This window comes from Dermacentor albipictus, unplaced genomic scaffold (genome assembly GCF_038994185.2).
Source record: "Dermacentor albipictus isolate Rhodes 1998 colony unplaced genomic scaffold, USDA_Dalb.pri_finalv2 scaffold_15, whole genome shotgun sequence".
In the NCBI taxonomy this organism is placed as follows: Eukaryota; Metazoa; Arthropoda; class Arachnida; order Ixodida; family Ixodidae; genus Dermacentor; species Dermacentor albipictus.
The window spans coordinates 11929702-11990649 of record NW_027225569.1 but is presented as its reverse complement, the minus strand read 5'-3'; the positions used below and the strand labels follow the sequence as shown (position 1 = coordinate 11990649).

Sequence of the window (60948 nt, the reverse complement as noted above, 5' to 3'; positions counted from 1 at the left end):
AAGCCTGTTATTGCGTCAGTAGGAACGGGCTTTTCCCTCCTTTCATTTATTTTCTTTTATTTCATTTGAGGGAGCAGACTTCGAAAAGGGGCGGTACACCCGCCACATAACTCGATAGCGCCAGGGCAAGCTCGGCGCAACAAACAAGGCGAAAACTTCATTCCTGGATATTTTTCTTGTTTAAAGGGGCAGAGGTAAACGCGAGGACGGGTTCCAAAAAGGACTTTGGTATGGCATTTTATTAGAGTGCGTGACAGAACTGAGGTTCGAAAAGTGCTGCCGCGTCCAGTTCGCCGTATATAGCTAACTAGAGACCAACTGAAGTAAAGTTTACGGGGGTGGTACTACCGCCACATGATAATTGAATTGCGCCAGTGCAAGCTCAGGCCAGCTACCACAGAGGAAAGTTCAGTGCTGGATGTTTTTCTTGTTTGAAGTGGCAGAGGTAAACGCGAGGATGGGTTCCAAAAAAAATTCTTGTTTGGCGTTTTATAATAGTGCGTGACCGGACTAAGGCGTCAAAAGCGCTGCCACGTCCAGTTCACCATATGTGGTTCACTAGAGGCCAACAGAAATAAAGTTTACTGGGGCGGTACACCCGCCACATGATAATTCGATAGCGCCAGGGCAAGCTCGGCGCAACAAACAAGGCGGGAACTTCAGTCCTGGATATTTTCTGGTTTCAAGGGGCAAAGGTAACCGCGAGGACGGGTTCCAAAACCAATTTTTATGGAGTTTTATGAAAGTGTGTGACCGGACTAAGGCTTCAAAAGCATTCCCACGTCTAGTTCACCGTATGTGGCTCACTAGAGGCCAACAGAAATAAAGTTTACCGGGGCAGTAGCCGGCCGGGTCGTTATCACGTATGACGTGCCAGCATTCTGCCTGTGACTCGGCGGGACTCGGCGGGGCACGTCGTGCACGTCGTGTACGGCGTGCACGCCGCGCCCTCCCCGGCACAAGGACCGCCGCTCATTGTCTCGGCAGAGCCGGCAGAGGCAAAAGCCCCGCCCTACTCGGCCAGGGGCCGGCTCGTCCAGAGGACAGTGTCACGACCGGTCCCCCGGCAGACGGCCACTCGCACGCGCGCGAGACAACCCGAAGGCGGCTAAAAAGGAATAGCAAAAGGGCGATCCGTCACGAAAGACGCGCAGGCGTACGCGAGCCGCCACGCTCGACGTACGATGTTCCGCCCCGGCGCGTCGCGCGGCCTACCAGGCGTCCGGCGCCACCCCGACCCCGCCCTGGTCGGGCATGCGATCACTGACGATTCCGACCATCTCCGCGAGCAACGAGCACGCCGTCCGGTCCCTGAGGCGGTGCGGGTAATCGCCCGTCGCGAGAGCACCACCGGACGCCCGTATCCGCTCCAATATAGCGGCCGTCAACGCGCAGCTCACGAAAAAATGCCGCGCGTCCCGGCAGGGCGCCCCGCAAGGGCAGCGCGCGTCCTGCAAGATGCGGAAGCGATGGAAATAGTAGGGAAATCTGCCGTGGGCAGTAACGAGACACGCCAACCGCCGAGGCGGCGGGAAGTCCCGCGGTATGTGCGTGATGTCCGGCACCCACTTGTATTGTTCGGTGTCGGAGTGCTCCCCGCGCCACTCCACGGCCCATCGCGCTCGCACGGCGGCCGAGAACGCGGCCCTCACGACCCGGAAGGACCGGTGCGACCTTCGGTCCATTCCCGAGATCGCCGCAGAGCCCGCCGCCAAGTCCGCCAGCTCGTTCCCAAAGATGTCCCGGTGGGCGGGCACGTGGAACAATGACAAGGCGCCCCGTCTTTGTAAACGGTACAGCGCGCCCTTAAGGGCAAGATATAGTCCGGCGTAACGCGCGCGCGCGGCCACGCGCGGCGCGGTTAAGCGACGTCGGTAAAAAGCGCGCACGCTACAGTCCGGCGTCCCGGCGTAGCCGGCGTGCTTAGGCGCGCTTGGCGAGCACAACGCCGCCGGCGGGGACATAGAGCGTGTTCTATTTCACGCGGCTGCCGCTAGACCAGAATGCACTGCGCGCTGCAGCGGCAGCGAGCAGAAGGCAGAATGGCGGCCTGCGGTGCGCGTACTGACAGTGCGGCTGTGGTTTTTTGAACATCCGTGTGGGATGACAGCGCGAGTGAGGACGCCTGCTTGAAGCGATTTGCAACCTTCCATGCATATACGATGTGAAACGCATGGACCACCGCGACACAGAGCGCAAGAACAACGCGTGGGAAGCAATACGAAAGCAGTGTGGTCTCGCCACAGGTAAGCTGCATTTCGCAGCTCCTGTACTAGCTGGTGGTAGTCGCCGAGTTGAGGGCGCTTGTCGAATAGCTTTCGCATGTACATACATGGTCCGCTTCCGTTTTTGACGTAGTCGAAGTACTAGCAATATGAGTGCGATGTTCTGGTTGTCAGGCACGGCGGCCGCATTTCGATGGGGGCGAAATGCGAAAAACACCCGTGTGCTTAGATTTAGGTACACGTTAAAGAAGCCCAGGTCAGAAAGAAAGTGGTTTTCGCACGTAAAACCTTATGTTTTTTTTTTTTGTTCTGGCTGTCAGGACAAGTTAACTCCATCCCGCAAAAGTTTTCATTTTAGCGCACAAACAGCGCGCGGAACGAGAAGCGCGCGCGCTACCCGAACGAAGCGCATGCGCCATGTAAACAGCTGTTCGCCGCGGCGGCGAAGTTGCGCTCCCGGACGCACAGATGGCGCCAGCCTCGAGCTGCGCGCGCACGCCGAACTCTAGAGGAACCAAATTTCTTGCACCCCTGGCGTCGCTAGCGCAGCGTATCCGACTTCGCCTGCCGCGGCCTGGCGCGCCGAGAACGCCGGACTATATCTTGGCCTTTAATGCTCGCGACGCGCGCGTCCGTAGTGACCACGTTACACAGCGCGGCGAGGAGCGACCAGTTGTCGACGTAAATATGCGCCGGAGGCTCCCACGCGTGTGTGTCGAGGTAATTCAAAGCCTCGGTCAGCGCTACCACCTCGGCGCAATAGGCGCTCGAGGCGACCGTGAGGCGAAATTTCGATCGAGCCCCACGGCCTCAACAACACCACCGCCGCGCCCGCGGACCTCGACGTGTGGGAGCCGTCGGTGTACACGTGCGTGCCCGGCGCGGACGACCACGCGCGAGCCGCCGCGACGTCAAGCCGCGCGAAGGGAAACCCACGCGCCTCCGATGCGTGGGCGCCCCAGGCATCGTGCGGGTATTGCGTCTCGTCAGGCGTGAAGGTTTGTACGCCGAACGTGACCGCGCGTCGCATGCGGAACAGGGCGAATTCCGCGTTCAGCCTGTCGAGCTCCAGCCCGATGGGCGGCTGGTTTGCGAGCACGTGCAGCGCGGCCGTCCGTGTCGTGCGATACGCGCCCGTGATCGCTAGCAGCATGGTGCGCTGCACTGTGATCATGCGGGCCTTGAGCCGGCAGTCGGGCGACGACGACCACCATATGGGGGACGCGTATGCCACCGCCGGCAGGAGTACCTGTCGGTACAGGCGGCGCCGCATGGTGAAGTTCACGGTGGTGTGCATCCGCATGAACGACAGAGACTTGATGGCAAGCGTCTCTGCCTTCCGCTGCAGGTGCTCGGCGTGCTCGAAGAAAGACAGGCGCCTGTCAATCACCACTCCCAGGAGCCTGACAGACGAGCGAAATGGGAGCCCCCTCGCACTGCCCTGCAACCGGATGGTCGGGTGGCTCTTCTCCATGCCCCCTTTTCCAAAGGAGAAGAGGACGCAGAAGGTTTTGCGCTGTTGAGAGCGAGCTTACAATCGGCCGTCCACGCCTCGATGCGACGCATCGCCTCCGCCGCGGCCTCCATAACACGCGCCCTGTTCTTACCCGGCACGAGTACGATGGTGTCGTCGGCGTACGCCTGCACTCGCACCCCGGGCGGCATCGGCAACTGAAGCAGCCCATCCACAACCACGTTCCACAGGAGCGGGGAGATGGGCGACCCCTGCGGACTGCCGATCGACGTCTCCGCCGAGACCGAACCGGCGTGCGACGCGTACTCAACAGTGCGGCCCTCCAGAAATGAACCGAGCAGGCCGACTAGGTTGGCCGGGCAGCCGCGGTCCCTAAAATACTTAATGACGAGGGGGTGCCACAGACTGTCGAAAGCGCTCCGGAAGTCCAGCGATATGAGCACCACGGGCGTGCCTTCGGCTTTGTGGCGCCTAATGTGGTCGCACAGCGCGTGCAGCGCCATCACCGCGCACCGTCCGTGGGTGAAACCGTACTGGTGGGGATGCGTGTGACCGCGCGTGGAGGCGAAATAGTACAGCCGGCCCTGCAACAGCCTCTCGAGCACCTTCCCCAGGATGGAGGTCATGCAGATCGGCCGGTACGAGCTGGGCGAATCCACCGGCTTGCCGGGCTTTTGGATAAAGACCAATCTGCCCTTCCTCCATGTCCTGGGGAAGTACCCCAACCGCAGTGCCGCGTTCAGCAGCATACACGCGAAGCGCGGGTGCGCGGCGAATAAATCACCGACGAACTCGGTTGTGAGGCCCTCCGGACCCGGAGCGGAGCCGCGCGGCATTCTGCTGAGCACCGCCTGAATTTCGCCCAGCGAAAACGGCCGCTCCCTCTGAACCGTGGCGTACGGCCGGCCAACCACCGCGCGGATCTCGGCGTGCGCGGGCGCGTCCGTCTCGGGCATATCGCGCGCGAAAAGATGGCGAAGCAACAGCGACGCCGACTCGAGGACGCTCGCCGTCCGGCCGCCATCCTGCCGCGTCAGCGGAGGCAACATGACATGCGACCGGGCGGCCCCGAATGCCAGGCGGAAGGGGGCCTGAAAAAGCGACCGCCGGCTGCACTGGTTGCAGACCTCCCTGTGTGCCTCCTCCTTCACGCGCGCCACGTCTCGGCGGTACTTCGCCAGCGCCCGGCTGTACTCGCTGCGAAAGAGGGCCCGCAGTAAAGCCCCTCAATCTCCCAAAGTAGCGCCATTCACTTCTCTCCTCCTCCGCTCGGCGCGGCCTCGACGGTGGCGCCGCCGGCAGTGGGCCTGCCGTAGCAGACGACGGCTAACACGCTACGGGAGGAAATCCGCGGAAAAGTTCGTTCGAGTCCTGCGGAGCAGTTTTTTCAATCTAGATCTTGCTTTGTCAGTCGGTAACTGGCCTTAAGAATGTCGTGTCGGATTTGCGGAAGAAATAGAGAAAAGCACCATTATTCAAGGCGTATTTAAGGCGTAAAGCGCGCGCACGTTGAAAGTTCGTGTTGCTGAAACACGACACAAGCACGCGGTGTGCTCAGACACGCGAGTAATTACCAGAGTTTCAGGTTTTGACAGCGCGAAAGTATGTGCACGTGGTTTCGTAGGTTAATTTACGTACCTGCAGGATGCTTTTGTTCGGCCGGCGCGTGAGAGATTCCGACTGTCTGCGGTCAGCAATGCCTGGCAGCAGGGCCGTTTCTGTTCCGCGCCTTTTACAGATGTACGTAGCTCATGCACAGGTTGTGGTGGCCATGAGCAACGTTTTCACACATAGGCGGTATAGATAATTTTAACAACTTACCAGCATATGAAATCGTTATTTATTTATTACAGTGCAAATGGTTAGAATTTGATAGAAAAGAAAGAAGGAACTTGATGGGACAACTGGAAAGAGGTTCAGAAAATAATTATCCCCCTCCCTCATTGGCACCAGCAACACTTTTGTTGAAGTGCTAATTTTATCTCTGTATACTACGTGCGTCTGTATTCTTTTGCGTTGTAAGTTTTCACAAGGAAGCAGTGTTGCGTTAACTGGAACAGTCAAGGCACACAAGACAGAAGAAAAGTTGATTCTTGGGTTTTACATCCCAACACCACGATCTCATAAGGCACGCCATAATGGGGGATCTGGATTAATTTTTTTTGCAGCTGGGGTTCTTTAACGCACCCCCAATGCACTGGACACGGGCCCGTTTTGACACGGGCGTCAAAAGAAGAGGTTGGAGGAGCCGTGTCACTTAACAAAGCCGCGCGTTCTTTGCCACTTGCTCGAAGTCAGCCCGCCCGATCTTGTGAATCCACACTTTTCTTCGTTTTGCGTTGCGCCCGGCGGATGGTAAAACAAAAAGCTTTTTGCCGTCACTGGGTCTGTTGTGGCAACCGTAGGCGCAGCAGCACGGCATCGCAATTAAGCACTCGGCCCTAACACATTGTATAAAACTACCGCGCTCCTTCAAACCGCCTGCCGTACTTCGTCGCGGAGGCCCAAAAATGGGGGTCGCAGGCCCAAGATTGGGGGTCGCAGCGCGCTGGAAAGAAAAGATATACAAAAGCGCGGCGCCTGCTCTGCGCCGGAAAGAAAAAAATATACAAAAGTGCGGGGCCCGCTTTCACGTGACACAGATTGGCCAATGGGGGAGCGGAGGAGGCTGGGGCGACAGAAGGAGTGGAGGAGGAAGCGCCTGGGTGAGCGGGGTGGCGGAAAGATCTAAGAATGGCGCTACTTTTGGAAAATTGAGGGGCTTTAGCCCGCAGCTGATCGCAGCGACACCGCTGAAAACGGCGCCGCATCGCGTTAACCGCCCTGCGTCGGCCGTCCAGCTCGGGCGTCCACCACGATTTACCGCCCGCCCCCCTCCTCTCGCGCGCCGGCCGAAGTTGCTTGACGCGCTCGCGATCGATGACGGTGTAAAATTTCGCGAGGACCGCGTCCAGCGCGGCCGGCGAGGCGACGTCCGCGCCTCCCGCGCTCGCGAACCATCGCGAGTTGCGGACAGCCTCCACCCACTGTCGCCTGCCGTAGTTGGTGAGGCGCCTGCCAGTCGCGCACGCGCCGGTGTGGACGGCGATATCCAAGCGGCGGTGCTCCGATAGCGTCTCCTGGTCGGAGACGCAGCCGCCGCGAACTCGATCAGCCGAGTGCCCCTGTCATCTCCCTCGCGAAGACCCCACAGGACGCTGTGCGCGTTGAAGTCGCCCATGACCAGAATGTCGGGCGTGCGACTTCCGTCGATGGCGTGCGCTATAGGTGTTCAAAAAATTACCGACGATTACGTTACTTCCTAATGCGAAATTTGAGCGCAGCAAATAAGCTGTTTCACCTTTTCGATAGATTGAGGCAAAGAAATCGAGCAACACATGTATGCGCTATCACAGAATTTTTTTTTTATTTTTCACACGTATTCCTTTAACAAAGACTCCATTAACAGTTCTTGACAGTCATGAAGGAAGCTTTGTGGTCGGAGAAATAGACTGATATATGTTCGACTTGGTACACCAATGCTTGATTCTCAAAGACGAGATCTATACAAGTGCCTCGCGAGGTTGTCACAGCCGTGGGACGCGTTACGAGCGAGAGGAACGGGATGTTCTCCCGCATAAGTGTTAGGAAATTGCTGTTTGTCTTTATGTCAACATTAAAGTCCCCCACTACTAACATCGGTGTGGATCGATGGACGGTTAATGCGAGTTGCAGGAAGTGCACGACGTCTTTCGTGAGTGCGGTAGCGGACTCACGAAAGCGGTATCAGTCGGTCGCTGCTAGCGCTGGGGGGATGAAAGGGGGGCGGAGCTGGTTATGAGGCCGACGACAACGCGAAACCCAGGAACGGACGCCAAAGAGCCATTTGTGTAGCCAGCCCTCCTCCACAGTCTCTCCTCCTCCCTTCCATCATCCTCCCTCGCCCGGAGAGCCGACAGCGCGCATGCGCGGCGGCGGAGCAGCGGCGCATGCGCGGCGGCGGAGCGCGGCGGCGGAGGCGAGCTGGTTACGAGGCCGACGCCGACGACGACGACGCCGACGACGACGCGAAACCCAGGAACGGACGCCAAAGAGCTGCGCTCTAAAACGTCCATCGTCCTGTGGGGCGGCGCGTACGCGGCCACGACCGTAATCGCGAACTCGCGCGTCGAGCATTCCACCGCGACCACCAGCCGCGACACGTGTGTCGAGAACACGTCGAAAGGCGGCCGGCGCACGACGATCGCACACAGCGGGCCGTCGGCCGCCGCGTACGCCTGGTAGTGCGGCGGAAGCTTCGGGAGCTGGCCCCGCTGCGTGTATGGGTCCATGACGGCCGCGAGCACGCAACCGTCTCGCGCCATGTGGTCCGTCAACAAAGCCGTCGCTCGGCGAACGTGGTCGAGCGTCAGCTGACACATCTGAATCGCGCCGCCGGCCCCATCCGCTCCCCCAGGGCCACGGCTCCCCCCCTCACGCGGCCGCCCGCGCCGCTCTATCGCGGGGGGCCGTAGTTGGTGCGGGCCCTGAGGCGAGCCACCCGCTCCATGCGGATGGGGCACTCGGGGAATCCCGCGGGATGGGACGCTTCGCGGGCGGCCTTTCTGCACTCATTGCAGCAGACCTCCGGCTGCCCCATCTGTACGCGGCACGTCACGGCCAGGTGGTTGCCGCAACACTTCATGCAGACCGCCTTCGTAGCGTCTGCCTTGGGCGGGCACGTCGTCCTACCGTGGCCGTAGGAGGCGCAAAACGTGCACGTGGGCACGTGCAAGTCTTCCACCGCCCGCACTGCCGTCCAGCCTACTGACAATCGGGGCCGCTTCATTGAGCCTGAGCACATTGAACACGTTAACAAAGCTCAGTTTACATCGTGCTCTCGCTCTTCGGGCCCCTTAACCGCTGTATTTAAGCCAGCTCATTCATTTCCTGTAAAATTTAAGCGTCATTGCCACACAAAAATAAGCAAAAGCACGGTTGTGCCAGATCACTGTTCACCCACAAAGCACAAGCCGATATCCTCAAAGCTCGTGAAACCGTCTACTAAAGGGCTGACGTGCGTCTAGGACAAAGCGCGTCTACACTGTCTACTAATCCTGCACATCTAAAAGCAAAATTTCGAATTTGGGTAACAGAAGGAATCAGCACACATGACAACAGCAATCGGTGAAGCTCTGATTATACAGGTTGTCCCATGTAACTTGAGCCAAACAATAAGGAAGGAAGGAAGGAAATCAACTTTATTCAGGTCCTGCAGGCCACGAGAGCTTTGGGCTCTCATGGAGTGGGCGTCTCCCACGACGGAACCGGGAGGTTGAGTTTCCTGGCGGCGTCGTGGACCTGCTGGACGGCCCAGAGTTGGAGAGCGAGTTCTTCACTCCGGATTGCCTCTTCAAACTTGCGCTTGTCCTGGTCGTAGTTTACGTGAGCTTGCGAGCACGGCCAGAGTAAATGATGTACGTTAAGGGATGTATTGCAATTGGTGCAATGAGACTTGTCGTAGAGCTCAGGCATGTAATGGTGTAATCTGTTTTGAGTGGGGTATGTGTCTGTCTGTAGCATTCTGAGTGTAACCCCTTGAGCTCGAGTGAGCGTGCGGTGTGGCGTGCTATACTGTCTGCGTTGTAGGTAGTAGTGTTTAGTGATTTCATTGTATGTAGTGGGCGCGTCCTTATTCTCCGAGTGGTTGGGTGAAGCCGCGCGGTCTGTAAGCGCGCGCGCAGCCTCGTGTGCCGCCTCGTTAAGGTTGGGGACGTCGCCGATCTTTGGTCCTAAGTGTGCCGGGAACCAGTATATGAAGTGGTTCTTAATCTCTTTCTTTGAAACAATCCTGAGAGCCTGTGCGCAGACCGTGCCCTTTTGGAATGCTCTGATAGCGGCTATTGAGTCGCTGTAGATATGAGAAAGATTGTCGTCGGTGAGCGCAACAGCGATCGCAACCTGTTCGGCCTGCTCAGGCTTCCTTGCAATTACCGTGGCTGCATATCTTGTGGATCCACGGCCGTCCACAACCGCCACTGCGAAAGCTTTGTTTCCCGTGTATGCCGCCGCGTCCACAAAAGCTGAGCGTTCACGGTTCGCCAAGGCTTGGTTAAGAAGGAATTGTCCTCTCGCTTGTCGTCTGCCCCTGTTGTTTTCGGGGTGTACGTTTCTGGGTATAGGGCGGACCATGATCTTGGCGCGGATGTCCCGTGGGAGGTCCGCAAAGTCTTTTTCTATGTCTCCTTGCGCAAAGCCTAGCTTCTCTAGGATCGTGCGCCCCGGAGGCGTCGTCGAAAGCCTAGCAAGCTGGGCGCGCTGCTGGGCTTCGGCAATTTCTTCCAGGGTGTTGTGCATGCCCAGGTGCCCCAGCTTCTCGTTGCTGGTGCTGGTTGGAATGCCGAGGGCTTGCTTGGTGACCTTTCTGATTTGGGCATTCAGTCTATCTCTTTCAGATCGTGTCCAATTGAGCATTGCCGCAACGTATGCGAAGTGACAGGTGACGAACGCGTGTATTAGTTTGATGAGATTATGTTCCCTGAGGCCCCTGTGTCTATTGCCAATTCTTCTGATCAGCCCAATAGCGTTGTTGGTTTTGGTGATGAGCTTTTGAACCGTAGAGGCATTGACGTCTTTAGTCTCTACGATCATACCCAGGACTCTGATTTTATCGACGGACGGTATGGCGTGTCCCGAAGTGGTTCGTACGGTAATTTCTTGATTGTAATCGAAGTCTGATGAGTATGGCCTGCGGCCCTTCTGCGTGGGTCTGCGTACGAGCAGCTCCGACTTAGTAGGCGAGCATCTGAGTCCTGTGGGAATTAGAAATTCTTCTATGGCGTTCACTGCTTCTTGCAAGATGTCCTGCACCATGCCCGGGGTTCCTTTGGACACCCACATGGTGATGTCATCTGCGTATATGGTATGCTCGAGCCCGTGGATCTGCCCTAGTTTCTCAGCAAGTCCCGCCATGGCAAGGTTGAAAAGCATAGGGGAGATGACCGAGCCTTGGGGAGTGCCCCTGCTCCCCAGCGAGAGAGTCTCCGTGGAGAGGTCGGCAAATCGGAGCGTAGCCGTCCTGTTATCCAAGAATGACTTGACGTACGAGTGGAACCTAGCTCCGAGGTTGAGTTTAGAAATGGTGTCCACAATGTATTGGTGAGAGAGGTTGTCGAACGCTTTCTCTAGATCCAACCCAAGAATGGCCTTGGCGTTTCTAATGGGGTCATCAATGATTTGGTGCTTGATTAAAATCATGGTGTCTTGAGTTGATAGACCGGGTCTAAATCCGATGAGGCTGTGTGGTAATAGTCCCTTGGTTTCGAGGAATCTGGAGATTCTGTTCTGAATGGCGTGTTCCGCCGCCTTACCCACGCACGACGTGAGTGATATGGGTCTGAGGTTCTCGATGCCCGAGGGCTTGTTGGGCTTTGGAATGAGAACCGTGGTGGCGTTCTTCCATTCCGGTGGGACCCTGCCGGAAGCCCAGACCTGATTGATTTGATCCGCTAGGAACCGGACGGAGTCTTCGTCCAAGTTACGAACAAAGTCCAAACAATAAAAATATGCAAGTGTGACGTAGGTCGACAGAACCAAGGTAATGTTTGCCGTCAGTTGGAGATACTCGGATATTTTTTCATTACACCAAAATAAATATTTCAACTTCGTTAATTAATCAACTTTTCAAATATTATAACTAGATTAGAAGTGTCCATGAGAAAATTGTAGAGCAACATGAAAAGCTCCCCATACAGCTTTGTGTTGTTCGAGACATGCTGCGTAGAAGTGTTTTTTCGAGAAAGAAGCTCGCGAATACACGCAAAGTGCTGCGAATGGACAGTCACGCAACAATTTAGTGTGTATTTGCAGGCTTCTTTCACGCTAGGAAAAACACTTATGTAGCATGTATTAATCATATTTGAGAATTTGATTAATTACCGAAGACTAATTATTTAATCTGGCAAAATGAAAAAAAAATGAGTATCTCGAAGCGAGGGCAAACAACTTTACCTTGGTTCTGTCCAGTTCCGTGGCATTTGCATATTTTTAATGTTTGGCTCAAGTTACGTGAAACACCCTGTATGCCATGCCAGCTACCAGCATTAAATATCTACATGCAATATGACACGTTTCCTCGTCCACCAGTTTCACTCATCTGAAAAGCGAAATCTACCTGTTTACTATGCATATAGCAATGAGCATGACAGATTTCACGAAACACATCAAGAAAAGCAAGCATTTGCGCCTGATCACTGTGCTTTGTCTTAAAAAACACAAGGACTAAGGTTGCAGCAATTAGACCACTCATGAAAACCTCGCATTATGGCACACGAAGCATCGATTTAACAGAAGTGATAGCTGAGTGCATGACATTTGCTGTCTGGAACGCACAAAGTACACATAAACACACAGCCTCTTTTAAAACATGGCGTCAAGCCCGCGTGCATCTTTTTAAGACAGCCGCCGTCTGCTAGCTACTTGCATATGTCAGAACAAATATCTGCTGACAGCTCTGAGAGTTCGCAGAGTCTTTAACTTCTGGTAAAACGAATGCGATACTGGCTGCTCTCGGACTGGTGGATGGGGCGTCCGAAGCTGATTGAGAAAATCGAATGCGGGACAGCAGTGCTAAGCAGTCCAGGACTGTCAAGGACTGATAATCGAAGAGGCCCACTAATGCTTTGTGTTCCTATCATATGTAATCTCTTCATACTGGTCAGCTCAAGCTGCATGGCAAAGAAGCCCCTAGTTAGTGCTCTGAAGACAAGCCTCTTGTCCAAACATTGGCTATAGAGACGACCATCGTTCGGCAACTGTTGATCTGTTCATAGAAGTGAGAATTCCGCGACAAACTTTCAAATGAAGTAAGCAATATGATGATGAACTTGTTTCATAAAACTTCATAAGTACACCTGACCTTTGACTCACTTTTGCATGTAAGTAAATATTATGAAATTGTCGCTGTGAACAGTTGTCCCTGACTGCTGTACACTTGTGATAAAAATTAACCGTATTTGAAAGTTTCTATAATTAGCCAGGAGAGCCGCACTTGCTGGATGGCTCATCATCTAATTTGGAAAAAAATTCAGCAGTGAGCAGCAATTGTATCACTAATGACCTTGAACATCTTTTATAATTATTAATTTGTAAACACCTGTTGTCGAACAGCCCACTTACTGAAGTTTTGAACACATTGTACACAATTATAGCACGTACTACACGAAATAAGATCTGTAATAGACCTTACCAAATACAATATTAGTGTGGCGGCAGGTCAAATGGCTCCTCAGCAATGCTTGCGTCCTTCCTGGGAGAACAAAAAACGACATTAGGCTTACACTGACAGCACCAAACCACATAATTTAGGTTGCAAACAAGTGCCCCAGAACATAGGAAGTTCTAATTAGATATGGTCAACGTCCTTAACCATGTCACAGACATTGAATGACAGAATGTACATTTATGGAGCCTCAACTCTATGAAATACATGCTAATACAAACATGCTAGTACACAGAATCAAATCGGATGCATGAAAATTCTCAGTAAACTTTTATTTCCTAGCAACCACAAGTTGCTCTTTGTGAAGTGCAACAAGTGAGTGTCTAACCTACACTAAGAAGGTGGAAAATTCGGGATCATTTCTGGTGAATAACTAACCATATCTCTACCGGCACCCAGCAATACAAAGGTGAATTGTGAGCATTATATTGATTAAAGAAATAGTTCAGTGCTACCAAGCAAGTACAATAAATAAATTATTTCGAATTCATCTTCATGTCAGGCTAATCAAGTTAATTTTCTTTGGTTCACATGAGAGAATGGTTCGAAAAAAATATTGGAATCTGTCAACAATGTTGAAGCAATTTTATGACAGCCTGCAGATAGCAGTTGTTGAAATAAGACCTGGGGCAGGGGGAGAAAAGACAAAGAAGTGTGATAAAACAAAATGGGGCCTGTGCTGTGCAGCTACTAAATGCAGTTTTATTAAAGTATGATGTGCAAAACAGCATATGTAAGAGATGCGAGACCCTCAGCTGGTATTTTGCAATGTTGTTACGGGAAATTGTTTCAAGGAGCATGACTCCTTAACCCTTCTAGGGTCAATGACGTAAATATACCGCACCGCGAAGTACAAAAATGGTCGATGCCGTATATTTACGGCGCTGTCTTAAGTTTAAAAAGCGCGACAATTTCCTAACCTTTTCTTTTCTGTCATGTGCTGCCACTGTGTGGAAATAAAGGGAATTTCTCTTGCACGCCTCACTCTCTCAGTTTTCGTTGCATGGTTTGTTTTAGCGCTAGTTTGCTCCTGCGCGTCTATGTACTACCGCTTGCACATTGGCGTGCACGCGGGCGGGTGGCGGTTTGGGTTTTGTTTTCGTGGGCGGTTTTGGCTTCTTGCGCTTGCAAAACTGATGGCTATCTCGTTACTAATCGCTCAAAAGGCTACTGCTTGTTTCTCGCTCATTTAGTGCTCGCAGGGGTGCGCATAGGAAGGATGCTGCCGTGCATGCGCTTCTGTTGCTCCTTTTCTTTTTTTTTTTTTGAGATTCGCAAAAAACTAATTGCATCTGGCTGGCGATAAGATGAAGATTAGCGGAAGTTTGTACACGTTTTGCTTTTTTGATGGGCACACAACCGCACAGTTTTCTTGAGTGCGTGCACCTAAACAGTTCGATTATGCTATGGATGTACTATTATAAGCAATATGAAAGGGAACACAGGAACGTGTGGCAAACAGACTCGGAGCGATACGCGGATGGCGCTGTGAAAAATGAAGGGGGAAAGGAGAGCGCTCTTCCACTAACTGTTGGCACTCCCACCATGCTGGTACTTCTACAAAGGAGCAGCTTACGTCATAGATCGTCCAACAGCCGATAAGACGGTGAGATCGTCGCCAGTGACTTACACAGATTCACTTTCTTTTCTTTCATTCTCTTTTTTTCTTCGTGCAACCGCTTGATAGTGCTCTGAGAAAAAGTTTGCCCTGTATTTCAAACCGATTCTTTATTTGAATAGACGCACCCAGTTGTCAGTGGCACCTCGAACAGCGGCGACGCTCGAACCAATGACGACAGAGGAATAGAATACAGAAAAAATTTTTAAAAAGAACATTGACAAACTGCCTCTCGCGCGACTTTGTTGCATGAAGTTCGTTCAGAAAAATTCACGTCCCACACTGCAGTGGCCCACGCAGAGCAGTCAACTCTGAATTTGTAACCTCAAGATGCCTCGAGTGCCTTTTAAAGAACGGGAAGACATAATAGAAATGTCTAAAAGAGGTTATACACAGCGCAATATTGCTCTCGTGACAAGCCGCCCATTGAAAACGGTCAACCGGATTATCCAGGCTTACCGAGACGAAGGACGCATAAATGATGCGCCGAACCGCACACGACCTCGATCGACAACGAACGACCAAGACCTTTGCATCGTGGCTGCCGTCAGCGACAAACCATTTCAAAGTGCAAAGGACGTTCGAGGCGCTCTTGGCTTGAACAACTTGAGCGACAGCATGGTACGGTGAAGGCTTAGAGAAGCAGGACTGCGAAGTCGCATCGCCGCACAGGAACCTCTGCTCACCGCAACCAACAAAGCGGCTCGCCTGAGGTTCGCTACTGAACACCGCAGCTGGAGCGAGAGTGGGTAGAAGTGTGTAGTTTTTTCTGATGAGTCCATGTTCTCGAGCCGCTGGGACCAACGAAAGAGAGTGTGGTGGACCGCAAACACACGCTTTAGTCCGCAGAATATCCAGGAGGTGGCCGCTAGTGGACGTGTGTCTGTGAACATCTGGGGGGCGATTTCCCACGCAGGCCTAGGCCCACTGGCGAGAATTGATGGGAGGTTCACCAGTGCTGCGTATTGCACTCTGCTCGAGCATCAGATGATCCCTTATGTGTTGAACAGGTCGCACCCAGATGGGTGTTATTTTTTTCCAGCAGGACTTGTCTCCCATTCACACATCGAAGGACGTGGCGCGCCTTTTGGAAGAGCGAGGTGTAATGCAACTTCAGTGGTGCGCGAAGGGTGCCGACATGAACATTATAGAGCACGTTAGGGGCCATATGAAAGTGAACCTTTCGAAGAGCTCACTACAATTGGTGAACTCCGACCAACTATGGGAAGCAATAGAACATGAGTGGAAGCGCCTTCAGCATGATACCGCATTCATCGAGGCTCTCTACGCGTCTTTGCCTCAAAGAATGGAGGCCATCGTTCAAGTCGATGGTGGCATGACGCATTATTAGGCCACCAACGAACAAAACAAAGGACGAGGATAAGCTGCGATAATGCTATTGCCTTATTTCATTTGCTTCAATATCTTTTTAATATTCGGCAAGTGCCAATAAACTAACTTGGAACGCACCCTTAAAGACCATATTTTCCCGGTTTAGAAGATTTACCATAAATCAATATCGAAGTCTGGAACAGTGCTATCTTTTGTAACGATTCAACGCAAAAGGTTACCAGTGACGCAATATTGAACAGTGTTCTGGCGATGCGAAATTCCGCACTTTGCAGACACATGGCGGGAGTGCGAACAGCTGTTAGAACAGCATCCCCCTTTCCACTTTGTTTCCGATGGTGGCCGCTGCGTATAACCCATACAGCTGGGTCTGAGGGTGTTTTCGATGCGTTCCTGTGTTCCTTTTCATATTGCTCATAATAGTACATATTAGTGTAAGAGCAGGAACATTTGAGTCTTGCAAGGTATTCTCGTATGCACATTTTCAAAGCTTTGAACTATAACAATGTATCAAATTTTTTACTCTTATAGGTTTATTTCCTTTTTTATTATTGTTATTCATGAATACAGAGTACATATGTACCAACACAAAATAATTATTTCTCGCTTTACGGACACCCTAGAAAAATTACGGTCAATTTTTTTCGAAATAAGTTTCTAAGAATTGGAATCTGCAATAAAAAAAATCGAACCTGGGCGGTCGAATATGGTGAAAAAGATCGACCCTCAAAGGGTTAATTATATTCATGTAATCTTTAGAAACGGATGGCATAAAGGACATACTTGTTGACAGTTTCATAGCGAGTCATGAACACGATGCACGCGGGAGTTAAATGAGCATCTTTAAAAAATGCTCTAGAAACTTGCAAAAAGCAAGTTGAAAGCAAGTTTCTATAACCTCTCACAACACCGAGCTTCACCTACAAGTGTTGTAACATTTCCTTGCAACGTGCAGCACTGTTTTTACAGACATAGTTTGAATCACTGTGTCACAAGCACTGGAAACAAAAGTGCATAAGTGCTAAACAAGCACATATGATGCCCTACTCCTACTGCACAGACACATTTATCTACACGAACACATGTAGACGGATTATGTCATTCATTTGGTAGCTTCTGATCATGTTCCAAAGCTTGAATCTCATAACTGCAAATTCTATAAGAATGTGACACCAACTGATTACTTGGGGACAACACGAAAAGACTGTAGAAGGCCAAACAACACGAGCGCAGGCTAAGACTTTTGGTTAATTGCACACACACACAGACACACACACACACACACACGCACGCACGCACACACAAATAAATATTAGGCCTATTTGTCCTGCCTAGTTGCAGCTGCAGGACAGCGGGATGTTGTAAACAACCACACACTTGAACTGCTGCATGTGTCTCTTGCTACACTTTGCGTCAAGGCCTGGTCTGATTCACCTTTTTGAACCCAGATTGCTTGACGTGACAAATAAATGTTCTAGCTCTCCCAACAGTCTTTTTGAGACTATGGCTGACCTTCTGAATGTGATCTAACAGTGGTCACACAACTGTAGGCCAATGTTAGACCTGGGTATAGAAGTTCTCCTCGACTTGTTGAGGATGCTATTTCGTGCTTCTGTGACAGAGCTTCACAGCCGAACAGTGCGCTGATGCGAAAGGCAGAATTCCCTCCTTAAAAGATGGGGCATAGATGCAGCGCACATGACAGTCACCAAAGAAAACGGTCAAGAAATGGAAGATCACTGTCTAGTGGTAGTTTTCCAGTAGAACACGTTGTGGGGCTACTTGGTGCAGAACTTTCAGAAGATGAAGGGCCAACAGAGACAACACAATAAAAAAGAACAAAGACAGGACAAGGCGCTACTTGTAACTGTTTATTGAGGTCAAAAGCAGCTGAATATGTAGCCGTGGGGAGAAGGGGAAGAAAAAAACAGAAGCATTGCTTGTGTGAAGGCACACGCGCGAGAACACAGAAGATGAAGGGAATCATAAGATTAGCCAAAATCTAAAACTTATCTGAAAACATGCATTCACTTGCGTAAATATTCAGACACAGGCATGCTGACACAGGCATCCCCTCTATTCTTAATCTGGTTGGCCTCCAACAGTTCACGTGCCACAGTGTATTTTCTTTTAAGCACGATCGTTGTATCCTGAAGCCTTGCTTCACATACTTGCTTATTCTCATTCCTGCAGGCCTTGCAATGAAGTGGCAAGTTTGAGCAATAACTATTTTTCAGCGAAAGCTTGTGCTCCCACAGGTGTTCGCTGATACATCAGCCAGTTTGTCTGATATACTCTTTCCCACACTTCCACGGTATACGACCGCTTCTTCACACTTCACAAAAGGATTTGTATGTTAAACAGAACACTCTACTTTTAGAGTCATGAGATCCAATCAGGCGGCACGAAGTAGCAAGCTTTCGGGGCACAGCAAAAACTACAGGAATTTCATATTTAGCGGCGACGTGTTTAAGATTACGCGCCACTTCGTGAGAATACGGTATCACCACTGGATACGGCAGAAATTCCTTGCGGGCACGAGGTCGGTATACCTGCCCTGCAATTAATTGTTGCAGTATAAGTCTATGCACTCCAAGACTGTTAAACGTGCGATTGCCACTATGTGCCTTGAATTTACCCTTAAAGAATTGTGCTGTCATAAGGCACACAAAACCTTTGACGAACAGATTTTGAAGTTGAAGAAAGCTGGCTTTCCTTGTTTGGTTTTGAGCAAAGTTTCGGAGGCGTTGTTGAAGAAGGTGCATAAAGAAAGAAACTGAAGCAGTGAAGAAGGTCAAACATTGGAAAAGAAAGCTAAACCAGTGGTGATATCGTATTTTCACAAAGCAGCGCATAATATTACACGTCATCGTGAAATACAAAATTCCTGTGGTTTCTTCCGAGCCCCAAAAACTTGCTACTTTGTGCCGTCTGATTGGATATGATGACTAAGAAAGTAGAGTGTTCTAGTAAACACACAAACCCTTTTGTGAAGTACGGAGAAGGGGTTGTATACTGCATACCGCTGAAGTGTGGGAAGGAGTAAACCGGACAAACTGGCCAATGTATTAATGAACGCCTGCAGGAGCACAAGCTTTCACTCAAAAATGGTTATGGCTCAAACTTGCTGCTTCATTGCAAGGCATGTGAGAATGAGAATAAGCAAGCACGTGAAGCAAGGCTTCCTGATACAACAATCATGTTTAAAAGCAAAGACACTGTGGCATGTGAACTTTTGGAGGCCAACCAGACTAAGAAAAGAGGGGACGCCTGTGTCGGCACCCCATCTCCGACTATTTACAGAAATGAACGCATGTTTTTAGATAAGTTTTAGATTTTGGTTAATCTTATGATTTCCTTCATATGCCTCTTCCATATTTTTGCACATGCGCACTCACATAATCAGTGCTTCTTTTTTTTTTCTTCCCCCTCTCCCCATGGCTATATATTCAGTGCTTTTGACCTCAATAAACAGTTGCATGTAGCACCTCGTCCCGTCTTTGTTCTTTCTGACTGTGCTGTCTCTGTTGGCACTTCATCCATTGAAATGTAGTTTTCCCCCTTCCATGAGGTCATCTAGCACTGTAGAGAAGACAGAAAACAAATCACTCAACCCATTTAGTAGGCTTACTTCACGTCATACAGGGTAGAAAGTTTCCAATGAAGCAGAATACCTTTACTACGCTGGTTCTTACAGCAGCTAGTGTTTTACGACTAGCTGACAGTGTTCTCGGCAGTGAAAAGTCGCAATTAAAGTGGTTGAGCAACTTTTTAATGTTTCCTACAAAGTGCCACGCATGTTCAAGTAAGCAAAACTACTACTGAAAGGCAAGCTCCGCTATCTGGGCCTGAAGATTTTCTGTGGTGAGCATAGAGCTGGAGCTATTCCCTGCACTCAAAAGTGTTTCTACCTTTTCTATTGGCGCACCTGAACACTGAAGCATGTTGTTGCTGCAGGAACACCGGAGAGCACATTTAACACTTCCTACCACCCCGACGTGGAGGGGAGCCTCCATAACCAAGTACGTTTGCTTTCAACAGTGCGTTCGCACTGCCTTTTAGCATGCATTGCCAAGAAGCATTTAATGGAGTTGAATGTAGCTGACGTCTCAGGTCAGACAACTTCGAGAAAGCCAAGGCCTATGACTGTTATGCAATTTGTAAACAAAGGCAACCATCAATTCAAGCAAATTACTCAGAGAGTTGAAACTACCTTTTTATTTTCAGTGCCAAGCAATCTGGGCACGTACAAAATGCTAACCGAACCAGGGCAACACATGAAGTTTACATCAAAAAGTATGTGCTGGAGTTCATAGGTACTACGGTTGGTGCTGTTTACAATATGCCACTGTCCTGCAGCCGCAATCATGTAGGACAAACCGGCCGACGACTCAAGGATTATCTTACAAAACATGCATAGACCCTTGACACAACATGGGGGAGCAACATAGCTATTGATGCCGCTTTGTGCAGTTGTACACCAAATTTTTAGCAGTGAAGTATCTTCATGACACATTTTCATAGCAGACATGACTTTCAGAATAGCTCCCACTATGCTAGCGTGACATCACTTAACCTGCTTGGCAAATTGAAGTATTCAGATCAACCTGCCGGAGCATTCTGAATCGGGCTGCTTGTTGGTGCATGTTTAGAAGGGAACCGAACAGGGCTACAGACAGGACAAAGGGAATGCGTTGCTGTGTACAACGCTGTCACTTCGTACTGGCAGTAGCACTGTTCGTTCCCTTTTAAATATTCGTATCTTTTGGTCGCCTGACCACGCAACGTAGCTGCGAGCTCAGGCTATAATTTTACATTGTTACGTTGCCTTCCAATGTTGCACTTAATTACATCATCGCATACTCACCTCTTATAGTTAGCTCAACACTAGCTCACAGTGAGCTTATTCGTGGCTAATCTTAGTTACCAAGGAGCCATGACAGTGCTAACGATCAGTGTGCAGTGTTGTTGCATACTCATTAAGCCAACACTAGACAAACAGTTATTTTATTGGTGCGTGTTTTATCTGTTGCCTCAAGTCTTGAACTCTGGCACTATAAGTGTTTTTTAAACACCACTTATATGTGCAACCAAGTCAGGTATGAAACAATATCCCTTTCAAGTTGACGTGCTCATACTGAACCAATTTGTTGCCACAGGAAAACAAATCATCAATTATCCTTTGAATGCACCTGCAAAAATTACTCTATTTGCATAGGCCTCGTCATTCCACCAACATTTGCAATCACTGTCTAATAAGACTGCATATGCAAGACAGACATACAATAGAATGGCACAGCTTACCAGAACAAAGAGCACCACTACACAGACTGCTGTGGCACACTTTCTCAGGCCCGCTGGCTGAGAAATTGTGCCCAAACCGGCACACAGACATCCTTCACTGGTGCAATAGCTGCAATTGAAGCAAATAATATCAGGTATTTTCAGAGCGGTCGTTCACAGTAAAGCAAAAACATTTTCATATACAAATACTCTTGTACATAAGCTTGTCACCGAATTACCGATTGCTGTGGTATCGCTTGGTGTCTTTAATTGTATCGTTCAACTCATTTAAAGAAAAGACTTCATGAAGCACCTTCTATTCGGCAAAACAGCAGACATATTGCTCTACATAACTCACAACATGTATTTTAGAATAATTATTGTATTGATGCCTATTTGCTGAAAATTAGTCTACGCAATTAGAGACAGTCAGTATTAGAACCAGCCTTTAACATCAGTGTTGACAAATCATTTGATTTTTTTATACCAGTTTGGAACATTTGTAACTTTGGATGTCCATTACACACTTTTGGGCACCGCTATTCTGTGTCAAGGTTACGTTAAAAATTACTTATCACATGTACTTGCTTTACAATTACGGCCGCAGATGGGCAAAATTTACGTGGCAATCCACTCCCAGATTACGTTAAATGCTGACGTATTGCGTCAGAACGTTGATAGTCAGCCTGGTAGCTGTCTGAAGTAAAAACAAAACAAAAACAAAAATTCGCGAAACATCTGATGCCGATTACCAGCTAGCAAAATAATCAATTTCTTCTCCAGCGACCCTTAATGGGTATCACGCGGACACTTTCAAGTGCGATCGCGCACGATTGCTCGGGCTCGATTCCAAAGTGTTCCAAGGCACCGTGTTACACCAGTGTTACCTAACACTGCAGACCGCACGAGGTTACGGCAGCAAGCACGCTACACCGTCCATTCACTGTGATGTAGGGGCATCGCATGCAACATGCTCCATGAGGTCTTCATGCACAAGCAGACTTTCAATTCCAGAAGCAGTCTTATGAACACAGCGATTATGCACGCCAAGCACACTGCGTCCTAAGCTTAAGGAAAAATAGAATTTCGCTGTGATGCAATGCGTCGCCGAATACGGCTAACATAGTGTTACAACGCGCCGTGAGAGATTGCTAAGTGGAACAGTAACTTCACTTTATTTTGGAATGCCAAGAACACATCACAACACATTGCAAAACTGGAATGCCAACGTCAGTAAACCAGCTGCCACATACAGCCGATAACGAACCGCTACAGACGACATCGTCGCTGATGTTGCCTACGCGTCTCAATGTACTCGATATGAAATCAGCACAACAAACGCTACACCATTTATCACAGACTCGCAATGCCGCGGCTTTATCAATCCTTACGGCCAAGCGGGAATGTCGTTACAGGGCATTGACAGGGCATGCTCACACAACACAGTTGAGCCCGTCAGCGGCCATCGCGGTGCATTTCGCACGCGCGACGTGCACCAACAACAAAAAGGACACTTAAATCACTTACTTGCGTAGCAGTCCATCGTCGATTCCTTCTTATTCTCTCAGTGAAATCCCAAATGCAACAGGTCTACCTCCACCACACACCGCCATTTCCAGCCACTGTCCACTCTGTACTGTTGCGGCGGAGAAATGCAACCCGTCGTGTAGAAGCGATGAAGGGTGGTAAGCAGCGCCACCACTGAAACCTCTTCCGTTTGTGTGTGCGTATTTACGATTCGCCTATTAATAATGTTCAAGCAGCGTTACCTATGGTGATATTATGTAACAGCTGGTAAACGTGGGCCGTGTCTTTTCTTTATATTCGTTGCGTGGTGATTTTTCGCTCTTAAAATGCTCAGTTGCCCTCCACATGAAATTACGGACGGTTTTCCGTATTTCAAAAACAGAGCTCACGTCCGTTTTTTTACGTAGAATTCCGCCGTTTTTCATGAAACTGAACGGTCTACGTAACTTTTACGGCAGGTTTGACCGTAAAATTACGAAAATTTTTTACAGTGTGGCACCCCCTCGTACTTCAATTCTTTCGGGACCGTGGGCTACCGACCAACTTATACCATCTCCTTCGCTCTTTCCTCGAGGACCGCCGTGTGGAGTTCACCTCCCACGCGGGCGCGGTCGAGGCCAGGCCATCGCTGGGCAGCCCTCAGGGTTCACCACTGTCTCCACTTTTGTGGAACGTCATCGTCCATGGGCTCCTTGAGCTTCCCATGCCCGCCGGAGTGACCGCACAGGCGTACGCCGACGACACAATTCTCGTCATTTCGGCTAAGACGCGTGACGGGCTCGGCGCGGCGGGCTCGGAGGCTCTTCGGCGAGTGGTGGCATGGGCTGCGAGCGTCAAGGTCTCCCTAAACATGGATAAGTCTTACTGTGTCCTGTTTTCCCATGGGCATGGCGGTATGGAACGCGTCCACCCTACCATCCGCCTGGGCACCTCGGGCAGGGGCCTGAAATTCGTGGAGGCCCTCAAGGTCTTAGGCGTGACTTTTGACAGGCGCCTCCACTTTTTTCAACACGCTGACAGCCTCAAGGAGAAGGCCGAACATCTGGCCTGCCGGGCGCTGACGTTCCTGCAGATGCAGGGTACCCTGCAGCCGGCGGCATTAACACACCTTTACCATCAGGTGATGCTGCCGGCCCTCACGTACGCGTCGGCAGTGTGGTGGTCTGCCAAGCCTGACTGCAGACTCAGCGCCCGCGTCACAACCATGCAGCGCACGATCCTGCTGGCGTTGTCGGGCGCGTATCGGACGACGCGAACGGCCTCCCTTCAGGTTTTAATGAAGGTGCCGCCACTGTCGCTTGAGCTGGACAGGACCGCGGCGGAATTTAAGCTCTTTGCCCTGCGCGAGGCGGTCGAGTTCGGCGACCTCGCGTTCTCCCCGCGCGACATCCTCTACCCCGCCGACCCTTGGGGAGTAGACCCGGCCGCGATGCGCGCGTTTTCGTTTGCGCAACTGTCGGCGCCGGAGGCGCGCAGCAGGTCGCGTGCCGCGGGCCTTCATGTTTTCACCGACGGCTCCTACACGCCGCACTCATCGGGCGCCGCCTTCGTCGTCCTCGGCCCGCGGGAGCGGATCGGAGCGGTGGGCCGATTTCGTGTGTGCGCCGCCACGAGCGCCTATTGCGCCGAGGTGATCGCCTTCGCGGAGGCCTTGAATTACTTGTGCGGCCACCGGCAGACGGGCGCGGTATCTCTGTATACCGACTGCCTTTCTCTGCTGCAAGCGGTTGCGACGCCCGGCTCGGCCGTCCCCCGCATTGTCCGTATTCAGACTGCGCTCGGGGAGGTTGCCAGCTTGTCCGAGGTGCGACTATATCAGGTGCCCGGGCATTGCGGGGTTTTTGGCAACGAACTCGCCGACTTCCTAGCGTCGCGGACCGCTAGGTACGGGCTGGATCGCAGTGCGCCCATACCTTTTAGATCGATCCGAAATGCGTTCAGGGCGGTCCAGCGAGAGCGTTGGGCACGGTTATGGCGCGAGAACCACGCGGACACGGCGCTATTTCGCTGGGTGCCGCGCCTAGAGGAGACGCCGTCCTTTTTAGAGCGCAGCTCTTTGGCGTCCGTTCCTGGGTTTCGCGTCGTCGTCGTCGTCGTCGTCGTCGGCGTCGTCGTCGACGGCGTCGGCCTCGTAACCAGCTCGCCTCCGCCGCCGCGCTCCGCCGCCGCGCATGCGCCGCTGCTCCGCCGCCGCGCATGCGCGCTGTCGGCTCTCCGGGCGAGGGAGGATGATGGAAGGGAGGAGGAGAGACTGTGGAGGAGGGCTGGCTACACAAATGGCTCTTTGGCGTCCGTTCCTGGGTTTCGCGTTGTCGTCGGCCTCATAACCAGCTCCGCCCCCCTTTCATCCCCCCAGCGCTAGCAGCGACCGACTGATACCGCTTTCGTGAGTCCGCTACCGCACTCACGAAAGACGTCGTGCACTTCCTGCAACTCGCATTAACCGTCCATCGATCCACACCAATGTTAGTAGTGGGGGACTTTAATGTTGACATAAAGACAAACAGCAATTTCCTAACACTTATGCGGGAGAACATCCCGTTCCTCTCGCTCGTAACGCGTCCCACGGCTGTGACAACCTCGCGAGGCACTTGTATAGATCTCGTCTTTGAGAATCAAGCATTGGTGTACCAAGTCGAACATATATCAGTCTATTTCTCCGACCACAAAGCTTCCTTCATGACTGTCAAGAACTGTTAATGGAGTCTTTGTTAAAGGAATACGTGTGAAAAATAAAAAAAAAATCTGTGATAGCGCATACATGTGTTGCTCGATTTCTTTGCCTCAATCTATCGAAAAAGTGAAACAGCTTATTTGCTGCGCTCAAATTTCGCATTAGGAAGTAACGTAATCGTCGGTAATTTTTTCCCCCTCCGCGGGCTTTGGCTACCCTGCTAACGGGGCACGGCCGCTTCCCCTTTTATTTCCACCGTTTTGGCCTCGCTCACGACTCTCTGTGCCCATGTGGCACAGAGTGCTCGTCCTTCGATCATTACTTGGGGGAATGCAGCCTTACTAGACCGTTGGCCGCCTCTCTCGAACCGCAGAGCTCTTTGACGAGACTACACCTGCCTGTGCTTTTGCGCTCCAGTCGTAATAGAGCGATTTTGATTCAAATCGTACGGGTTATTAGTGAACACCTGCCCGACTACGTCCGATGACGTCTTCACACAAACACGCTCATTTATGATCGATGTTGACCGCCTACCATTTGCGCGCCGGCCATGGCCGGGTCCGCCTGGTGCGGGCACGTCATGCACCCGTGGCCGTAAGCCGCGCAGTAGGTGCACGTCGGGACGTGTAAGTCTTCTCGCGCGCGCACCGAAGTCCAGCCGACCGAGAGGCGCGGTCGCGACATGAGCTTTCGGAAGCCCTCCGGGTCCACCTCAGCCACGTACGCGCGCGTGCCCGCCCTTTCGCGAAACGCCACACGGACCTTGCACTGTTCAAGATCTAATTCGAGCCCCTTGTTGCGTTTGTTTAGTAACTTTAGAAACTCATCGGGGCCGACATCAGGGTCGACTCCCGAGAATTTCACATGGGGTTTTCTCCTTTCCGCGACACGCATGATGATGGCCGCACGCGTGACCGCATTGCCGCCTATCGCCTTTTCTAGGTTCGTGATCGATGGCCCATTGTCGGTAAACACGGTCAACCCATACCTCGTATGACGCAAGGTGACGTCCCGAATGTCCTTGTCCGTCGGGTCCACGTTGGCCTTGAGGAGACGTAGCACGTCGCGAACCGGCGTTTGGGTCGTCGCCACGGGTGTCAGGAACGCAACGTGCTTGTGCTGCGCGCCGGGCCCCGCCACCTCGGCGCCCGCCGCCACAGCACCACCGGGTCCGGCGCGGGCCGCGCTGGCAGAGGGCACAAGGCCCGCCCGCAACGCGGCCGCGTAATCCCTGCGGCCCGCGGGCACGCCCACCGGGCCGCCAGCGCCCAAGGGCGCGGCCGCCGCACCCGCAGGCGCGGCAGCACCGCGACCGGCGGGCCCCGGGCCAGTCGTCATAGCCGCAGGATCGCCCAGGCCGGCCTCGAGGACCGCCAGGCGCCACTGCAACTCGGCGGCCTTGCGACGCGCCTCGATCAGCTGGCCGCGCCGCGCTCCGTGGCCGTCTCCGCTTTCAGCTCCGTTTTCCATTCGGCGCAGAGGCCGGCCATCTCAAAGAGCCGCGTCAGGAAGAAGGTGCGCGCCTCCACGGGCACGCGGTTGGCCGGGAGGTTGCAGAACGCGACGGCCTCGTCGATGATCTCGCGCAGCCGACCCCGCGTCCCAGAACCGGGGTCGCCGGGAACCGCCGCCGCCACGGCCGTGCCCTCCGAGACGGCCTCCTCCTCCTCGCCACCACCCGCCGGTAGCCGGACCTCGTCCTCGGCGGCTGGGAGCTATTCAACCAGCTCACTGAAACGCGCAAGAACCGCGTCGCCGTCCTCCGAAAAATCAGAGCCCCGCGAGCGGGGCGACCCCCCGGCGGCCGGGGGCCGCGGGGGGGGGGGGGGGGAGCGGGGCGGCGACGCGGTCTTGCCCCTGCGCAAGCTCGGCATGGCCGGGCTCAGGCTCAAAGGGGATGAGCCCTGGCTGCTTGTGCCCGGTGGCCGGCCGAGCAGGGAATCAACCAGAAATCGAAAATAAAACCCTTCCCCGCCCGGTTTTTTGTGCCGAATAGAGTCCCTACACGTTTAAAAACAACCCCGGCTAAAATTTAGAAGTGCCGAATGCGAAATACCTTGTTTTGGCAGCGAAAAGCAGGAGCCCGATTCCGCCGGCCAGCCAGACGCCTACACCGCCCTCCCTGTTCGCGGGTTGGTTTCTGCTGCGCCGTTGCTGGCGATGGGGCGCACCGGACGCCTCTGAGAGAGCGCGTTCACGGGGATTTTCCCGCTCTGTTGGGCGCTCGACGGCCCAATCGCTGCGTACCGCTCCTCGCGATTCGAGGCGCACACAAAGCGACGTATGATCGATCGTGGCGGTGGGACTCACGTGAGCTCAGAGCTCGGTAAATACGGTCAGCCCGTCGAGAAGTTGCCGGTCGTGCGACGAGTGCGGCGTCCGGGGCTGCGTGTACGTGGCGACGGCTGCTGAAGCGGATCGTCGATGACATCGCGGACTTCGCCGCGCCGGTGGTGTGCCTTGCCGGACACTGAGCGTGGACGAGATGACACCACAAGAACACTTTGCGCGTGCTGTGTGTGTAGTTTTAGAGCGCAGCTCTTTGGCGTCCGTTCCTGGGTTTCGCGTCGTCGTCGGCGTCGTCGTCGGCGTCGTCGGCGTCGGCGTTGTCGGCGTTGTCGTCGGCCTCGTAACCAGCTCGCCTCCGCCGCCGCGCATGCGCCGCTGCTCCGCCGCCGCGCATGCGCGCTGTCGGCTATCCGGGTGAGGGAGGATGATGGAAGGGAGGAGGAGAGACTGTGGAGGAGGGCTGGCTACACAAATGGCTCTTTGGCGTCCGTTCCTGGGTTTCGCGTTGTCGTCGGCCTCGTAACCAGCTCCGCCCCCCTTTCATCCCCCCAGCGCTAGCAGCGACCGACTGATACCGCTTTCGTGAGTCCGCTACCGCACTCACGAAAGACGTCGTGCACTTCCTGCAACTCGCATTAACCGTCCATCGATCCACACCGATGTTAGTAGTGGGGGACTTTAATGTTGACATAAAGACAAACAGCAATTTCCTAACACTTATGCGGGAGAACATCCCGTTCCTCTCGCTCGTAACGCGTCCCACGGCTGTGACAACCTCGCGAGGCACTTGTATAGATCTCGTCTTTGAGAATCAAGCATTGGTGTACCAAGTCGAACATATATCAGTCTATTTCTCCGACCACAAAGCTTCCTTCATGACTGTCAAGAACTGTTAATGGAGTCTTTGTTAAAGGAATACGTGTGAAAAATAAAAAAAAAATTCTGTGATAGCGCATACATGTGTTGCTCGATTTCTTTGCCTCAATCTATCGAAAAGGTGAAACAGCTTATTTGCTGCGCTCAAATTCGCATTAGGAAGTAACGTAATCGTCGGTAATTTTTTTTCTTCACTAAAACCACTGGAGACGCCCACGGGCTTTTCGACGGCTGGATGATGTCGTCGCGCAGCATTTCGTCGACTTGGTGTCTTATAGCTTCGCGTTCTCGCGTCGAAACTCGGTAAGGGCTCTGGCGGAGCGGTCGAGCGCACTCTTCGGTTTTTCATTTTGGACTGTGCGCCTGGCCGAGACGGCCCCACAAGAATGCTCAGTGAGCGTAGTGTGTGTAGTTAGCTTTTCTTTCTTGCTTTCCTTTCTTTTGTTTTCTTTATTTTTCTTCATCTTTCAGTGTGTGCGCTAAACCGAGTGTTCGTTTTGCTGAGCCTCCAGGATGCGGGACCATGGACAGTCATTAAGCGGAGCCTGTGACCACTGCCATCAGCCGATATCAGCGGCGTTCCGGTAGTTCGAGCATCCGGAGGCTGTTGCCCGTAGCGGCCTGTTGCCAGAGGCTGCCCGTCATGTTGCGCTGTTGTTAAACAAGCAGCGCTTGCTGTCACACAGGCTTAGTGTGCAACGTGCCCTTTCTTTTCCAATTTTCTTTTTGCGCTTTTATTGTCTTTTCAATTCTATTTCCTTTCATTCTCTATTCGCTCGCGTCTGATTGTCGGGTCCTTTCCGGGCGGGTCGCGCAACAACCATGTCCTTCAGCAGATTTTGACCCTATGTAAGACTGTGGATGCTGTGGCACAGGAGTGACGCCCCGTGGCACCGAGCGCGACTGGTCAGGACACTTGCGATCTGTACTGCCAGCCACGTCTGTGTTCCGTTCCGTTCTCTTTTCCTTTTTCTTTTGCCTCTTTCTCTTCATTCCATGCCTGTGTTCTCCCATCTTGACTGTACTTTCCTTCCCTCTTTTTCTCTTTATTTCCCATTTGAACATTTTATTTCATTTTGTCGGGGCCAGGGGGGATCTTTTCCTTTTTCGTTTACGGCATGCCCATGCCACCCCCTCTCTGCCTCTTCTTTCATCATCATTAAAAATCCCGGCGCGAGGGCTTCTGAGCTCGCTGAGACGCTTTAGGACACCAACGCGTTACCTATCCGTACACTTTTATTTTTCCAATTGGCTTTTCTTCACAAAAACATGCGCTTTGGGTATTCATTAAAAACCCCTATTCATTTATTTTCAATTAGCTTTAAACCTGGTATGCATTTTTGCAGGTACAGGTTTTTTCCCCCACATTTATTTTTGTTTTGCTTTCGGGAATAAGCGGGGAAGCAGTCGGCCGGGGCGGTACACCCGCCACATGATAACTAGATAGCGCCAGGGCAAGCTCTGCCCAACAAACAAAGCGGAAACTTCAGTCCTGAATATTATTCTTGTTTCAAGGGGCAAAGGTAAACGCGAGGACGGGTTCCAAAAAGAATTTTTGTATGGCGTTTGTGGTGTCTTCGGGTCTCACAGGAGTACCGACCACCGCGGGTTCGAGCTTAGCGAGCCACAGGGCCGCGTCAGCTGTCAGCCTCTAGCGCCGCTGCGCGCGAGCTCAGGCCACAAGGGGCTACCGAGCGACGCACGCAAAAACACAGAATTGCCCTAAAATGAAGGAAACCGGTTATTGTCTCCAACGGCACCCAACACTGCACAAACGCCCGGTCTCGGGACGGCGGGGAACCAAAGGGGTCCCGCACCAAGGGCGAAAAATACAGCTAGGGGCGCCTGTAGCACGTCGCTGCGAGAGCACAGGCTCAAGCTGGGACGCGCCGCTAGGAAAAGTCCCGGCGGCTATGCTACTTGCTCTCGCGATAACCAATGGGCCAACTCGCGAGAGCTCGGGCAATCTCCTTCGGCTTGGGCCTCCGATGAGTGCGGCTCGGCGTGGTACGACCTCGCGCGAGCACTAGGCACCCGTTCTTCGGCTTAGCGTCGGCATAGGAAACAACACGAGGTACGCGCTCCCCGCACGGGCAAAGGCACCGTGCGTGAGCTCAATCCTAGCCACAGAGGGGTCGGCGGATGAGAGAGAGCATCGTACGTACCGGGTGCTGTCCGAAGGAGAAAGAGAGCCGGTACCGTCACGGCAGTAGCCACCAGGGGCCGCTGCGTGACGTCACTAGCTCCGCCCTTACTGCGAACCATCGCGAGTGGAGCGCCACCGCTAAAAACCGGTTCGGAGCAAGGGCGACGTGGCTTGGATTACAGACATGGGTGAAATGCGCCCGCGCAATGGCGCGTCGAATTCCCCAAATCCCCACACGTTTTATTAGAGTGTGTGACCGGACTGAGGTGGGGAAAGTGCTGCCGCATCCAGTTCGCCGTATTTGGCTAACTAGAGACCAACAGAAGTAAAGTTTCCTGGGGCGGTACTACCGCCACATGATAATTGAATAGCGCCATTGCAAGCTCAGGCCAACAAACACAGCAGAAACTTCAGTGCTGGATATTTTTCTTGTTTGAAGTGGCAGAGGTAAACGCGAGGACGGGTTCCAAAAAGAATTCTTGTATGGTGTTTTCTTAGAGTGTGTGACCGGACTAAGGCTTCAAAAGCATTGCCACGTCTAGTTCACCGTATGTGGCTCACTAGAGGGCAACAGAAATAAAGTCTCGCAAAAAGGCCGCCGTGCACGCCGCGCCCTCCCCGGCACAAGGACCGCCGCTTGTTGTCTCGGCTGAGCTGGCAGGGGCCAAAGCCCCGCCCTACTCGGCCAGGGGCCGGCTCGTGCAGAGGACAGTGTCACGACCGGTGCCCCGGCAGACGGCCACTCGCACGCGCGCGAAACAACCCGAAGACGGCTAAAAACGAATAGCAAAAATTGGAGGACGCTTAAGCTTCGCCTTCAAGAGTGGGACGCGACAGCGTTCCCGTCGACCCGCCAAGGGGTATAAGACAATGCGCTACGCACAGCAATCACTTACGATGCGCCCCGCATCGGACTTAGCGCCCACCTATCACGCGGTGAACGTCGAGCAACGCAGCGTTCGGCGCGACAACGAAACGTGCGCCTGAGCGAACGAAACGAACCAAAGAACTCGGTGTCTCGGAGGGAAAACGATCTACGCGAACGATCACGCCAAACGTCGTGATCGGCACGGGCAGAGAGATAGTAATCTAAACCGGAAGCACGGCGAAGCGTCGTCAGGGGAGAGGGAGTCCCGCGACGCGCCTGGCAGCGGTCCCAATGCGCGCGCGGCGCGCCTCCTGTCGGGGCAGCGCCGTACATTGAGAGGAGGGGGTCTTCTGTGTTTGCCGCAAGGTGGCTCTGCGTGTGCGGAAAGCGCAAAAGAAATGCAGCGGAAACGCACTTCGCAACTCGTGTAATTGTGACTTCTGTACGTTACATGTTCATAATTACCGATATACACCGCAGTATAACTTTCCACGGCTGGTTTCGAAGGCAACACCGCATTCACTAGAGGCGCGTTTGCACCGCTTGGAAGCATCGAACTCGTGGCTGAGTGGTAGCGTCTCTGTCTCACACTCCGGAGACCTGGGTTCGATTCCCACCGGGCCAATCTTGGAAGTTGCTTTTTATTTATGAAGAGCCTGCCGTGATTTATCGCTCACGGTCAACGCCGCCGACGCCGACACCCGACGCCGACGACACCGGCTTTTCTGCGACACGAACTCCTTAACGCTATCGCGTTAAAAGGGCGATCTGTCACGAAGGTCGCACAGGCGTCCGCGAGCCGCCTCGTACGACGTGCGGTGTTCCGCCCCGGCGCGCCGCGCGGCTTACCAAGCGTCCGGCGCCATCCCGACCCCGCCCTGGTCGGGCATGCGATCACTAATTATACCGACCATGTCCCCGAGCAGCGAGCACGCCGTCCGGTCTCTGAGGAGGCGCGGGTAATCTCCCGGCGTGAGAGCACTCCCGGACGCCCGAATCCGCTCCACAATAGAGGCCGTTAACGCGCAGCTCGCGAAAAAATGCTGCGCGTCCCGGCAGGTGGCCCCGCAGGGGCAGTGCATGTCCTGCGATATGCGGAAGCGGTGGAAATAGTAAGGAAATCGTCCGTGGGCGGTAATCAGACACGCCAACCGCCGAGGCGGCGGGAAGTCCCGCGGTGTGTGCGTGATATCCGGCACCCGCTTGTACAACTCGGTGTCGGAGTGCTCCCCGCGCCACTCCACGGCCCAGCGCGCTCGCACTGCGGCCGAGAACGCGGCCCTCACGACCTGGAAGGACCGCTGCGACCGTCGGTCCACCCCTGAGATCGCCGCAGAGCCCGCCGCCATGTCCGCAAGCTCGTTTCCAAGGATGCCGCGGTGGGCGGGCACGTGGAACAAAGACAAGGCCGTCTTTGTACCGTCTTTGTAGACGGTACAGCGCGCTCTGAATGCTCGCGATGCGCGCGTCCCTGGTGACCACGTGGCACAGCGCGGCGAGCAGCGACACGTTGTCCACGCAAATATGCGCCGGAGGCTCCCACGCGTGTGTGTCGAGGTAATTCAAAGCCTCGGTAAAGCGCTACCACCTCGGCGCAATAGGCGCTCGAGGCGACCGTGAGGCGATATTTGCGCACCGCGACCATCGAGCCCCGCGGCTTCAACACCACCACCGCCGCGCCCGCGGACCTCGACGTGTGGGAGCCGTCGGTGTACACGTGCGTGCCTGGCACGGACGACCACGCGCGAGCCGCCGTGACGTCAAGCCGCGCGAAGGGAAACCCGCGCGCCTCCGATGGGTGGGCGCCCCAGGCATCATGCGGATACTGCGTCTCGTCCGGCGCGAAGGTGTGTGCGCCGAACGTGACCGTTCGTCGCATGCGGAACAGGTCAAACTCCGCGTTGAGCCTATCGAGCTCCAGCCCGATCGGCGGCTGGTTCGCGAGCACCTGCAGCGCGGCCGTCCGTGTCGTGCGATACGCGCCCGTGATCGCCAGCAGCATGGTGCTCTGCACCGTGATCATGCGGGCCTTGAGCCGACAGTCAGGTGACGGCGACCACCATATGGGGGACGCGTATGCCACCACCGGCAGGAGTACCTGTCGGTACAGGCGACGCCGCAATGTGGAGTCCACGGTCGTGTGCATCCGCATGAACGACAGAGACTTGATGGCAATCGTCTCTGCCTTCTGCTGCAGGTGCTCGGCGTGCTCGAAGAAAGACAGGCGCCTGTCAATCACCACTCCCAGGAGCCTGACAGACGAGCGAAACGGAAGCCCCCTCGCACTGCCCTTCAACCGGATGGTCGGGTGGCTCTTCTCCATGCCCCCCTTTCCGAAGGAGAAGAGGACGCAGAAGGTTTTATCGTTGTTGAGGGCGAGTTTACATTCGGCCGTCCACGCCTCGATGCGACGCATCGCCTCCGACGCTGCCTCCATAACTCGCGCCCGGTTCTTACCCGGCACGAGTACTATCGTGTCGTCGGCGTACGCCTGCACCCGCACCCGGCCGGCATCGGCAGCCGAAGCAGCCCGTCCACCACCACGTTCCACAGGAGCGGGGAGATGGGCGACCCCTGTGGACTGCCGATCGACGTCTCCACCGAGACTGAACCGGCGTGCGACGCGTACTCGACAGTGCGGCCCTCAAGAAATGAACCGAGCAGGCCGACCAGGTTGGCCGGGCAGCCGCGGTCCCTAAAATACTTAATGACCAGGGGGTGCCATACGCTGTCAAACGCGCCCCGGAAGTCCAGTGATATGAGCACCACAGGCGTGTATTCGGCTTTGTGGCGCTTGATGTAATCTCACAGCGCGTGCAGCGCCATCACCGCGCACCTGCCGTGGGTGAAACCGTACTGGTGGGGATGCGTGTGACCGCGCGAGGAGGCGAAATAATACAGCTGGCCCTGCAACAGCCTCTCGAGCACCTTCCCCAGGATGGAGGTCATGCAGATCGGCCGGTACGAGCTCGGCGATTCCACCGGCTTGCCGGGCTTTTGGATAAAGACCAATCTGCCCTTCCTCCAAGTCCTGGGGAAGTACCCCAACCGCAGTGCCGCGTTCATTAGCCTACACGCAAATCTCGGGTGTGCGGCAAATAATTCACTGACTACCTCGGTCGTGAGGCCGTCCGGACTAGGAGCGGAGCCGCGCGGCATTCTACTTAGCACCGCCTGAATTTCGCCCAGCGAAAACGGCCTCTTCCTCTCCGCCGTGGCGTACGGCCGGCCAACCGCCGCACGGATCTCGGCGTGCGCTGGCGCGTTCGTCTCGGGCCTATCGCGCGCGAAAAGATGGCGAAGCAGCAGCGACGCTGACTCGAGGACGCTCGCCGTCCGGCCGCCATCCTGCCGCGTCAGCGGAGGCAGCATGACATGCGACCGGGTGGCCCCGAAAGCCAAACGGAAGGGGGCTTGAAAAAGCGACCGCCGGCTGCACTGGTTGCAGACCTCCCTGTCTGCCTCCTCCTTAACGCGCGCCACGTCTCTGCGGTACTCCGCCAGTGCCCGGCTATACTCGCTGCGAAAAAGGCCCCGCAGCTCGTCGCAGCGACACCGCTGAAAATGGCGCCGCATCGCGTTAACCGCCCTGCGTCGGCCGTCCAGCTCGGGCGTCCACCAAGATTTACCACCCGCGCCCCTTCTCTCGAGCGCCGGCCGGAGTTGCTTGTCGCGCTCGCGATCGATAACAGTGTAAAACTTCGCGAGGACCGCGTCCAGGGCGGCCGGCGAGGTGATGTCCGCGCCTCCCGCGCTCGCGAACCATCGCGAGTTGCGGACAGCCTCCAACCACTTACGCCTACCGTAGCAACGTTCTTAGACATACTTTAGTTTCGCAGCTCCCTATGCGAGCCCAATGGCCGACGTGGCCGAAACGGGTGTCACTGAAACTACCGGCGCTGCATCGCGTCTTTCGTCATGCGCCGCGCGTCGTCTGCTCCTGCTACGACGCGTCGTTTGCACCAACAGGCCTGTAAACGCTTATCCGTCGGTAAATGTAGTTTAGATACGCAGTCTGAGTTTTGTGACAAACCTGCCGCGCGTAAGTAACGGGGACTTCACGGTGTCTGTGCACTATCGGCGCTGCAGTGACACATCTCTCACGCAGCGCGCATCGTCTACTCCTGCGATGTCATCTCTGCGGTGGGTCGTTTTCCCCAACTGGCCTGTGCCGTTTGCTCTTTGACGACTGTGTTTTGGCTGCCCTAACAATATTTTATGCCAAGGACCTTTGAATGACATGTCTAGCTAGTCTTTAGAAGCTGCAACTACACCGCAAATGAGAGGTCGTGCACTGCGATTCCGCTTTTCAACCAACTTTTTCCCTATAAAAGCGCCACGGTGCTCCCTTCAGCGGGGGCTTTGTTTTTTGCTGCTTATTCTTAAGATGTGTATTTAAAGACGGCGAGCGCCTGTGCAGACGTAGGGACATTAACGCATCACGCCCAGCAGTCGCTTGAGACAACGCTGTGGTGAATTGATCCACCCCCGTCAACGCTTCGCCTAATAAATTTAATTGACACATGTATTTTTTATAGTCGTCCGCGGATATTATGGGACGTGCAAATGAGTTGGAAGTGATCTGTGAGCAGTGACAAGGACGAAGTTAAATACTATGAACATATTTATGTCAAAGCTTAATTCATTTTCTTTTTGACGAACAAAACAAACAACAAACACAGTGACACTTTTCATTTAATTTGTGCACAAAAAAGTAATGTTGAGCTACTTTTGCTCAAAGCAATTTTGACCTCTTTCTGGCTGCTTGCACCTGCTCTGTGAGCGAGTTATCGACGCCAATCAGCACAGGTTATATATGAAATAAACTACGCTAGCTCACCTGTCCATATTTGTGCTTGAGCAAATGGTTGCCTACACACTTCAGTGCATGTGGCACATCACACAGGAAATAAAGGTACGCGCTCTGAGGCAGGCGTGGATGTGGAATCTTGTGAGAAGGTGAGGTTACGCTGCCGCTGATTCCCATCTGCTGCCACATCGAGCGATTGTTCCCAGCCCCGTCACTGACTACGGCGATCACCATAGCACCATGTTTATGCAATTGCATTACTGCTTGCAACACCAGCTCTGCTAAAATCTTGCCAGGCGCAGCACCTTTCGTGGCAAAGGTGGCAATACGTTGCACCCAGCTCTCCAGAAGTGGTACGAACATCAGCACGAGCGCATGATCTGCAAGTTGGTCAGTTCCTTCATTTGAAATACCGCCGTAGTCCACAAAACCATCAAGTTTGAAGGTTGACTTGTTGAAATCGTACGCCTGGCGTAACTTAATTTCATCCAAAATCAGTGTGCCGAATTTCTTCCCATCTGCTCTGTTGCCCAGATGTTTTCCAATAGCTTGCATACAGAGAGGATTGAAGCATGGTATTCCTTTCAGTATTTGTGTGAGACGGCTCGGGGAGGGCAAGGGCAGCATCTTCATGTCAGACAGAAGCTTATATGCTCGAGGGCTCGCTATCCTCAGCATTAAACAATTCAGAAGCCAGTCCGCATTGTACCGCGCGCCACACGGAGACTTTGCTTTCAACTGTTTAAACGATGTCATAAATGCAAGTCGCTGCAAAGGCGGAAGTTCGGCCAACGCTTCCTCGATTCTGTTATCGGGCATTTCCGAAAGCCTTTTCTTCAGAGCCAAAATTTCCTTCTTTTGCTTTTGATGCGCAGCAGCCGCCCTAAGCAGCCTCTTCTTCACATTGCGTAGTTTCTGATATCGCTTGAGCGTTGCACTCGGAGCCTTAATGCTCAGTCGAAGTTTCCTCTGTAGACGAAGACAACGCGCGCAGACTAGTTGCTTTGTAAGCACATTGCACTGCTTGTGATGCATATTATCTGATGTCGCCGTGTCACGCTGGGCTGCTTTCACGTCCGCACACATGTTCAACCTCTCTGCTTCTCTCAGGATTCTTTCCACACTTGCAATGCTACACTGTAAGCAAAAATTAGCCGAGATGGGAGTAAATGACTTGTCCTCTAGCGCATTCCCTGATGGGAGGTAAATTTACACCGGGTAGGCGGAGTAAAAGATTTACTCCGCTGCTGAACGGAGGTACTGAAGGTACTTATGGGAGTATATGTTTACTTCCATCGCGGAGCTTTTACGGGGAACTATGGGAGCATATGTTTACCTCCATCGCGGAGCTCTTGCGGGGCACTATGGGAGTATATGTTTACCTCCATCGCGGAGCTTTTGCAGGGAATTATGGGAGCATATGTTTACCTCCATCGCGGAGCTCTTGCGGGGCACTATGGGAGTATATGTTTACCTCCATCGCGGAGCTTTTGCAGGGAATTATGGGAGCATATGTTTACCTTCATAGCGGAGCTTTTGCAGGGAACTATGGGAGCATATGTTTACCTCCATCGCGGAGCTTTTGCGGGGAACTATGGGAGCATATGTTTACCTTCATAGCGGAGCTTTTGCAGGGAACTATGGGAGCATATTTTTACCTCCATCGCGGAGCTCTTGCAGGAAGCTATGGGAGTATATGTTTACCTCCATCGCGGAGCTTTTGCGGGGAACTATGGGAGCATATGTTTACCTCCATCGCGGAGATCTTGCGGGGTACTATGGGAGCATATGTTTACCTCCATCGCGGAGCTTTTGCGGGGAACTATGGGAGCATATATTTACCTCCCTCACGGAGCTCTTGCGGGGCACTATGGGAGTATATGTTTACCTCCATCGCGGAGCTTTTGCAGGGAATTATGGGAGCATACGTTTACCTCCATCGCGGAGCTTCTGCAGGGAACTATGGGAGCATACGTTTACGTCCATCGAAGAGTTCTTGCAGGAAGCTATGGGAGTATATGTTTACCTTCATCAAGGACCTCCTGCAGGGAACTATGGAAGTACTTTTTCACATTCACGAGGGCAGTTCTGTAGGGTACCATATTTACACTTATCGGGGATGTACTGCAGGAAGATATTTGAGTATTTGTTCATATGCATCAGCTAGTATGCTGATGTCAGAATTTTCAGTAGTGATTTTCCACACTGGGAAATACACAATATATTGGTGTCCAAGATGGAAGATGCACACAAAAGTAAGCAACGTAGTGCTTTGTAGAAAATAAATTTATTGCATGAGCACACAGGCAAGGAAAATTGCACGACATGGGCACAAGCTCTCAACTAGTTTTTTATTCCTGTCATGTTTTTTTGCACAAACCACACAGAAATATAATGACATAGAAATACACAGAATAACACAGAAATATAATAAATAGAAAGCAACTCATCCAGCTGCAGGTTTAGCCAGGAACATATGAAATAAATAAAAAATATATCTAAACCTGCCACAAGTACCTAAACAACGTGCAATAGTCATTGCAAAAATAACATAGTTATAGCAGAGCATTCTGTGACACCTGAGTTCGCCCACCTAGTTTTGGTGGTACTGCAGAACGTAAAGGAGAGAGTAAAGAGGACATCATTGCTCGTTGAAATTCACATGAACAAGAGTTAAAGCATCAAAAACTGTGGAGGATTCCAGGCCACTTATTGCACTTCAAAACTAAATGACTAGGAAAACAAAAGGTAACGGTTCCATTTTTACGGTAAGCTGGCAGAGTGGACTAAACAAAGCAGAGCTCAGCTTCCCTTTTTTCCCCATACCACTGAAAGGCAAACATGGTGGCTAAGAAATTCATCAAGGACTGTACCACAATTTCATTTAAGAGTGGGTGAAAATGCGTGCCCTTAAGGTGGGAGGCCACACTAAAAAGTCAATTTTTTTTCAAACATTTGATTTTTAGTTTTTTCTTAAATACCCAAAACATTTAGCTAGACATTACAAAAAACAGTATGTTCCTATCATGATTAGTTTGGGTGTTACAGCGAGTTTTCAAACCCTTAACCTCGTATTGCAAAACTGAAACCAAATTGCATTGTAAATTCTCAGTATATTTTAATATCAGCTGTATGTATTATTAAATTGTATTCTTATGCTTAGTTATGCGTTTACTATTCTTTTAAAATCTATAAAAACGGCCACAAGGGGGTCCTGACACTCGAAGAACATTTGTTGTTTACCTTGGTCAGGCGTCGCTTAGCTGTTTAAATTGCAAATTGCGTTTTTGCAATGCTCGCAGGTGCGAAGGCATAAAAAGTAGACCACTTAAACCACTTTTTGAGTAGCATGGCAAAGGTCAGATTGCAGAGAAGACGCAAATGTAAGTTTCCCGGGAACCAACACACGACGAAGCATCCGTCTCCTGACCTAGTGGACGCGGGCGTTTCAGCAAGTGCCAAGAAGCTTGGGAACATCAAGAAAAGCTACGAAGCTCTATGGCTACATTCTCCTCTCCAAGGAAACAGGATAGTTGACTTTAATATCCTTTCTTCAGTGCTAGCATGCCCTGAATGCAAGAATTCATCACTGAAGCTGGAAGGATGCTCTCATCAAGGGATTTGCTCTACCTGTGTGGTTGTGTGTGTGGCTTCAAGCATTCGTTCAATACATAGAAAAGAATGGTGCGTGCTAATGAGAACAATGTTCGACTGGTGTATGCAATGCGACAGTTAGGAAAAAGGTATGCAGGTGCGACAATGTTCTCTAAGTGATGACATGCCTCCCTCTACGCGCCATTCCGCCTATGACAAAACATCATCTCAACTGACTGCAGCAGCTGAAAAAGTAGCATCAAAGTCGATGACTGATGCTGCTGCAGAAGTTTCTCATGTCATAAGGAGTGATGAGTGCAGTGTTTCAGGTGGCGAAACGTGGCAGAAGCGTGGCTGTGTCAGTGATTTCTGTTGACACAGGAACAGTTACTGATGTTGAGGCACTTTCTAGCATATGCATGGCTTGCAAAACCAAACGAAAGTTGAACCCAACAAGTGCTTCATGCAAGGGCTGGAGGCAAGTTACACTTCCTGCCAAGCAAACCATAAAGGAAGTGCAAATAGTATGGAGACGGTTGGTTTGTACAGACTATTTGCGAAATCACAAGCAACATGAAGCATGGTGAGGTGATTCAAAGAGCTATGCCACTGTAAAGGACATGTATGGAGAACACAGCGAGCAGAAACTTGAATGCATTGGGCATGTCCAGAAGCGTGCCGGCTGCTGCCTGAGGAAAATAAAAAAACAGTGCGGGGACTTGGTGGTAAAGGAAAGTTGACTGATGCCCCTATTGACCTGCCTGCAAAACTACTATGGGATCGCTATAAGAGCTAACGTGGGAAACCTTTCAGACATGAAACAAGCCACCGTGGCCAGCCTCTTCCACTGCAGCTTCACAGATGCGCAACCAAGACATGGCCTATGTCCAGTAGGAACGAACAGCTGGTGCGGGTACAAAAAGGTAAAATCACTCAGCCAAGGGAAGTACGTCCACAAAGGAGGACTTCTGAATGATGTGCCAAGCAGAGTAAAAGCTATGTACACTGATCTGGGCTCAGATGAATTTTTATCAAAATGTCTGCATGGCAAGACACAAAATGCAAGTGAATGCTTCAACGAACTTATATGGTAGCAAGTTCCCAAGGAGGTGTGCGTCAGCTTGCCTACAATACTGTTTGCCTTGCGTGACGCTGTTGCACACTTTAATAATGGCAGCATAAGCACCCTGGACATACTGAGGCAGGCTGGCATTGAACCAGGGTACTACACAGGAGCTTGCAATGGCAGAGACCACCAGCGCATGCAGAAAGCTCTATGCAAATGAACTGAGACAAAACAGGCTAGGAACAAAAGACTACTGCATCTCACGAGGTCCCCAGCTATAAGCCTGGAGCATTATAGGCCTTTATGTGTTGTTTCTCACATGTTTCACATGGTTTGAAATCTGTTTTTCTCAAAACAAGATTTTACTTCACCTCATGTTACGCAAACGGTGATAACTTTTTCTTAAATGAATATTTTTAAATTGAACTTTGCATGCTCATTCATCAAAGATGTGAAATGAACCATGATGAAAAACACTGATGCAACAGTTATGACTTTAGATCATTTTTTTAACTTTGTTTAGTTTTTGGTGGATTTCTTTTTTAGTGTTTATCACGTTTATCCTGGTTAATTCATTCAATAGGACATACATTTAGCTACACAAATGCCAAAGCTTCCCTCAATTCTTCATTTCAGTTGTTACTTATTGCTCGCGAGACTCCCAATTTTAGCACTTTTCGTTACTATAACTACCTCCCTGAAAAAATTTGGACAAAACATTGTTATAATCCTGGCTGCTGAATTAAAAGTTTTTTGAGTGTGGCCTCCTATCAATTCTTTGCACAGACCAACTCTAGGCTGTAGTGTACACTTTACAGCCTGTGGATCAAACCCTTAGCTCCAAGCATACATCACACTTGAATTTCCTAAGAACAATGAAAGCAAAAGTAATGTCGGCAGAAAAGCAACAAAAGTGCCAAAATAATCACATGTAAGTTGTGACAGCCATCACCCAAGCTGCCTTGCTGATATTCCACCTGTACAAGGCTGCTAGTGCAAAATGGGTTACAGAGCTTTAAAACCACCATCTGGCCAACTTCTGACGATTAAATAAGACAAAAAACAAGCAGTGCTGAAGACTGCATTATGAAAGACAATGCGGACTAGTTGAGATTAAAGCCCCTCCATCCACGCGCCACCGCCGCTCTCTTAAGTACCACCAACCGCCTTTTCCCCTCACACCAAATCCGGTTCCGGCATTTCCGGTTTTAAGATTTCCGGTTCCGGCGTTTACGCTTCCCGGAGTTGCGCTGCGAGAATTTCCACTGTGATTGCAGACGATGGTGAGAAGCCCGTGCTTAGCAACCGGTGCTAATTTGAGTAGCTCGCTCTAGCCATTCCACCAAGCGTCATTCGTGTGCATCTGCGTGCTTGTTTGCGTATGCTGCGCCCGCACGCTTTGCCTGTCGTCCCCTTTCTCTGACAATGTGCGGAGAGCCATGGGCTGGGGCACAACACACGAATATAATTCGCCGTACACCCTTGCACGCGTCACAACACGCGCACACCGACCAATTCACTGCACACCTCCGCTCATATCGCACAAGAAAAGCACACTTGTTTTCACCATGTCACTGAATGCCCTCCACGCAAATTTGAACTTGTTATATTTCATAGCTTCACGTCATTGCAGTTCTTCACGCAGTGCACGCACTTGGGACGTTCGTTACCTTCGATCTGCAATACGAGACAAGTTCAACCTCAGAATCAACAGCATAAACTGCATGCGTCTGCCGTACAAATTGGCGTCGCGAACTCCTTCACTAAAGTCCCTCCATACGTGCTGGCTGGAGGGGATGTATGCTTCAAAACAAAGAGAATTCAAAGGGGACAAGCTGCTGTATTCTGCTGAAGTAGCAGTTTGCGGTCGCTGTTTTCCAAATGCACGAAAAACGGGCGCGGTCTCCACGCACCCAGGCACTACATTCCACTGTACGTTGTTTCTCGTGGCACAACCCGTCACAGGTTGACGCGAAGCAGCGAACACGACCAGATCGCCGATTACAATAGGCGGTGGTTCTTGGATGGAATCGCATCAACAGTTTCAACCGCAGCTGGTGCAATTAAAGCCTCTCCGTAGACGTGAAAGTAAACAACGCTAAAAGCATAGCGTCACTTCCACTCGGAACAGGAAGCTGAAGCTACGTAAGTTCCGCTTGACGCCGGAAGCTGAGGGGGTGAGTGGTAGAAGAGCGTGGAGGAGGAGGGTAGGTTGGCGGTACTTAGCCTGGTCGGCGGTGGCGCGTGGATGTAGGGGCTTTAGTTGAGATGACAAGCAACCTTCGTTCCATAACATCTCGAGAAGAACAAGTTAAAAGATTTCTCAGGGAAGTATGGCAATCTGACAGTAATGCTGTCGTAAGGGATTTCTCACATCCTTTAGTAGAACTAGGGATCTGGCTGCTGGTTCACAGCAACTCCTGCTGCACTGAAGTTGCTTGTGGTAGCTCGCATGTAGGCTACTAACATATTGGCGTACGCTTTTACCGTAGCAGCCATACAAGCTCCTTGTTGACTTTTAATACAAAGCCTGCTTAATGAAATGTCAGAAACAAAATTCATGAATGACTTCCTAAAAAAACTGTGAATAAGCTATCTATTCAAACAATGTAATTGTGTAACTCCCCTTAACATGATCGCTGTAAGACAATGAAAGCCTCAATGGCACCGCAGATATTGCACATAAATAAATAAGAGAGACTTAATATAAACTGCAACCATTGTGAAACTCCCCCAAATAATGTTGCTGTAAGACAACTAAGCTTCATGGAACTGCAGATATTGCACATAAATAAATAAATAAACAAATAAATAAATAAATAACAGGTACATACAAGCTATTAAACAAGGGTTGACTAGTAGCAGAGAAAGGAGGCATGTTAAACATCACATTAACATGGCATCTGGCATTGGTGTGGACATAACACTGAGAACACTATTGCTACACTTGTGGTTTACGAGAATCAAGTGAAGCATGCAGAGAAGTATTAGCCAATTTCATGGCCTCCAAGACCTACAATGCGATAAACTAGGGTGCCTCAAAGTGTCCACTCCTGGCCCTTTGTGTAAGTAAAATCAAGAGTATGCCTTCATTCAAGCCAGTGTATCTATCCCTTTTTCGGTTTGCGCTGCGCTATTTTCACATGTTCAATGCAAACCACCTTGGCAAGCAATAATACCAACAGATGAAGTAAAACAAAAAGCACAAACACAGTGCTGACTAGGAACTCTATGTATCCACTGCCATGCTTTCCCTTTTACGCATGCTGAGCACGAGGTCGCGGGATCGAATCCCGGCCACGGCGGCCACATTTCGATGGGGGCGAAATGCGAAAACACCCGTGTACTTAGATTTAGGTGCACGTTAAAGAACCCCAGGTGGTCAAAATTTCCGGAGCCCTCCACTACGGCGTGCCTCATAATCAGAAAGTGGTTTTGGCACGTAAAACCCCATAATTTTTTCCCTTTTACACACTGTCATGAGTCACCAGAAAAGCATGTGCGATAATGTGAAGACAACGCCGGTCAATGAAACGGAGAATGAATGTGCGAGGCGAGCACCATATGAAGCATAAGGGAAAAAAATCACGAAGGGGAGTTCAGAACAGAAAGCTGAGCTAGTTGGTAAGGATTCATTATGCAAAAAGGTGAGGCGTGCAGACAGGACACAAGAGAAGAGAAGTGGACAACACGAACGTGGACTATCAGTGCTCCCTTCAGTTGATAGTTGGCATTTGTGTTGTCCAGTTCTCTTCTCTTGTGTCCTGTTTGCACGCCTCACCTTTTTGCATAATAAAAAGGGGAGAAAGGCTGTGAAGCGCGCACTGCTGACGTGGATGAGGCGTGAGCCAGGTATAAAAAAATAAAGGTGAGTCAATTAAACCTCTACAAATTCTGTGCCACAGGAGCCTTGTGTGCCCGGAAAAAGTTAATGAGCTCTAATGATTTGACACGTGGCTTCGTGTGGCACAAATCCAAAAAAGCATGCTCACAAAAGCTAAGCAGGCGGTGTGCCTTCTTTGGGTATTCTACGTTGAATACCCAAAAAGAGGCAAAAAGGCATGCCAAGCCGCCGAGCAGTGACGTGGCCTGCAAGATTCGCTCCCTGTCTATGTAGAGGGACAGCTGCCCATCAGCTTCTTTCAGCAGACATGGAGTTACTGGCACCTCCGTCTGTAAAAGAAAGAGTAAACATACTAACTAAGATTACATTTTGCTAGAGGTATAATAAATCTCATTTTCTAAAATGCCCAATCAATGAACAGAAGATTTCTGAGCTAGGACATTGCCCTGCTGAATGCCAGAACAGGGCCACACCGTTGAAACTGTAAAATCTTGTGATCTTCAACTAATGTTCAGGCCATGACTGAGTACAGTAATGAAAAATATACAATTGTTTGGTCACAGCCTTCAACACTGAAAAGTTTAGTGTACAGTAGAACCTTGTTGATCCAATTCAGATGTGTACCATTTTTCGGTGCCAATCTTCAGAACGATAACATCAGAAATGGACAAATTCAGTTATGTGTTTTTTTACCTGCTAATACGTCCCCAAAAACACATTCCTTGGGCACCAATGTTCAGTACGCTGCCAAACTTCAATCACATTAAACATTTCTCAGACGCTAGATCCCATGTGTGTGAGAAAAGGCTCGAGGCACATACAACCGAGCAGTAGCCACCTAATGCAGCAGCTTCCCCGCAATACACGCTTGCCCTTGTCATATGAAAACACAGGCACACTCAGTTTTCTTTTCTGGTACCGACAAATTTCCTCAGGAGCCGTTGCCATTTTCTTCCTTCATGGTCATTCCATGTTGTATTCCCCCGCAATTAGCACATTTACTTATCGGACAGCGCATGAGGCATGATGTCATTGGAAACGTACTGCACGCCCTTAATACCCTGTAAATCCAATGTAGCACTGTTCTCTGTGCCAACTGAACATCCTGTCTCACTCTGGCAGACTCATGCTCAAGCATCGCACACCAGCTCAATTTCGTTTAGGTTTTCCGTCACCATCCTAAAACACTAGACAATAAAACAAAAAGCGCATCTCAGTCCACTTGGACCCTACTAGCTTGACATGTGTACACGTTTCATGCCACAATAATTCTTGCTGATTGGCCATGTCGAAACTTTAAGCCAAATATCCTGCCTGAAGTGAAGCTGCTGATCCAGGTCAAATCTAAGGAGTGCAAATGTAAGCTTGCCAAATCTGCAAAGAAGACAATGCATCTTGGGCTGCTCAGGCCCCATTAGCTTATTGTTGATGTAAACTACAGATGAGTCTGACAAATTTTTTAGTGACTAGGGGCCATAAATTTCACCAGTTAGTACATTTTGTCCTTCATTTCTTTTCAGACCTTATAGACAAGGTTCTACTGTATATGCAGGGTAACTCATTAATGCAAGTGACGCTGACATGTTTGCATGCACTTAATTCTAAAGCACTCACCGCTGACAAAATTACAGATAAAGATTCTTTGCAGCGAGATGCCAGGAACTCCAATGTCGCGAGTATGGGGTTTTCTGCAAAGAGTAAAAAAGTGGACTTCAGTTCTTGAACTTCTATATTGTTAAGGAGGCCCTGAAACACTTTTCTAATAAATCGTAGAATAGCCTTACAACACACAGCCTACACAGCACACCACCATCTCAGAGGCCATGCACGGCAGACGCAGCTACGAGCATTGCAAAGAACAAATTATTTTTGTCTTTTCGAAATTTTGAACATAGATTTCATTTATTTAACTCAAACAATTATGTATTACTGAAAATGTTCTCACATAGGTGGGCTAACTGCTTTCAATGACAACATTGGTGCATGCGAGAGCAACTTTTTGACACAAGATTGTAAATTTCCTACTGCATGCTGTGCAATATTTGGCTCACATGTTCACAGCAGCCTCATTAACAGATCGTCACAATTTTTTTTACTATGTTCAAAAAGTGTTCTAAGGGGAGTATTTTGTAAGAGTTCACCTAATGGACTGTCCATTTCTGCCGCTGTTGATTGGATGCAGCTGTGTGAGCGAGGAGACGAGCGGCCCTAGCCAATCAGCAGCGGCCGAAGTGGAGTCCACTAAGTGAACTCTAACAGAATATCTCCCCAGGACCGACTAAACTATTTTTTAACAAAAGCTTTTTTTACAAGCAGCTCTTAACTGCACATAATCGCGTCTAATGTCAAGAAACAAAATAAAAAATCTGCATGGTTCATAAGCCATGCTGTTTCATGGATCAGAAACACAGAAGGGGAAAGGCAGAATGACAATGCAACATGCATTGTGTTTCATGCCTGTTGTTCAACATGCAATGTTCACATGTAAGACATCTGGCGTAAACATGCAAAAACATTGAATGCATCAGCTGCAAGTATTACAATTTATTGGTGCATTTGTTTCAATTTTTCATAAATACCTGAAGCAACAGACAATGAAGGCAGGGAGAGCATAAGAAAAATGAATAGTTATCTTAATTTATATGTACATATAAAGTGAAGGAAAATGAAACCTCATAAAAGCACCTCATGGCTTTAAGTCATGTCATGAAGTGGTATATGAGGGGTTATGGCCAGCGCTAGCCAGTGGCGTAGTCAGCATTTTTTTTGGTGGGCCACACATTTGACTGGGGAAACGGCAGCAGAGTTGGGCAAGCCAATACTAAAAAAAACGTTTCAAGAGAGGTGTGTGTCTGGTGTGCTACCCTCTGCTACGCCACTAGCACCAGCTGTCTGCTCTTAGGCTCACATACTGACATGACCGATGCTGGCTAATTTCAGGGCTAATCTTGTGCACAAATCACCAAGAAACTGGCCAGAGGGATAACACCACTGTAGCTTAATCAGTAGCGCACTGTATGCGCAGTGCAGAGATGTGAATTTGATTCTCACCTGTGACACGTCTTTTTGTTCACATTTATTTCTCTTCACAAATTGTTACATTTCAATGAAACAATTAACTTCCCCTACACTTTTTCACGCTTTGTGCCTGTCTTATACAATTGTGACCAACAAAAATTGAGCCCCTCAGTTCCCCCGTTCTCACTTGACTAAATGGTATCGACATTTTGTCTATAGCATTTTAACACCATGTTAGCGTGCAATAGTGCCTAATGCCTTAATGCTTTTACCAGGGTACACATGCATAATAAATTAAACTCGGGTGTTTACCTGCTGCAACATGCGAGAATGCAGCAACTTCGCTGTCATCAGTATGCTTCAGAACTGTCACATAGCTCCTCACAACCTTTGGCAAAGCACTCTCCAGCATTCTTCTTGAAGACGATGCTGAACTCCAAAAGTAACTGAAAGTAAAAAGCAAGAGGATTACCATAAGTTGCCAGAAAACCACACAATGGAAACATACCGAAGCCTCCGATGCCAAAAATGGATAAAGCATCAACGCCTCTGATATTGTGAGGCTCCGAAGGCGTTCATGTCGCTCCTGGGCAGTGGCCAGAAGGCGTGGCCTCACATCATCATTAACAGCAATCGCTGCATTTTGTTGCAGCCATTCATTATGCCGCTGCAGCGATTCAGCCGTCTCGCCGTAAACAACCAGATGGCTGCAGTCCTGCAATGTATACAAGAAAGGATTGCAGAACTGAAGCTTTAAACATGGAACAATCCCAGCCTAATGACAGACATATCATTTCTGTGGCTCTCAATATAATGTTTAGCATGCAGTGCTTTGTGCAGCAATTTATCAACTTAGTGTTCACATGAAGCTCTCATCAGATTATGCTCACTTTGCTCTGAATTCGCACTGCTGCTGACTGTCAAATACTATAGAGCCAAATCTCGTTATAGTGAACCCCACATTAATTAATTTCTGAAATTTACGAATAGCTTAAAGATCCCCGCCAGATTGCCTATATTTTCAGAGTAAAAAGATCTTGGAACTACAAATTTCAATACAGTGCATATTTCAGAATAACGCACATGGTTTCTTTACCCCGTTATAACCGAGGAACATCAGTATTACGAATTCGGCTAAAAGTAACAGCGCCGCAACCCTCGTGTGAAACATAAACTGCAAATGCAGTAGCTATCATCAGCACGACGCCGAGTGTCAAATGCTTAACCACAACCTTCACCAAGAACTTCACGACAAAGGTTTGGCAATGTTCACACAAGGTACAATGATGAATGCAGCTAGCGATGGCAGTTTTCGCTGCAGGACAAATTGGACGTATTGCAGGAAATAAATGCAGGGAAAAAGCAAATCGATGTGTGCAGACAGCGTGGCATTGCCCCATAGTCCATCGCGACCATTTTGAAAGACCGAGACAAGACTGTCAAGCTTCACCGGGAATCGCAGCTCACTCCTACAAGGAAACGACCGCGACTGGGAAACTTTCAAAATGTGGACCAAGCTGTTCTCATGTGGTTCAAAGACACCAAACTGCAAAACGTTCCCATGTCTGGCCCAATGCTCCAAGAAAAAGCCAGCGAATTTGCTAATGCACCTGAAATAACTGGGTTCGACGCCAGTGCGGGTTGGCTTTTTCGTTTCCCCAAAAGGAACGAAATAACTTTGCAGGTAGTCTCGGGCGATGAAAAGGCTGCTGATAGAGAAGGTGCAGATTCCTGGCACAATGATCGTTTTCTAGAGGTTGTTGAATCGCAATTCGAAGATATTTTCAACGCGAATGAGACCGCATGTTTTTACCAACTACTGCCAGATCAGACAATGCACTTCAAAGGGCAGCAGTGCAAAGGAGGCAAGAAGTAACATCTTCACATTACAGTCCTGCTCTGCAGTAATGCAACAGGCACGAAGAAAATTGAACTGATCATCGGCAAGTACGCGAAGCCTCGCTGCATGAGACATGTCGTTACCGTACGACTACTTCGGCAGCAAACAAGCCTGGATGACCAGAGAACTCTTTTCCGAGTGGCTCTTCAAAGTTGACGACCAGATGAGGACGGATGACCGAAGTATTCCCTTGGTAGTCGACAACTGTTGAGCTCACACTGTGAATGTTCACTTGATGCACGATCGCTTCGAGTTTCTGCAGCTAAACAACACGTCCTTGCTGTCCAGGACATTATAAAGGGTGTGAAAGCAGAATTTCGTAACCGCCTTGTGGAGCAGTTGATTAACAACCTCTGTTTAAAGCAGCCGACTGCAATCATTCTTCAGGCAGCGGATATGCTCACAGGAGCTTGGTGGAACTTGAAGGCATTCACCATTGGCAACTGCTGGCAAAAAGCAGCGCCTGTGCAGCTTGAACATGACCTGGAGATGACCAACAACATCAACACAGGAGACCTGTAGGCCAAGGTTGCGGAACTGCTGCCCACCGACTCTTCCTTCGACTATAAGGAGAGCGACAGCGCAGCACTAACGGCGGTGGACCTGACAACCAAAGAGATTGTTCACTTCGTTTGCGGTGTCTCCAGTGACGATGAAGACCCGAAGGAAGACTGTGGGTCTCCGAACACAGAAAATCCTGTCGAACATTGATGTTTTAGTGCACGGAAACAAAGTCCGCACTTTCATTACTTGGTGCAATGACATACCCAATTAGGTTCTGCAAAAAGTGGAAGATGTAGACGCATTCCTAATTCGTCGTGCCCGCTGCACGCTCCAGAAGAAAATCACCGATTTCTTCAAGTAAAGCAGCTTGGAAGTGAGTGAAACATTTTTTTTAAGAGCATGCTTGTCTGCACAAGCATCTACTGCCAAGGTACAACATTTTTATTCCTAGGTTTGTCCACAGGCTTATAACCGCAAGTTTTTTGTTAAAATATTTCAAAATAACAAACAATTTTCGGTGGTCCCGTGTGATTCGTTATATCGAGATTAGACTACTGTTTGTAGAAAGATGGGTCCCACCAGGCAATTTGCCTTCTGCCCTCCTAATGAAGCGTACATGTATTTATACACTGAATAAACTCCACGTCTGCAAATGCCAGGAAGCAGTGCAATGTACTGGGGTGCAGGAATATTAGAAAATTTATAATAACAAATCAAATACAGTGGACACCCATTAAACGAAACTCAGTTAAATGAAAATTACTGAGAAACAGAAGTACATAGGTAGGTTGGTTGCCTATGTTTGGTGCAGTAAAATCCTTTGGTTAATTGAAAGATTACTGATTTGTGACTTTTTGTTAAATGGCACAAAACTAAACACTAGGAATGAAATAAATTTTCATAGCCAACTCCATGGCCAGGACAAGCCAATCCAGTAGTGATCCATGGGCTTCAGCGAGCTTGCTAACTATTCATGCAGTGGTTTGTGCTGTTCTGTTTCAGACCAACAGGCATTGGGTGTTTAAGGCTAATGGAGAGCGTGAAACCATCTCAACCAGTTTGAGTTACCATAAACCATACAGAATCGTTTCGATAAGCACTGCTTAGATTGAGATGAACAAGCAATGCGCTGTGGTATACCAGAACAATAGGTCAACACAAGAATAACTGTTTTTATAGTAACAGAGAAAGCTAAGTGGGGCCTGGAGAGGTTAACCTAGTGACAGGCCAGGCATGCAAGGAAAAGAAAATATATCAAAACAAGTATTATGATAAGCAGCCTTGCCTTATTATAGTGTAAGTATAAGCACAATGAACTGCCATTAACAATGAGTATTAGTTGTAATACTGTACTAATGCTTCTCTGAAAAGGACATCTTTGGGCATGCAGTGTCAAACAAAAACAAAAAGACTCACAAACAGGCGGCACAACTTCTTATTTGCAGTGTGTGAGGGAGGCTGCCGTGGCCTTTTGTGGAGGCTCTGCTCACGCTTCTGCACCATTTCTGGCGGGCAGTTTTCAACCTTCTTTCGCATGTTTTTAAATTTGTTGCGGAGGCCGAGAACCCATGACTCCTGCAAATTACTTGAATTAGCAACACATAGAAAGTAAACACTGCATAATGAAAACATGAGTGAGCTATGTGACCAAGAATACACTTACAAGGTGAAATAAAAACGTTTCAAGACTGGCTCTATTTTGAAGGAAGTAATTTCTCCATGTGCATTCAAACACTGTAACCTTCAAAAAAGTTCCCTAGCGGGGCAATAGGGTGCTCCCATTGTACCCGCCACTTTGCAAGTAAGTGCTGGAAGCGTTTCCCAGAAAGAGTCGAGCACCCTCATCCTACCAAAATTATTTGCAAATTTTAACACTCAATAACAAGATTTATTGCAACTTGTGCAATGAGTTCTTAATTTTTTTGAGGAGAATGAAATAAGAAAGAGCAAATCCTGATGAATGACCTTCCTTTGACATCAATGATCATCAGTTGGGAGAAAACTTAGGCGTGCAGGTGCACCCCTCAGACAAGGCAATAGTCGTTAGAAGAAAAGGCCAATATCTCCACAATCGAAAAAAGGCTAAAAAAAGTCTGCAACTTGACAGACTGCGTGCCCATTAGGTTTTTGCTTGCATTTAAAGTATTTTTCATCAGGAATTCCTCCCGAATGGCCAGATATAAACAGCACATTTCACTGCTAAGTTTCAGAACACCTGAGGGGGGTCGTTCAATGAAAATGGCCAGGTCTGGGGCGCACAAGGAGCTGGATGCTGCAGAACAACAATGCACACTGTCACAGAGAACTATGCACAAGCGAGTTTATTACCGGAAGCATTGTTTCTCTTCCATATTTACCCTACTAATTCAGATTTGGCTCACCCTTATTTCACTTTTCTCAAAATGAGAAATATGGCTCAAATGTTGCCAATTTTATAAGAGTGCTTTAATCAAGTGTAAATTGCAGGAGAGGGTGCTTGGCTCATTTGGCAAGGATACGTTCGCAAAGTGGCAGGAGCACTTGATTGTTGGGCAAGGGTGACAGTGTTTTTCAAAGGTGACAGTGTTTGAATGCACATAAATCACTCTGTTCAAGATAGAGGCAGTCTCGACATCTTTTCATACTACCTTGTATATACACAACTTTTGATGTAAAGTTCCAAGACATTTATTTTCTTCTGTATAAGTGATTCCCTGAAGCATTTGTTTGCATGTAAGTAGAACACCATCTTTTGGACTGAGACTGTGTTTTTCGGTTTAGTTGCTCTGGCAGCCACGATAGCATTATGTGGTGGAATATCCTTTGTAATTAGTTGGCACATACCACTGCGAGTGACTGTGAAAAGGACATCCCTGTAGAACGTGTAAACAAAGTTCTCAGTGAAGCTTGGCAAGACAGAAGAGAGGGACCTGTAAGAGCTTCTTTGTGTCACTTATGGCAACAATATTATTGTCGACAAACATGTGCAAGTGGCTAAGCCAGTTTGCCTAGGGAGAAGTGTCAGCAGGAGATTACACAGGGCTGGGGCAACTTTTAACCTCACAGAATGATGACATGGTTTGGATCAGGGACATCGTAGAGCAAGAGCTCACTGTTACAGCACACATGCTATCGATGCCCTTGACATGAGTAAAACAACATGTCACCAAATTTTGTGCAAGTTGGTAAAATGAAATTTTAATGCCGCACTAGTACCGCACTCCCTCACTCAGGATTACAACAGAAATGTCAGTTTGTGCTGACTTGCTCGTAGGCGCACACAGGGATGCTGCATTCATTAACAGCATCATGACCGACAACAAAACATGGTGCTTCATTACAACCCTCAAACGAACAAGCAGAGCATTAAATGATGGTTTATGAGCTAACCGACATCAATACAGCTGCAGCAGCAGCAGCAGTCCAAAGCAAAGACAAGCTTCATAGTCTTTTTTTGATGCCAGAAGTGTCGCACACCATGAGTCTCTCACAAGGGCTGACAGTAAGTCGAGTTTTATATCGGTGTGCCCATATGCATGCATGACACATGGGACGCTGTCGCCCTCATGTATGATCTGGGCAATAAGCGTTCAGCATAATGCGAGGCTGCACACTGCCCTGGTCCTGAAAATTCATTCCGACACTCAGCATAGCTGTACTCCCGTGTCTGCTATACTTTAGATTTTCCCTGTACAATTCTTTTTATTTCTCCATTTAAAGAGAGCCCTAAAAAATGCTGGATAGAATGCGCTGAGGCCCGTAAGGATGTAAAAGAGCTTGAAGAAAAGCAACGAAGCTGACAGCCCTGCCAGTAAAAACTTATTCTACTTCTGAGACCTCAAGAAGCGTTGCAAGCTGAATAAGAATGCAAGCTACAATGTTAAAATGTTGAATGCCTTTTTTATAGACTCAACCTCCAAACTTTAAGGACAAAGGTTGTACCAGGGTCCTTCAACCCTTCTGTTTTTGTCAAGAAACTTCCACGAAAGTATCACTTAGGGATAGAAAGTGCCACAAGAGGCAATGACCTAACTAGAGAGCATCAGTCTACCATGCTGGGATGGCAGGGGCAGCACAATTATGCAAATTTTTCACCATGACAAGCACCTCTCCACATTTGATTTGAGCAGTTTGCAGGCTGAACGTGCTACAGGAAGTTTAGGCCAAATAATTTAGCGTGCGATGCATTTGTGGAATTATACATCAGTGATTATGTAATGAACATGGCCCACCAAGTCACATCACTCACAGAAAGAGTTCTGGTTGGCATTGTCACGGTGATGGCAGCTGGTCATGCCTTTCCTCCTCCTCCTCATCATCATCACCAGCCTTGCTATGCCCACTGCAGGGCAAAGGCCTCTCCCATACCTCTCCAACTACACCGGTCTTGTGCTAATTGTGGCCATGTTGTCCCTGTCTTGGAATCTAGTCCGTAACCCCTAATAACCTTTCTTCCTAACTGTCCATTAAGCCAAGTACCCATCCCAAACTACTTAGCACAAATTGAAGTAATATGTAAAATGCACCTGTTCATTCTAAGAGGTGTATATGCATGGCTTACATATGGAAATTCTTGTTTTCAGTCTGAAGAACTATTTTTGTACCATTCATCAATGGTGTTTAATATCTTAAGCCAGGACAGAGACCGCTTTAGAGGAGGCCTTCAGAACCTGCAACCTTGTGCTTATCAGAATTGCCATGGTAACAAAAGTCATAGTTGCATGTAGGAAAACCATGGATCACATATTCAACCTGCTACCTCCACAGCTACCTGTATACACGTAGTAAGGATAAGTTCTCATGCTCAGACACTTCACTTGTAGACTCAGTGGCCAAAAGCATTCTGGAACAATTAAAAATATGACTATATCTAAAACAAATTATGTGAAATGTTACGGCCAGCAACGACACACTGCATGGCACAATTTATACCATATTGGAACTAAATATTTTTTGTCTAAATTTGCGGCAGTCTAGCTCCGAAACAATTGCTTAGCACAGTACCATTCAGTTCATTATACAAGGTAGGTATTCAGTGACAAATATGACAAGCTAACAGGCACAGTTACAGTCATGAACAAAAGAATAGTGATGCTTACCATGCCGCTTGTCTTTCCATTGACATTATCCAGCAGGTGTGGATATTTCAAAACAAGGGCTTCCGCCGCTGTTCTATAGAGCTCGCGTGATGGATACCTATAAGCAAATTGTGGTTACCATTATGTTGTGCCAGTGCAGTGTGGCAATAGTACTTGGGAGAATAACTCAGAAGTTCAAAAATAATTTTACCTCCCACTACAATTTTATGTAAATCAGGTCAATATCACTATAACAACAATGGGAATACAATGACTAACCTGTATATGAAACCACAACATACCAAGCCAGCCTGAAGCACGCCTGGAACAGGCGGTCTACCACAGCACGGCGCACTGGCCCACTGATGGGTGCGCCCCTTGACAGCACCTCCTCATACGGCCCAAATGTCGGCAGCACGAAATTTAAGTAGTCGTGCCGGTCTTCAATGGGCACAGGTGCTGCTTCGACAACTGTGAAGCTGGACGTACCAGCTCTGAAAGAAAGCACACATACATTGCAACCGTGGTATTAAATGTTCTTTGAAGTTGCAATAGATGGCATAGGCATAATGCTATTATGATGTATTCAATCTTACATGACTTCAAGACCACTGGTGCTTGGAGTGGCTGCCGAGGTTGCATCGTGCACATCTGCGTGTGCGCCCTGTGGAGGGCTTGTGCACTGCAAAACAAAAAGGCCTTTGTACAACAGCTTCTAGTTTTTACCCGAGTATAAATCTGTTCGAGTAAAGAAATAGTACTGCAAAATGGCATAATGCATTTCGGCTCATAAAACTGTACTAAAACCAGCAAGCAAGCATGAAAGCCATATACAGCACTGAGAGAAGCAAGAATATGTGGGAAATTGCTTGAAACATTAGCAGGTGAAATGTTCATTTCTGCTCTTTGTGCAGGATGCATAATACGCATGGTAACTGTAAACTGTTTGGATTATTGCAGAACAAGTATGTCTGTTGGGAGTTTCACCAGCTGTTTGCATTCTGTGCTGCTAATGGCGGCACTGGGTTTGGAACTCTGGTAACATTATCAAAGGTGCCTTTATCTCTCATCTGCAACTGTATGAGCACAATCACAGAATTTCCTCTTTTTTATTTATTTATTGGTTCCTCAAGGGCCCCGAGAGGCATTACATGAGGGGTGGGCATACATATGGCACATGGCGTTATTGAGAAACATCATGGGCGTGCTTCAATGGTTCGTTTAAAACATTGAAAATCGATGATAATAGCAGTTCCAGCTGGCAGGTCATTCCAGTCTCAAGCAGCGCACAAAAAAAAACTATTGCTGGGAAGTAGTGATGTGGGCATATTCAGGATACACTGCATTGGGATGGGTGGTGCGAGAAATGCGGTGGGCTCTTCTGATGTACTTATTTTCAATGGGCAAAGAATGGAAAAACTTGCGACACAGGCAAAGTAGCGATTCTGTGGTGGGAAACGAGTGGAATGGTTAGGCTGGGTTTTCAGGGCGGAGATGCTTGAACCACAAAAGTACTCGGAAAGTATGAATCTTGTTGCGCGAATTTCAACATATTCCAGAACATTCATCAGGTGAATTTCGTGAGGATCAAAAAACAGCACTAGAGTATACAAGCTTACGTTGGATAAAGGTTATGTAGGCAAGTAATTTAACTGAAGGAGACATCAGGGCAAGATTACGGCGGAGATATCCAAGCACACGGTTAGTGGAATTTGCAATGCTATTAAGGTGAGTGGACCAAGTTAAATGAGACGAAATATAAACACTAAGGTGTTTTAATGAATCAGTAGTGTCGATCAACTGGTTGTTAGTGGAATAATTGGATAAGACGTAATTACGGTGACGCTGAAAAGATATTAGCTTTGTTTTAAGGACGTTTAAGCGAAACGAGCCAAGTGTTACACCACTGTTGGATGCGATTAAGACTGTCTTGAAGAGCAGTGGTTTCAGCGCTGTTGGTGATTGAACGATAAATTACACAATCGTCAGCGCAGAAACGAATGCCAGAGGAAATATTAAAAGGCAAATAATTAATATACATCAAGAAGGGGTCCCAGGACCGTACCTTGCGGTACACCGCCTGAGAGTACAGGTGCTAAAGATGATGGTGTGAATTGGCATAGACAAACTGCTGTCAGCCTGTTAGAAAACCTTGAATCCAGTTAAGAACACAGGGGTGAAGGTTAAGTGATGATAATTTTAGTAGTAGGCGAACATGGGGCACTTTATCAAAGGCTTTCTCAAAATCAATAAAAATTGCATCAGTAGGGACGTTACTACCTAGACTAGAGTAGATGTCATGAAGAAAAAGAGCGAGTTGCATATCGCACGAATGACTTTTCTGAAAGCCGTGCTGGGTTGGGTGAAAGAAATTCAGAGATGTTAGAAATGTAGCATTGTGCGAGTATAAAATGTACTCCATTACCTTACAGCAAACGCTAGTGATAGAAATTGGGCGATAATTATTCGGGCATGGCTGGCTTTAACTATTATGGACTGGAATGACATTACCTGCCCGCCAATTGCGTGCTACACAGCCGGTGCTTAAAGATTCCTGAAAAATTAGTGACAAGAAAAGGCTGCAAATATGTTTAGTGTTTTTCAATATTTTGGCGTTAATGCCGTCAATTCACGTAGATGATGAATTTTCTAGTGAATCAATTACCTTTACTATTCCATGTTGTTCGAAAATGATGTTATTCATTGGTGGGTGCACAAAGGCCGGCGCATCATGATTATTTAGGGGTTAATTCATTAAAATTTTAGTGAAGGTGTCGTTCATGATATTAGGAACTTGAGAGTCAGGAACCGGAAAGCCAGAGTTATTGCAAAGAGATATCAAGTTAGACTGATTTGGATTTATAGTTTGCCAGAAGCGCTTAGGGTCACTTCGAAGCATGCAAGGTAGAGTTTCGGAAAAGAAATTACGTTTCGTCTGTTGCAATAAAGTGTCAAACTCTTTGGCTGCGCTGTATTACTTCACCCATGTGCAACTACACGGCTCGGAACAAACGTTACTTCTTATTGTTGAAACGTTTTAGTGCTGCATTAAACCATGGGGAAGCTGCTCACTCTGTTACTGTGATGCTAAGAATGTACAGTTTTATTAAGCATTAACTCGGTCTTAAAAAGCAACCAATTAGATTCAAGGGAGCGTTGTGAGAAGCCACAGGAAAAGCTATAAAAAAGATATGGTTAGACCCTCGTTAATACTGGCGTAATCACTTTTGTCATACAGCGTGAGGATCTTTGTGGTTTTTCTGCTTTTAAGTATGTCGCAAGAAAATGTGGAGTGCCCAGCCATGTGATCACTAAAGCAATGCAGGCAGGTGACAGGGGAGTTTTCAGCACGGGTAGTTAGAACGAGATCAAAAATGTTAGAAGAATGATCTGTGATGCGGGTTGCCTGGGTCACCAATTGTGACAAACCAATTGTGAGGCATACATTTACAAATTCGCTACCGCCGCTATTTTTTGATAACATGGAAGCAGGATCGGACCAGTCAACCGAAGGAAAATTGAAGTCTCCAAAAAGAAGAATCGGACTGTTAGGGTATCTCACTTTTAATGTGCTTAAGGCATCATGAAGTAGTTGCATAAAGGAGCTGTCACTGTTAGGGGCACAATAACAGACACCAATGAGAACGCATGGATGAGCAGCACTGCAACTGAGCCAAATCATTCCCAATGGAGACAGAATTTTCACAGGCGAACACCGTAGATTACGGTTAGTGGCAATAAGTGGCAATTTCACTCACATGCTCTCATGCTTGTAGTCACAGTATGGTCTTGTGCTGCTAACATTTTCTTTCCACCATAAATGATTATTTTTATTTAAACAAACACCATATTTTAATGCCTGGGCTGCATAAAACCCCAGCCGTCATGGTCATAGCGCTAAAACACATCTTGATTCGTTTGCAAAGCATCACATCAGCTAATTTAAACTGGTGTCTGTGGCACTTGGCAATTCATAACATTACGAAAGAAATAGAACTTTCTCATGCAATCCCACAATACTTTGTGGGTGCGCTGTGTGCTTTGAGTAAAACGTGTATGTCGAACATGCAGGCATATATGGCGTCTACTTTGAAAAACAGTCACCCTGTTCACTGGTTTGTCAGTCACATGTTGAGCACTACACAACCAAAAAAAAAAAGATTTTTGCCTATACTACTGTCTCTTTCATGAGAAAGCTAAGATGTACTACGATTGAATTGGTACTTCCAATATTGCATAAATGTGTAGCAATACACCAAAGCTATGAAGTAGCTCGCAATATATTATTTTCATTGAGCGCGTTAATCATAAGTGAAGCCCATTGCTGCTCAGTGGCGAACATTTTTTTTAAAGTGGCTCTAGTCGGCTGTACATCAAAACTTAGTAGGACCTTTTTCTGAAGTTTTGGGGCACTTGCTATACAGCAGCACGGCTCATGCATTAAATCACCACTCACGGCTAATATCACAAGAAGCCAACAAACACTGATGTCAAGGACAACATAGGGAAATTACTTGTGTTTAATAAATGAAATAAAGTAACGATATATTAATGTAGATGAAAGTGGATGAAGAAAGAACTTGCCGCAGGTGGGGAACTATCCCACAACCTTCGCATTACGCGTGCGATGCTCAACCAATTGAGCTACTGCGGTGCCGTTCCCCCATCCATTTTTTTTTGGGGGGGGGGGCATTTATGTTTTACTACTAGAACTAACCCTGGGAGTGTTAGCCAATGCCACCACTCACAAACTTTGGCAGAGGGTGTGGAACATCCTTTCTGCTGCAGGCGTCACAAGAATGTGATCTTTTTGGGTGAACGCAACGGGTCAGTGTTTGTCGGCTTCTTATGATAAGACTACTAAATATCAGGCCCCTCGGTTAACGCCCTTTCTTCTCGTTTGTCACTCATGGCTAAGCAGTTCACTTCGTCAGTGCACTTGCATAACTTCGCAAAGCACATTAAACAAATTCACATTTTCACTCTCAGGCGTGTCGCTAGCGTGATGCCTGTCTCGGTGGTGTACACACACTTTCCATAAGCATCTTGCAACCACTGGTGGCGCTTGCATGCCAAAGAAAGGTCTAGCGCCCTGACCGAGGTGAAATGTAGTTGAGCACAATCAACACATTTTTATCATAATTTCACTTATTTGTTGCTGACTAAAACTGTAGGAGCTTGAAATTATCAAGGTCTGTTGACAGTTGGATACTTTCAATGAGTAGATATATCTAGTTCAATCATGTTTCACAGCCATGAAGTCTATTACAGACTATATCTTGTAAAGGAACATCTCATAGAATCATCAATTTTTCAAGCAGGCACTAAATTATGTTACTTGTGGCACAGCACATCCCCTTCTGTCATATTTTTTTTAAATACATCCTTGTCACAATAACTGCGTAGCCAGTGTAAGAATGCAAATATATCTCACTGAAAAGATGCAAACAAAAGGTGCAGTGTCTGTTCTGGCCCTCTCTTAATTAGTTTTGAAGTTAAATTAATCAGACATACTTTCGGTAATAAAATACCCCTAAGAGAACGCACAAACCATATCTACGTTGAGCAAAGGCTGGCCCTTATTTTT

General features: G+C 49.3%; 1 long non-coding RNA gene and 1 pseudogene across 1 annotated transcript; one reads left to right on the top strand and one right to left on the bottom strand.

Annotated features, from left to right (window-relative positions):
* Window positions 1-12881: 12881 nt before the first annotated feature.
* LOC139051866 (uncharacterized) lies at window positions 12882-22798 on the bottom strand. The gene is made up of 3 exons (XR_011509589.1): window positions 22716-22798; window positions 21210-21318; window positions 12882-12964 (listed from the first exon to the last, which is right to left on the bottom strand). It is a non-coding gene; the product is annotated as an uncharacterized lncRNA (long non-coding RNA).
* A 16480-nt stretch (window positions 22799-39278) lies between these two features.
* Window positions 39279-41375, top strand: LOC139051839 (uncharacterized; annotated as a pseudogene).
* Window positions 41376-60948: the final 19573 nt, after the last annotated feature.